A 71,048-nucleotide genomic window follows, 5' to 3' on the forward strand; every position below is an offset into this window, starting at 1 on the left:
AGGCAGAGAAGAAAGGGAGCCACAAGGAGGTTAGGAGAAGAAGACATGGGAAAGGCAGTGAGAGGCGGGGACCCACGTGCAAAGATGGCACATCAAAACTCATTACTCTCTGTGCTAGCCTAAAGCTTTGCAGAAATAAAAACAGGTGCAGAAAGTTTCCTGTCTAATTTTTTTAAGTCACTTTTTGGCATGCATGCCATATTTCGTGCTACATGACTATCGATTTGGCTTATTTTTTGCCTTTTCACTTAATCTTAAACACTCTTGCAGCTGCCTGCCTCTGATATCACAGGGCAGGTGGCCTGTTTGACACAGCTACACGCTATTCACAGCACGTTGGTGATTATATTCTCTTCGAGTCTGAAATGCCCTTCGCGGGCTACTGTGTTTGAACACTGCTCCCCAGATGGTGGCGCTGTTGCAAGGTTTTCTGAACCTTTGGGAGGTGGGGGCTGGCTAAAGTAGATCAGAAGGGGTTAGAGGTGGTTCCTGCTTCTGGATCCTGCTTGCTCTCCCCCGCTCCCTGGTCCAGTGACACAAAGAGCCTCTGCAACCTACTTCTACCACCACGAACTCTTCCATGCCTTCATAGGATGGGCTGATGCCCTTTAAGCTGCGTCTGCTAAGCATTTTGGTGACAGTTACAAGACTGGCAACTGATCCCAGGCTTGTTGATTTTTGATTGAGACAAAAGTCACTATGTAGACCAGGCTAGCTCTGACCTTACAGATATCTGCCCACCTCTGCCTCTCAAGTGCTGGGATTAAAGGCGTGCATCACCATGCTTAGCTTTGCCTCCCTTTAATTAGCCTCAATGTCCTCATCAGTGTAATGGGCACTATAGTAACTTTGTCTAAAGACATTTTAAAAAAATATTAGTGGTTTTTTTTTTGGTAGTGACTCTTTAGGGTAGTTTTTTTGTGTACTGAAAAACAATCTCCAAATTATGTGTCAGTCGGCTTTGTAGAACTGTAACAGAATACCTCTAATAATCATGTTAAAAACAAGGGTTGGTTGTTTCAGCTCATGGTTTTGGAGGTTTCAGCCAAGGGTGGGCTGGTCTTCTTGCTTATTCATCTGTGGCAAAGGAGCCTGTGCTGGCAGGACTGTGTCATGATGCGAACTGCTCACCTCAGGATGTGAGAGAGCAAAAAGAGAAAGAGGAAGGGTGGCTGCTCACGGCCACCTTCAAGAGCACACTCCAAGCCGGGCAGTGGTGGTGCACGCCTTTAATCCCAGCACTTGGGAGGCAAAGGCAAGTGGATTGCTGTGAGTTCAAGGCCAGCCTGGACTACAAAACAAGTCCTGGACAGCCAAGGCTACACACAGAAACCCTATCTTGAAAAAAATAAATAAATAAAAAATAAAAAAAGAGCACACTCCAGGGACCCAAAGACCTGGCCCTGGTCCCTGCCTCTTAAAGTTCACTCCTTACCTCCCAGTAGTGGCAAGGTGGAGATCAGGCCTTTGGTCTATGGGCCTTTGGGGATATTTCAGATCCAAATGTTAATAAATGATTAAATTAGCTCGATAACTAATAAATAATATTTTTGAGCTAAACAACAACAAACTCTGTGTCTTGAGACAAAAATCTCATCTTGTGGCTGAGGCTAGCCCGATGTTCACTACGATAGCCCAGGGCACTTGAACTCCAGATTTAATATCTTAAGTGCTGAGATTACAGGCATAAACTACCACACCCAGCCAAGAGTTACTTTAAAACTTTCAAATTTATAATTCTAATTGTATTATTCTGTTTAGTACAATTTGACAGGAGCAAAGTCATGAAAAAATTATTAGTCCTCTTTGCAAATTAAATTACTCTTGACATAGTTTCTCTGGATATTTTAATATATTAAGTATTAAATTTCCCCTTTTTGTGCTTCAATTACCTGACTTAACAAATAACGTATCCCCATGTATTTAAATAACCCTTACAAAATCTAATCAATTAAAGTATAAATATGTTGAAGCTTATGTTCTATCCTGCATTTAAACCTGGTAAGACCGTTAACTTAAAATAGCAAGTCTAATTCAATCATTCAACTTTGTATTTTAAATTAGAGCCAGCAAGCTAACCTCTTGCTCCAAATGGCCAAATTCTCTTAAGCACGGCAAGCATCTAAGATGTCAAATGTGAACAGGTATTTTAAAATTAAAATAATACCATGGGGTTGAAACATCCAGGTATTTCTCTAATTCTAAATCCTCCCAGGACAGAGAAGTGATTTTCAGCTATGGAGGACTTACCATTCCATGCCCTTATTTGCAGTCTAGTGTTTGCATTCCCAGATTGCTAGATCCCTTAAGAACAAAGAATGTGGCCAGAGCACCACAGATCCTTGTTTGCAACCCAGGGGGCACACTTCATCCTATGTCGGATTGCTGGGTGGGGATCATAACAGCAAGGGAAGCATGGTAGCTGCCACTTTTTTAGGTTTGTATTTATGGGCATTTTGCCTGGCTATATGTACGGGACATGTGCATGCAGTTCCCGTAAAGGCCAGAAGAGGGCATCTGATCCCCTGCGACTAGTGGTACCCATGGTTATGGGCTGCCTGCTATGTGGGTGCTAGGAACCAAACCCAGATCCTCTGCAAAAGCAGCAAGTGCCTTTCACCATTGAGTTGTTTCTCTAGCCCTATGGCAGTGCATCTTGTCAGTTTGGTGTGGTTTTAAATCACCTTAGAATCAAACCTCTGGCCTCTCCGTGAACGAGTTACTAGTTGGGTTAATTGAGGCGGGAAGATCCCTAAATATAGATGTCACCATTCCATGGGCCCAGAGATCTCAACTGAACATCATGCTTAGCTACATAGCAACTTTTAGGTCAGTCTGGGCTACAGGAGACCTTGTCTCAGAAAGGGGGCGGGGGAAGGAGGGAGAGAGAGAGAGAGAGAGAGAGAGAGAGAGAGAGAGAGAGAGAGAGAGAGCGCCTTGATCTAGAAATTCTCCTGCCTCAGCCACCACCAAGGCCAAGGCCAAGGCCAAGTCCTGGGATTATAGACACGTATCACTATGTCTGGTTCTATACAGTGCAGAGCTGAGAGTTTAAACCTAGGGACTCATGAATGTTAGGTGTTAGGTGGCAAAGCCAGGGCAAATGGCCAAGGTGCCTATTTGACATATCAAAGCGGACATGGCCCCCAGGTTCTCCCAGCATCCTTCAGTCCCTGCCTGTTACAGGGTATGGCTGTCATGCCCCACCCTTACCCTAAACTTTTCCAGCCCAGGGACTGGGGTGCTCTGACCTCCATTGCCCTTCCCTATCTAATCCAGCCATCCTGGTTACCCAGTCCTTTAGTCTACCCTTTGCTCTCTTGGCTCTCCCCTCTTTTCTTCCTCCTCTCCTCACATGTCCACTCTGGACCCTTTCAAATGCACCTCCTCCACCATACCTACGAGCAGCCGTGTCCTGCCTCCCTTCTTTTCTTTTTCAACTCAACAGGCAAGCATTTTGCCAACTGAAGTCATGTCCGTGCTTTTACAATTGCTTCCCAAACTTTCTAAAACAGAGAAGGGAAAATATTTGCTTAAGTAAGTGAACCCATGTTTCTTCATATAAAGAGTGACTTCTTTAGGTCAAAAAGGTTGAATGGTGATTTCATTCAGCTAGTCAACACTCATTTTTGTTGTTGTTATTGTCTGTTTTTTTTATTTTTGTTTTTTGAGACAGAGTTTCTTTGTGTAGCCTTGACTGTCTTAGACTTGCTTTATAGACCAGGCTGGCCTCGAACTCACAGAGATCCACCTGCTTCTTCCTCCCTAAGTGCTTTGATTACAGGCTTGTGCCACCATCTGTAACTCTTGTCTTTTCCCACAAGGCTAAATATTCAAAATAAAAGGAAGAGGAATCCAGTGTTGTGATAATGAGTAGATTTAAGCAATGGGTAGTTAGTGCTGTGGCTTGGCCACCACAAAGTTTGTGAAGCCTAGAGTGGACATGGGGTGAAGGTGACGTATGATGCCTGCTCTCGGTAATAGGGTGGAGAAGGTTGACTTAGTCACTGTTCTATTGCTGTGACCATGACTGTGGCAACTCGTGTGTGTGTGTGTGTGTGTGTGTGTGTGTGTGTGTGTGTGTGTGTGTGTGTGTGTAAAGCACTTACTTGGGACCTAGCTTACAGTTTCGGAAGGTTAGTTTGTTATTCTTATGGTGGGAATCAGACAGGCATGATGCTGAAGCAGTAGCTGAGAGCTCCATCCTTACCCACAAGGGGGCAAGAAGGCTGACCTGGCATGGGCTTTTGAAATCTCAAAGCTCACTCCAGTGACACACTTCCTCCAACAAAGCCACACCTACTCTACCAGGCCACGCCCCATTATCCTTCTAATCTTTCCCTGATGACTAAGCATTCAAATATATGAGCCTATGGGGGCCCATTCTTATCCAAAACACCACAGAAGTTAAGCTCTCAATGCAACAGGTGTTGCCTGTGCCCTTGCAGATGACTATCTAGGCTGGCCTAGGAATGGTTGAATAAGAAAGAAATAGCTAGCAGCAAAAAACAGTTCTTGCTAGATCCTAGCTTGAAGAGACAGGTTTTAAAACCCATGAGTGAATTCCAAGCAAATGGCCAGGTCATATATTATCAAGAAAAACTTGTCTACCACCATCCATCTTTATTGATTCACTTTAATTGTATTAATATATTATACATTTATTGAGTATACATATTTCACATGCATTCTATACTAATGGGGTCCAATGTGATATTTCCATACTTACATAGGGTGACCATATCCAGTCTTTAAAAAATTTTTAAATTCATCTTTTAAAAATTTTTAATTAGCATATAATTAGATATAATAAGACATTTTGAACAAAATATGTGTTAGGGAGTCTCCTTCGTCTTCAAAAATGTTTACTTATTGTTGTTATTATGTGTGTGTCCCTATATGTACATGTGGGTGTTATATACTTTTAGGAAACGTTTTGTCCACCCATCGTGGTTCCAGGGAGCAAAGTCAGGTTGTCTGGCTTCATGGTCTTTACCAGAGAGGCCATCTCAATGGCCACAATCTCTCTTTTTCCACCCTACCCACATATACACTCCTTTCTCAGTCTCTCTACAGCTGAAAAATCTGCCTATCTGCCATGATTCATTTGCAGCTCCCAAACCCACACTCACTGTGTCTTCTCTGTGCTTTAAAGACAGATAGGTACTGAGCAGCAGAAGGCTTGAGTTGCCTGGGGTGGCCATTCCTGGATGGACCAGTTGGTGTTCTGCCTTCCTGTTCGGCAATCATCCTGTGAGCAAGGGTCTCTTTGTGCTGTGCTTGCTTAGTGCTGTTTTCTGTCTGGTTTTCCTTTTGTGCTTTTGGTGGCGGCGGGGAGGGGGCGGCAGATATGGCTGGTCAGGTTCTCTTGAGGATAGTGTGGAAGCTGGCAAAGCATCCTTAGGTCTGAGGAAGTTGTGATATGCCTTAGAGATAATATATGTGTGTGGTATGCAAGCTCTACTGAGGCATCGGTGCTAGGGTTGCAGGCTGTGGTTTCAGGGAAATTAGCCTACTATTACTTGATACACGAATCTTCCTTAAGCATGAGCACATGTAAATTGAGCGGGTGTGTAATTGATTAATAAGGATTTATGAATATTCTTCTTGCAGGAGTCTAACCCGATGGTTCCTGTAGTGCAGGTGTTGCACATTTGCTGACTCACTTTTCACTGTTGCTGAGTGGGACCGCCTCCACTGACAAGGATCTGCTGTGATCGCACAGACCTGCTTTGAGTGACAGTGAGTTTTGACTGCTGAGCTCACCTAATTGAAATCATGCTGGCTGTTGTCCATGCAGCTCTGAGCAGGATTCATGACAGACACACGATGCAGGCAGGATATAAGGACATAGTTAGTTTCGCGATAAGCAGAACCTAAATTTGGAGCAGAAAAGGGCAAGGTTGTGGAATCGGCAGTGAGGCCTCACAGGTGCTATTCTGAGCGACACTTAAGAGTTGAGATGACCCCAGAATAAACCTGCCTGCAAATAGCACTGCAGTTGGCCTTGTCCTCAAACTCCATAGCTTACAAAGAAAGGGAGAGTAATACTCAGGATAGTGATTTAAATGGATATTTGAGGCTTCAGCTATAGCTCAATATTAAATGCATAGATAACATGTGAGCTTCCCAAGTTCAGTTGTTAACACGCATGATAGGGGAGTGGGGGTTGGCACATGATGCGCTGGCGCTAGTACAGAGGTCAGAGGACAACCTTGGATGCCATTTCTTGCCTTCCACTTTGTTTGAAACTGGATGTTTTGTTGTTCAGTGCTGGGCACACCAGGCTGAGCCTTAGAGAGCTTCTAGGGAGTGTCTTGTTTCTGTTTCCCCATCTCATCATGAGAAGGCTAGGATTGTGCACGCGCACATGCACGCATGCACACACACACACACACACACACACACACACACACACACACACCATTACCTTAGATGTATTAGTGAGGGTTCTATAGAGTAACAAAACTCGTAGAGTGAATATATATGAAGAGGATTTATTAGAACAAATTACAGGCTACATTCCAGCTAACCCAATAATGGCTGGCTGTGGATAAAAAGCCCAAGAATCTAGTAGTTGCTCAGTCTACAAGATGCAAGACTGGAAGTCTCAGATGGTCCTCAGTATACTCTAGAATCCCAAAGAAGTAGGCCTTAATGCCAGTGAAGGAATAAACATGTTAGCAAGGCAAGAGGGAGCAAGCAAAAGAGCACAAGCTTCCTTCTTCCATGTCTTTATATAGGATTCCAGCAGAAGGTGTGGCCTGGATGAAAGACGAGTCTTCCCACCTCAAAGATCCAAATTACAAGTGGACCAAGCCAATTCAAATTGAGGAAAGAAAGAACCCTCACAGGTATACGCTCTATTTTTGGATTTTTGTTAATTCCAATGCAGTCAAGTTGATGAGCAAGAAAAGGCTTCACAATCGGGCTGTATGTGGGCTCTGGGGATCTGAACTCAGGCCTTCATGCTCATGTGGCAAATGCATTTATCACCGAGACATCTCCCAGCCCATTGTTCTTAAATATATAACATGTTATAACTCCATAGAGGAAGAACCTCTCATCCTCAGAGAACTGGGATTTAGTGATGGAGCCGAAGAAGAAACCAGTGGCATGAATCTCCTGTGAAAATTGTCCTATCTGACCATTCCAGTAGCAGCACAGAGGCTGCACTGGGGTGGAGCTCAGTGGTAGAGTGAATGCTGAGCCTGTTTGAGCCTCTGAAATCCATCCCCAGCATACACAGGAAGAGATCATTGGCCCACCTTAGGCAAAATCCTAGTCCCAAGTTGTGCCACTCTCTGGCCATTTTTAATAAAATATTTTATTTACTGCGTATAAGTGTCTTGCCTGTCTGTATGTATGCACACTACATGTGTGCAGGGTGCATGCAGAGGCCAGAAGAGGATGTGGGTCCTCTGGAATTGGAGTTATAGACAGTAGTGATCCTGTGTGTGGGTTGTAGGGACAGAATATGTATGGGTCCTTTGCAAGAGCAGCAAGTGCTCTTAACTGCCGAATCATCTCTCCAGGCCTCTAGCCATCCCCTTACACCCCACCCAACCCCCCCCCCCCATTACTTTGTGTATTAGTTTCTTTTGTGGTCACTGAGATGAAATACCCTGACCAAAGCAAGGGAGACAGGGCTTGTTTTCAATTGCAGGCTCCAGTTCACCACTGCAGGGAAGTCACAGCAGCAGGAGCCTGAGACAGTTGGTCACATCACATCGTTAGTCAAGGAGCGGAAGTGGATGCGTTAATGGATGCACTCTAGTGCTCAGCTTGCTTTCTCTGTTCTTCAACAACTCAAGATCCCCTGAAAGGGGAATGGTGCCACCCATGGTGGGCAGATTTTCCAACTAATCACGATAATCTTCTGCAGACATGCCCGCAGACCAACCTAATCTAGACAATTCCTCACTAGGACTCATTTTCCAGTTGATTCTTGGCTACATCAAGTACCATCACACCTTGATCTCTGTTACAATTTGAATCTTGAGTGTCCTCCGTAATATTGTGTTCAGGACTTTTGGTCCCTAGCTTGTGATACCTTTTGGAAGCCGTGGCACCTGAAGGAAAGGGAACTGACTGGTGGGAAATAGGTAACAAAGGGTGAGCCTCGTGGCCTCATAAAATGAACTGGGCAATGTTCCTTCTGTCATCATTTTTTGGGGTAATCTGAGGAGTATTGGCATTAACTTTTCTTTGAAAGTCTGGTAGAATCCTGCACTAAAACCATTTGGCTCTGGGCTTTTGTTGTTGTTGTTGGAGTCTTTTCATTGCTGCTTCTATTTCACTAAGGGTGATAGGTCTCATCAAACTGCTTGTCTGAGCTTGATTTAATTTTGGTAAGTGAAAGAAAATTATTCATTTCTTTTAGATTTCCTGATTTGGTGGAGTATAGGTTTTTAAACTATGCCCTTAAGATTCTCTGGATTTCCTCGGTTTCTGGTGTTCCGCCCTTCCCCTTTCATTTCTAATTTTGCTAAGTTGGATATTCTCTCTCTTTCTCTGCCTTTTAGCTAATTTGAATAAGGGGTTGTCAATATTATTGGTTTTCTCAAAGAACAAACTCGTTTCTTTGATTCTTTGTATTGCTTTTGTTGTTGTTTCTATTTTATTGGTTACAGCCCTCAGCTTAATTATTTTTAGCCATGTACTCCTTCGGGGTGGGATTTTTTTTTTCTTCTTGTTGTTCTACAGCTTACAGATATGTTAAGTTACTATAATGATATCTCTCCAATTTTCTTCTTTCTTTTTTTAATGTAGGCGCTCAGTACTATGACCTTGCTTCTTAGAACTGAACTGCCTTCATTGTGCTCCATAAGTCTGGGTGTGTGGTGTGTTCATTTTCATTGAATTGTGGAAAGTCTTTAATTTCTTAATTTATGTCTTGAAGCATTTTTCATTCGGTAGTGAGTTGCTGAGTTCCTATGAGTTTGTAAGCGTTTTTTGTTGTTGATATCTGGTTTAATCTGTGGTGATCAGATAGGATACAGGGTATTATTTCACTTTTTCTTGTATCTGTATGGACTTGCCTGAGTATATGGTCAATTTTGAGCTCCATGATACGCTGAGAAGAAGGCATATTCTTTTGTGTTCAGGTGAAATTTTCTGTAAATATCTGTTAGGCCCATTTGGTTTATTACATCATTTAGCTCCAGAATTTCACTGTTAAGTATTGTCTTGATGACCTATCTATTGGTAAGTGGAATATTGAAGTCCCCCAATATCAGTTTATGAGGATCAAGGTGTGATCTAAGCTGTAGAAATGCTTCTTTTACAAAAACTTGGGTGCCCTTGTGTTTGGTGCATAGATGTTAAGAATTGCAATGTCCTCTTGGTGGATTGTTCCTTTGATGAGTGTGTAGTGTCCTTTTCTATCTCTCTGGCTTAGTTTTGATTTGAAGTCTATTTGTCATATATTAAAATGGCTGTCCTAGCTTGCTTCTTAGGTTCATTTACTTGGAATGTCTTTTTCTATCCTATTACCGTGAGGTGATGTCTATCCTTGATGTTAACGTGTGTTTCTTGGAGGCAGCAGAAAAATGAATCCTATTTTAGTATCCATTCTGTTAGTCTCTATTTTTTTACTGAGGGAATTGAGGCCACTGATGTTGAGAGATAGCAATGAGCAGTATTTGTTAATTTGTGATTTTTTTTGGTGTGTGTGTGTGTGTGTGTGTGTGTGTGTGTGTGTGTGTGTGTGTATCCTCTTTTGCTGGTCTGGTATTATATATTCATTGTGTTTTCTTAGGTGTGGTTAACATAGTTTGGAGTTTCCTGTCTAGCACCTTCTATAGGTCTAGATTTACAGATAGATACTGCTTAAATTTGTTTTTTTCATAGAATGTCTTTTTTCCCCATCTATTGTGATTGAAAGTTTTGCTGTGTATAATAGTCTGGGCTTGCATCTGTGGTCTCTTTGATCCTGTAGAACATCTGTCCAGGCCCTCTGGTTTTTAGAATCTCCATTGAGAAGTCAGTTATAATTCTAATAGGTCTGTCTTTATATATTACTTGGTCTTTTCCCCTTGTAGCTTATAATATTTTTTCTTTGTTCTATACATTTAGTATTTTATTATATGCTGAAGGAAATTTCTTCTCCGGTCCAGTCTACTTGGTGTTCTGTATGCTTCTAGTATCTTGATAGAAATATCCTTTAGGTTAGGGAAATTTTCTTCTATGATTTTGTTGAAAATATTTCCTGTGCCTTTGTTCTGGGTTTCTTCTCCTTCTCCTATTCCGATTATTCTTAGATCTGGTCTTTTCCTAGTGTCCAAGATTTCCTGGATGTTTTGTGCCAGGATCTTTTTAGATTTAACCTTTTCTTTGACTGATGTGTCCATTTCTTCTATCATTGCCTGAGATGCTCTTTTTCATCTTTTATATTCTGTTGGTGAGGCTCGCCTCTGAAGTTCCTGTTCAAGTTCCTAAGTTTTTCATTTCCCTAGACTTCCCTCAGTTTAGATTTTCCTTATTGATTCTGTTTCCACTTCCTGGTCTTGAACTCCTTCTGCAGTTTGTTTGGGTTTCTATAAATTTCTTTAAGAGATTTATTAAATCCCCTTTAAGGACCTCTATTTTAAGGTCTTTGTCTTCTGCTTCAGCTATGTTGCAGTATTCAGGGCCTACTGTGGTAAGGTTGCTGGACTCTAGTGGAGACATATATCCTGGCTGTTAATAATTGTGTTTTTATGCTTGCATCTAGGCATCTGGGCTTGGGAATTTTGTAATTCAAGCTACTGATATCTGATCTTGTCTTTGTTGGGTGAGTGTTTTGTTCCTTGGTTTCTGTTACTCTCTCTGGTTCTTAGGAGAGTGTGGTGGTTGTGTGTTGCCTGGTAGGAAATACTTTTGGGATCCTGATAGATGTGGCCACCAGGCAAAATGAGTTTGTAAGTATTAGGACGAGACACTTGAGAATAGGGATGGCTGTGTCGGCCTAGGGGGTCTACAGGAAGGATGAAAAGAGGGTGTTTCTCCAGGATCTGATTAGTCTCTGGGAATAGGGGCAGAGAGTAAGGAGAGGCCACTCTAGTAGTTTGCTAGAGAGCTGGGGATGAGACTGGGGGATTGGCTATGAAGGAGAGGAGGGGCTGTGATGATCTGAGGCTCGCCTGTCTGCTTTGCTGGACTACTTCCTTCTCTTGCCTGGATTGCCTGGTGGGGTTGCCTGGTGGGGTTCCCAGAGAATGCCTGCTAGAGTTGGGGGCTGGGATACCACAATTACTCCAAGCATTTAACAGTGTCTAGGGTATAGTATCCACTTAATAAATGTTAGCTAACGTCTTTATAGGTCTAGATGGGTATCCCTGACCCTCAGATTCAAGAGTGTGACACTAGCTAAGTGTTGGGCAGCCATTTATATTTAAACAACTTTATAAGCAATATTATCTAAAAAGTATGTGTTAGCTTTTTGATACTGTAACAGATACCTGAGATTGATCAACTTAAGGAGATGAAGTGTTCATTTTGCCTTTGGTTTTGAAAGTTTTAATCCATAGCCATCTTACCCTGTTACTTTGGAATATCATGGCAGGAGTACATAGCGGAATGAAATGTTGGTCTCATGGTCTTGAGCTCATAACCCTCTTGCTTAGGTTTCCCAAGTACTGAAGTTACAAACAACAACCAGCCCTGGATCTTTGAGCAAGGATGTTTGTAGCTGTTGTCCACAGTGCTGGAGACTGAGCTCCTTGAGGATGCTAAGCACGCCACCTCTGAGCCATACACCCAGCCACCTCCCAGACATTCTAATGCTCCTATCACATGTGTCCCACAGAGCTGTTGATATTTTGTGCCCAGGGAGTTTTTGTAGAGCTGAAAGCAGAGCCCGTAGCTCTTGATAACCTTGTTGAGACTGAAGGCATTGCAGAAACTGTGCTGGGTGCCCTGGTGAGGCGCTGGGCAAGGATGGAGACGCTACAGAGAATGCTAGTGAGGTGGAAGGTGGAAATTGTTTTTTTCTGGATCCTAAAAAGGAGATAGGTGGGACATTCTACAAAGCTGTTGCCACACCCATATTTCCTAGAAAATATGGCAGGGGGTCAGTGGGATTTTTTTTTTTCTGTCTTGTCATGATGACAAAATACCTGACAAAAGCAAATTAAGGAAAGAGTCCTAGCCAGGGTCTCTACTGCTGTGATGAAACACCATGACCAAAAGCAAGCTGGGGTGTGGGCAGGGTTTATCTGGCTTGTGCGTCCACATCACTGTTCATCATAGAAGGAGATCAGGACAGGAACTCAAGCAGGACAGGAACCTGAAGGCAGGAGCTGATGCAGAGGCCAAGGATGTTTCCTGTCTTGCTTCCCATGGCTTGCTCAGCCTGTTTTCTTACAGAACCCAGGATCACCAGCCCAGGGATGGCATCACCCACAATGGGCTGGACCCGCCCCCCTGAAATTACTAATTAGGAAAATGCCTTATAGCTGTATCTTATGAAGGCATTTTCTCAACCAAGTTTCCCTCCTTTCAGATATCTAGTTAGTGTGTCAAGTTGACATGAGACCAGCCAGCACACAGGGCTTGCCTCAACTTACTATGGGCAGGGACTAATAACTTCACACCTTGGTTCAGATTAAACCAAACTAGTATGAAATAGCATCTACCTCGGGGCCACTACTGAGCTCTATTTTTTGTTCCTTCTTTTTCCTACACACCTCTTTCCAGGGATTCAGTTTACAAAGAAGCAGCCACTTCAAGCAGACCTCAGCTCCAGGGCCAAAAATAAGACTCATGACCTCAGGTGACATGGGGTCTGGTTCGTCCATAGGAGGGTTGTCTCAGCCTTCCCTTGTGTTGTGGACAGCTTTGAACCATTCCTCGGGTTCTTTTCCTTAATTGTGCATAAAAAAAAATTACAGTAACAGAACCTGGACTGCCTGGTGGGGTGAACTCTTTGAAAATTCAAGAGAAAATATTCTGAAAGTTTGGCTGTAACTATAAATCCAAAAATCATGCTTTTAAAGGCACAGAATAGAAGATTGGAAAGTGCAAAGGGAACTAACTGTATGGTAATATGGGCATTAGATTGTGAGCACACTGGGATGCAATCACTTGAGCGTGTGTTCATGAGTGCATTGGAGGGCAAGCTCTCCTAGGACATTAAATTGCAGGCTTAGATTTTTCGAAACCTACTTTATTTAGGGCTCTTAAACACTTCAACCTCACTTCTAACCCGCTGACCAGAGGAAAGGGAGAAAGAATGTTAATAGAAAAAATGGGTTGTGGACTTGTTCAGATGCAGTTCCTTGGGCCAGTTTCACTCTGTGTTGTCAGGATACCACAATCCAGTCCAATACCCAAGGCCAAATGGCACATGAATCCATTGAGGTGGCATGATCCAGCAGAAACAGCAAGACTCCATCGAGTGGAATCAGTACGAGCCAGCAGAGGAGCCAGAAACAGCTGCAGTACCATGAGAAGGTCTCTAGAACGTTTCTCTCTATGAAACTAAGACCAACAAAGACTAGTGAAGACCAGCAAAGTGTGGCACTGCATAGCAATGCAGAAGCATAGTCTCACTGTCCCTGGAGACGGATCACACGCCATCTCGCAAGTCTGCTCCCAGCAAAACATCACATGACACAACTGACTCTTCAAAGAAACCAGAAACTTCGACTTCATGCAACAGATGCTATACTTTAGAATTTGAGTAGAGGGATCAGGAAGAACACAAATGTCTATGATCTCCATGACAACAGCATCACCAGGGTAAGGTCCAGTTGTCTTTGGTAGTCTACTGCTCAGTTTCAGTGAGAAGTTATTGAAAGGTCTTGTTCAAGAGCCAGCCGAGATTCACGGACTGTAAGAACTCTCTGGAAGTTGGGATACCACGGATGTCCCGTGACTTAGGCTACGTCAGAGGATCTGTACAGCAGGGCACAGAGCTGTTCTCAATTTAGCTCTGACCTGCCCAGTTCCCTGTTAGACTCGGGTGAGTTTTATGGGCCTGGGATTTCTCATCTGTGTATGTGAGAGCAATGATGACCAGGGCAATAATGGCATCAGGTTTTGTGAGGTTGAGCCAAGAAAATAGAAAACAAAACAAAAGCCTCTTAGTGCGGTGCCTGCCACCCTGAAGAGCTGGTGTTATGTATGAGCCTTTGGTACCTGATGCATTCACAGCAGTAGCCATTTGGCCACCCTGGATTTTTTAAATGTTACTGTTTAATTATAACAAATGCACATTTTAACATTTGTTTCTTTGTTTAGGTTATTGCTTTCAAAAAAACTAACTTAGGGGCTGACAGAATGGCTCAGTGGGCAGGGCACACTTGCTGTTAGGCCTGATGACCTGAGTTCAGTCACCGGGATCCATGTGGTGGGAGGAGACAACCAAACTGCCAAAGCAGGCTGGTCTCTGGCCCCCACGCGTACCCACCCCACTGCCTCCATGTAAATCATATAGATGTGATTTTTAAAAATCTTCTGTAGCAAGAAGATAAAGCAAGTGCAATGAAATAGGTTTTTCTTCCTAATGTACTAGTAATGTGACTCGTTGCTGCTCAACCAGTATTTATAAAAGTTAATGAATGACTCTGGAACAGCCACCTTGCAGGGGAGCTTCTTTTTTTTTTTTTTTTTTTTTTTTTTTTAATCAAGTACAGTGATCACTGGGAATCTGGCAACATACAAATTTTACTTCAATAGCCCTGGGTGGGGTCCAGGCTTTTGAATCTGTGATTTGAGCAAGCCTGTGGAGAAGCTGGCTGGGTGGACCAGATGATGGACATATGTGCATCTCTGAGGCGTTCATGACACAGATAGAAGCAGAGTCCATGATGGCATTCGTCAGGGTCCTTCTCCTGGGGAGTATAGGTCTAAATCTTCCATGATAAACCAATGAAGTTACTGACCTAACATACAGGGGCTTGAGTGACTCAAAAATTAGCTACATTGTGGCAAAGTCCCACTCCAGAAAGGCAATCTCAGAGGAGCCCCATGCCTAATGTAGGACTGGCAGACGGCTACAATTTGGAATCCTGTCCTCTCCAGTGGTTTCATATAGCCTATGTAGCTCAGGGAGGGTCCTCAAGTGTCTTGTACATTTCTTGAGCTCCTAAGTCTCCTCTCCAGAAGGGAATATATCAATCTGGAGGAAACAGCTATACAACTTCATGGAAAACAACTAGGGCTCATGCTAAGGTTTTTAAGGTACATGATTTTATGTCTGAGGAGGCAGCTAGAATGTTCCAGAAAGAGAAGGCACAACGTGCCTACTGTGGACTTCTGTCTCTTCAGTATCAGAGAACATCAGAGGACAGACAGCCTAAGTCAGCTTTTCCTTTATTCAATGGTTATGACAGTGACCGCAGAGCCCGCTGGTATCTCTTGTTTCTATGCTGGGCTTCCACAGTTTGTAAAGGGTCATAAATTTTTCATTGGCTACACTGGTTGTGGTAATTTTCATTCTCTTTGGTAAGTTTGATTTCCTTCCATGAAAATGCATGAACTTCCTGGGGGGGGGGGGTGGGGTGGATAAAGACAATGAGAGCCAGTGGGCTGGGCTAAGTCCTTGATCATTTGCAGACATTCCTGTTAATGTGACTATTGGGCAATGGTGTGTTTTATGGTCAGCTAAACCACACGCTAGTTCACGGAAGAGGCTGTGAGAACGGGAAGGAAATGAAAGTGATTCTGAGGTAGGATGGAACCGTGCGAAGGGAAAGGAGGTCCTCACTCTGGCTGAAGCCTCCCACCAGCTGAGGAGGACCAATCCCGGCATGATGACCATTTGTTGTGAAGGTTTGAATAAGAGTGGCCCTCTACAGGTTCATATAACTATTCAAATGCTTCGTCACTAGTTGGAGGAACTATTTGGGAAGGATTAGGCGATGTGGCCTTGTTGAGGGGGAGTGTCGCTGGGAATGTGCACTGAGGTTTCTAATGAGTTCGTCCACCCCTCTCCCTCCCTCCCTCCCTTCCTCCTTCCCCCTGCCTACTTCTCCACCTCTGCCTTATGTGGATAGAGACATAAACTCTCAGTTACTGCTGCAGGGCAGTGCCTACCTATATGTTCCTGCCTTGGTGTGTGTGGACTCTAGTAGCCCTCTGAAACTGTAAGCTCCATATAAATTCTTTCTTTTGTAAGTTGCCTTGGTCATGATGTCTTATCACAGCAATAGAAAACAAAAACGAAAACAAAACAAAACAAAAAACCCTCAAAACATCTGTTTAAATGCTTCTCCTTTCTCAGCTGTGAACCTGCAATTTTCTAATAATTACATCTAAAGCCACCTTTATAACCAAAGGACACACCCTGAAATAGCTTTTGGGTTTGTCTTATAGGGTTGTAGTCCCACACTTATGGTACCCTGTAATGTCACTTCTTAAAAACAGGGAAAAGGGAGGAGGAACTTCTTAGTTTCCCTTTGAAGATGTAACTTGAGCCACCAACATGGTACGTATGTGGCTAATGCTAAAACACTCAATGGGGGTTGCTGCAAGGGATGGAGAGGAACTGTTCCTCTCTTTTGCAACTGCTGCCAATCCCTGCCTGGTGCACCCAACAATGTAGACGCTATAACATAAGAAACACGTGACTCCCAATAGCCACTGTTAATTGCTTGTCAGCTTGGCACAGCTGGAGTCATCTGGAAGCGGGATTCTCAGTTAAGGAAGTGCCCCTCCATCAGATTGCTCTGTGGACAAGTCTGAGGGGCATCGTCTTGACTGAGGACTGATGTGGAAGGGCACTGCCCACTGTGGTTGGCTTCCAGCCTGGGCAGGTAGGTGGTCGTGGCTATAAGACACAGGCTGAGTAAGCCATGAAGAGTGGAGGGCCTCCACAGTCCCTGTCTCAGTTCCTGCCTTGGCTTCCCTGTTGACAGACTGCAACCTCTAAGCAAAACAACCCATTCCTCCCTCAAGTTGCTTTTGGCCATGGTGTTTTATCACAGCAACATAAAGTAAGACAGCTACCATTCGCTGAATAATTAATTGAATTGTACTTGTGTGCTGGATCTGAAAGGAGGGAACCTCAGTTGAGGAAATGCCTCCATAAGATCCAGCTGTAAGGCGTTTCCTTAATTAATGATTGATCGTGGAGGGCCCAGCTCATTGTGAGTGGTGCCATGCCTGGGATGGTAGTCCTGGGTTCTATGAGAAAGCAGGCTGAGGAAGGCAGGAGAAGCAAGTCACTAAGAAGCACCCTCCATGGCCTCTGTGTCACCTCTTGCCTCCAGGTTCCTGGCCTGCTTGAGTTCCTGTCGGAACTTCCTTCTGTGATGAACAGTGGTGTGGAATTATAAGCCGAATAAACCAGTTCCTTGCCTTTTGGTCATGGTGTTTTTGTTGCAGCAACAGAAACCCTAACCGAGACAACTTTCTTTCCTTTTCCTTTTTTGGAGACAGGGCCTCTCTATGTAGCCCTGGTTGTCCTGGAACTCACTATGTCCGTCAAGCTGGCCTCACAGCGATCTTTGATCTGCCAGCTTCTTTATTCTGGGTGCTGGGATCAAAGGCTTGCACCACCATCGAACACTAACCTCTCCTTTTAACCTACAAAAGTATTTGAGTCAGACACTCTTAAGGTCACCCAACTGGAATGTCACCAAGTTGCTAACCTAGGCAGAGGCCCCAAGACACTTCATTTCTGTAAGCCTTGCTTTTTTTCTGCTACAGCTGGAACTTGCCACTGACTTACACAACTCTAGCTCTGTTTTTTATTTTTTTTATTGGCTTGTTTTTGTTTTTGGATAACCTTCCAATAATTTCTTCTTGAGCACACCAGAGGCCTGTCTCAGCCATTTAGTGGGCAAACTGAGAATGAAATTAGAGAAGTCAAAAATGTTAGCCTCTCTGTGAGTGGGGGCACAGTACAGAAACCACCGGAGAAGGTTTTTTTCTTAGTCACTGTCCTATGGTTGTGAAGAGACACCAGGACCGCACCTCTTATAAAAGTGAGCATTTAATTGGGGCTTGATTACAGTTTCAGAAGTTTAGTCTGTTACCATCATGACAGACAACATGGCAAGCAGATGGTATGACACCGGGCCTGGCATGGCATTTTGAAAGCTCAGTACCAGTGACACGTTTCCTACAACAAGGCCACACCTTCTAATCCTTCTAATCCTTTCAAATAGTTCCACTCCTGGCTACTAAGCTTTCAAATACATGAGCCTATGGGGACCACTCTTATTCAAACCATCACACTTTTTATTGTCCATAGGAACCAGAGAACAACCAGAGGCATCTGGAAGAGTCCCGGGCAGAGAGAAAATAATGGAGAGAGAGAGAGAGAGAGAGAGAGAGAGAGAGAGAGAGAGAGAGAGAGAGAGAGGGAATATAACAAAATATGGAGGGAAAGTCCTGCCCTTTCCAAGGAGGAAGGAGGAGAGCAGGTGAGCAGGAATAGCCTGAGAATTAGCATAGTGAAGGAGAAGAGAACCAGAAGGCGATGTCTTCTTTTCTTTTTTCTTTCTTTTTATATTTATTTATTTTAGTTTTTTGTTTTTGTTTTTGTTTTTTTGGAGACAGGGTTTCTCTGTGACTCCCTGGCTGTCCTTGACTCTCTTTGTAGACCAGGCTGGTCTCGAACTCACAGCAATCCACCAGCCTCTGTCTCCCAAGTGCTGGGATTAAAGGCGTGTGTCAACACACCTGGCCTGCACCTTGACATTAACAACAAGTGCATATTACTAGGGACCGGAGGAGCCTGGAGGTTAGCTTTGGCCTGTGATATGTAATCACAGGTATACAAAGACTCCTGAGAAATGCTACGCGTGAGCTTTGACTTAACCGCCAGCAGCCTTTTTTTGTTCTCCTTGCCAGCGTTCAGCAGGAGCTGAGCCTAGTTTTGGACCAAGTAAGTGGGCCTGCTCTTTTTTCGCAGAGGGGGTTTATAAGTTTCCTTTGGCTCTGACGGTTTTGCCACGGATAAAGAAGGCCACCCTCTACAGCCAGGCTTAGTGACTTTAATCCCGGTACTCACTCAGGAAGCCACACTAGGGAGGTAGAGTTTTGAGGCCAGCCTGGTCTACATAGTGACATCCAGGACAGCCAGACCTACATAGTGAGACCCTGTCTGAACGAGAGAATGAAAGAAAGAATGGAAGAAGGGAAGAAAACACCCCACACTCTTGGTCTCCTAATTGCGCTGGTAACTGGCAAGGCCGTGCTTCCCCTGGCTTCTCCTTTGGTAACTTTGGAGACAGACTAGGGCACACTCTGGGGAATGGGAGACTTTGTTGCAGGTCTTTGGTTGGAGGTCTTCCTCTAATCATCATCCATCTCACAACTCAGTCCCTGCCCAGAGCTCTCTAGGGTTCTTTCTGCCTAGCAGACCTGATTCAGGCAGAAGCTGCTGGGCTAAGGCGGGGCAGGGAGCGGGGGAGCCAATAGGGCCCCGGGGGCAGGGCTCATCTTAGGAAGGGGGGGGGATGTGGGCGGGATCTGGAAGCCGGGGCGGGGCGCGTCCCGTGGGCTCTAAGCGGGTGGAACTGTGCTGGGGGCTCCCGGCGTGCGGGCATAAAAACACGGCGTGCGCACCGGGCTCGCCGAGCACCGGTCTGCGCACAGCCATCCCGGCGCCGCTGTACGCACGCGCCCCGCAGCCCCTGGCTGACGCCTGCCTTTGCACCTCTTCCGTCGCCGCAGGAAGCAACCACGCACCGCCAGCACCATGCCCCGCATAGATGCAGACCTTAAACTCGACTTCAAGGATGTTCTGCTGCGACCTAAGCGGAGCAGCCTCAAGAGCCGAGCCGAGGTGGGGGGCCGCTGTCATGCTGCCTTCGGGGTGGCAAGGGGGAAGTGGGTGCAAGGGGTGCTACAGGGTGTCTTATCTGTGCCGGAGGCAGGGGCGTCACACCCTCTTCTCCTCCTGAAGGCCAGTCGGCGTTCTCTTACACCTGGACTGTCTTTCGGGTCAGTGATAAGGGAGCCTAGTTCGGGCCTGGAATTTTAAATGCGCTGCCTACCGTAGGTGGGCTTGGGGAAGTTCGCACTGAAACTCGACCGCAGAGGAGCTAAGATCAACCAACCAAGTGACCAGTGACTTTTGAAGGAGTGGGTCTCAGAGGGGCACTCGGGGAGGAGAGGTGCGGAGAGGCTAGGATGAAAAGGACGAGAAGCGCAACTGCAGATTCTTGGATTTTTGGAGCAGTGTCCCCTGGTGCTGGGACCTGCTTCTGCCGATTTAGCAGCAGGTCCTGCGGTGGAATGTTTGCGAACAAGGCAGAAAAACCGGGCTCTCCCTACTCTCAAGTTCGAGATTTTCTTTCTGAGTTGAAATGGTCTTGCTGGGGCAGAGCTTGGGGACCTACTTCTTGGTGGCACCCTGAGGTACTGGACAGCCTGTAGTTCCAGCCCAGAGTGAGACGAGTGTTCGGCGCTGGCCCGAGGGTCATTTGGGCCGTTTGGAAGTTAGTTGTACGATAATAACATGACCGCTTGGGAACAGGTGGAGAAGGGAGCCGGCCGAGGTCAGACTTTGAAGGATAAATAGTTTTCTGGAAAGGCGGAGCCCGCTGGAGGAGTTGTTCCGGGACGGTGGTTTTGCTCTGTGGGGGGAACTCAGAAGGAAGAGCTTGAAAGGGCAGGGTTTGAGAGTTTGAGCCCAAGGAATAAACACTGGGAAGCTAAGCCAGCATGCCGGCACCATCCCTCTTGCTCCACAAACAAGACCAGAAATAAATCCCCTCAGCAAACAACTCGCTCCAGGTGCCCAGACTCGACTGACTGCAGTGCCTTACAGCTGCCAGCTGAGAGTTGGTATGGATTAGGACTGTCTCCTGAGCTAGCCAATGAGCGAGTAGAACCAAGTCACTTTCCCTAAACAGGGCCATTGGAGACAGGAAGTGGGGGTGGGGCATAGGAGAAGTGATGGACCCCTTATCCTTTCAGATTAGATGTCCCTGGAGCTGCCCTTCATCTTGTACTTTCAGGTGCTAAATAACAGGGCAAAAATAAACACTAGAGAAAATAATCTGGATTGTTGAATAAAAACTAGGAGCCAGTAAGTTCCTAAACCCAGACCAGGATGAAGTGTTTGCATTCTGTACTGACTAATAATTTTGTGGCCTTGGTGTTTGTTCATTTAAAGTTTATTTAGAGCCAATTACTTGCAAATGAATACATATTTATCTGTACAAAACAAGGATCTATGCGTTTTCTGAACTGGGATAGCTCTTGGGAGGGTGCAGTATTAGTATTTACGTGAACAGTACGATGCCACGGGACCCTTGGTTTTGTAACTTGTGCTGATGGCCACTCTTAACGTCCTAGCGTGGGCTGAATCTTGGCAGTCTGTGGATACCTGTCGAAGCGAAAATTGATGCCCTCGAAGACTGTTGTTCATACTGTAGCTTTTGTGAGAGAGTTGACTGGCATGGCTGTTCGGACAGTTTGTGGTCTAGGCTCCTGGGGCCCGCCACTCCTACCTCCTGGATGAGCTCACGTAGTGTGGCTTGCCTGCCTGGCACTGCATAAGGAACTACCCGTAGCATCTCTAACGCCCCACCTCCATTTTTTGTGATACTTGATTTTTACTCCAGGCGGGCACAGCCAGGGGCTTGAGATGTGATGCAAGTTGGAAACTCCGCAGTGCATAGGCGATCAGCATCTCAGCAGCTTTGAGAGGGAGGGAGGCACAGGAGAAAGTGGACACCACTAGGGAGCGGGGATCTGGTTGGGAGGGGTTGTGCCAAGGCAACAGTTTGCTCAGAGCCAGGCCTGAAGGAGTCTTAGGGAGCAGGGCAAAAAGATAGAGCAATCTCCTACCGAGGAGTTTACTACTCCTGCCGGAGTATTTTTACTAGTGTACAGAAAACGGAATTTGGTCCAGAGGCAGGGGACAGGGAGGGGTGATGCACTTAGACATGCATTTATGGGGCAGCAGGCTTGTCGTCTCCCAAGAGTCTAACGTCACGTCACGATACCAACGAATGAAGTGCCATGGGATTTGTTGATTGTGTTAAGACATTTGGGTTTATCTGAAACACATGGGGATTTCATTTTTCTGTGGGACATAATCGTGGCTTTAACACCCCACCCCAGGTCTTAAGTAAGAATTTTGCTTGTGTGTACATGTTAGTGCATATGTAGATGTTCATGTATGTGCATAGAGGCAAATATGATGGCTAGAGTCAGCCTCTGGTGTAATGCCTCGGGTACTGTTCACCTTTTTACTGTTATTTTTGATACAGGGTTTTTCAACTGCCTGGAACTTGCCGAGAAGTCTAGTCTGGCTGGCCAGTAAGATCCAGGGAGGCCTGCCTGTTTCCACCTTCCTAGGCCTGGGGATTACAAGTGTGCTGCTCGACCTGGTTTTTTGTTTTTTGTTTTTTTAACTTGAGTTCTGGGGCTCAAACTCAGGTCCTTAAGCTTGTACCACAAACACTTTAATGACCGAGCTGTCTCCCCAGCCAACAAGAGTTTTTTGGTGGTTGTTGTTGGTTTTTTTGTTTGTTTGTTTGTTTGGTTGGTTTTAACATATTAATACAGGATTTTGAAAGTTGGGTATTGAAGAACATTCATGGTAGCGAACCATCCACTTGTCCTAGGATAGGGCAAATGCAAATGCTTATAATGCTTGTCATGATTGTTGAGCCACTGAGGAGGGTTGGGGCTAGGCATCCCCATATGTGACAAGCTGGCCCATAGGGAATAAAGAACAGGGCAGGGCCAGCAGTTAGTTTGAGTTCTGTTACTACACATTTTATTGCCTTGACTTTGTATCTCGTGGCTGCTTTGACACCGAGCTACAGATGAGGTGGCTGATTTGTTTGTTTGTTTCCCAGCTGGGCAGGCTGGAAGGCCCTGATCAAGGTGTATTATTCATTGGGTGGGTTTCTCCTTAGAGCTGTTTGCGAGAGAGACAGCGCCTGTCCCATGCATCTCCCCAGCTCCTGCTGATTTGCTGGCTACTTTTTATTTATTTTTATTTTTTTTTATTAATGTATTCTTTTTTTTTAAATATTTTGTTGTTTTCTGTTTGTTTTTTTTAAAGATTTATTTATTATGTATACAGTATGCATCAGATCACATCATAGATGGTTGTGAGCCACCATGTGGTTGCTGGGAATTGAACTCAGGACCTCTGGAAGAGCAGTCAGGGCTCTTAACCGCTGAGCCATCTCTCCAACCCTATTAATGTATTCTTGTTACATCTCAATGTTTATCCCATCCCTTGTATCCTCCCATTCTTCCCTCCCTCCCATTTTCCCCTTATTCCCCTCCCCTATGACTGTTCCTGAGGGGCATTACCTCCCCCTGTATATGCTCATAGGGTATCAAGTCTCTTCTTGGTAACCTGCTGTCCTTCCTCTGAGTGCCACCAGGTCTCTCCCTCCAGGGGACATGGTCAAATGTGAGGCACCAGAGTACGTGAGAAAGTTATATCCCACTCTCCACTCAACTGTGGAGAATGTTCTGACCATTGGCTAGATCTGAGTAGGGGTTTAAAGTTTACCGCCTATATTGTCCTTGGCTGGTACCTTAGTTTGAGCAGGACCCCTGGGCTCAAATCTGCCTATCATAATGTTCTACTTATAGGTTTCTAGGACCCTCTGGATCCTTCTACTTTGCTATTCTCCCATGCTGTTGCTTTGTCCCAGGCTGTCGCTTTGTTCTCTTGACAGTTGCTGGCTACTTTTGATCATCCTTGGCACGCAGATGCCCAAGTCTAGCCCCTAACTTCATCTCTGTAAGCTGTCCTCCTTTGGTGTGCTTGTGTGCAAGTGGTTCCTCTTTTGATAAGAACATCAGTCATATTGGGCTATTCTACACCCTACGCGACCTCATCTTAACTTGGTCCCTTGCAAAGATCCTAATTTCTAAACACGGTTTCATTCACAGGTACTGGGGCTCAGACTTCAATGCCATTTGGGGGAGCCACAATTCAACCTGTAACAGCCTATGTACACTTTGCTTTGTGGAATTAGAAGGTTTGTCCAGACTTGCCCTCAGTCACGTGTGCAGGGGAATCACTTGGGGAGACACTCCAAAATATATAGTTTCCAGCACAGAAGCTTAGATTGATAGAGATTGAGGAGGCCTTGACAGGTTTGGGGAGATCCTCATGAAGGCTTTCACTATGTGAACCACTGCTCTGACATATGATTCCTTTTCCCCTTAGGGACTGTGTGGCTCACAGTGGCGTGAGGCTGGGTAGGAGCCCGTCAGAAGCAATGGAGGAGCTTCCTGGGCCCCATCAGCACTCAGAAGGCTTGTTTCAGATAGTCAGGATGCTGGACTTCACTCCCCAAGTGACTCCGATCTGATCCGGGGGGCCTTTGTGGACCACTTCCCTGAATATTTTCCCAAAGGCCAGCCTTGCTTCTAGGGCATCCTCTTTCACCCCAGAGTCAGGTAGCAGTTGCTTAGGACCGTGTGGGCGAGTGTCTGTGGAGCCTAACATACAGGCGTGGCCATGTATGCTCTTAAGGATTGGGGGAGGAAGTGTGGGTGGGCAGCAGGGCCAGTTCCCTGTGGCATCCCATATCGGTGCCTTTCTGCCCCATCTGTGAGTGATCACTTTTGTTAGGGGTGTGGAGCTTATTTCCGGTAGTAGCTCCTTAAGCTTGACTCATTACATGTCAGTGTGTACTTTAGACCTGCAGGATGCTGGGTAATGATCAGACTGACTCACTGAAGAGAACAGAAGTTATTTTGGGGTCAAAGGGGGGGGGTATAGTTTGCTACTTTCTGAGTGGGAAATTGGGGGTGCTTTATCTGGGGCACTCAGCAGTGGTGGCAGAGTAAAGGCCTGGGAGGCCGGGGTGAAGTCGTTATCTCTCAGTGAACAAGAGGACTGTTCTGGGGGTGTGTATGTGTCTGGGTAGATAAGATTAGGGCAGATAATTTAATTTCTCATTCTTAGAACCAAGTATTGGGAGGAATCTGCCTTATGTCATTTGGGAGGGAAAAGTTTGCTGGCCAGAGCCTGGTAAAAAGTGGAGATAGGAAGTGAAGGGCGCACTCTCTCTTTCTTTCTCTCTCTCTCTCTCTCTCTCTCTCCCTCTCTCCCTCTCCCCCCCCATCTCTCCCCCCCCCACTGTGTGTGTGTGTGTGTGTGTGTGTGTGTGTGTGTGTGTGTGTGTGTGTGTACTGCAGATAGCTTTTGGCGTGCCAATGGGGAAAAACAGCTGGGGACAGAGAGTGCATCTTGGGATGAATTACAAGAGTGTTTGAGACCAGGACTTCTGATTGTTTTCAATCTGGCCCCAAAGTGGGAGGGCCTTCTTGCAAAGTTGCCTCTTTCAGACATCCTGGGGGGTGTCAGCTAGACTTGCTTTAACCAAGAGAGGAAATCCAGAAAGGGTTGAGACACCTCCTGGAAGTTCATGGAATAACAGCCAGCATCTCACTTCCTCTCCCTGACTGCTCTGCTGAGGGCTAGCACAGTCATTTTATGACACCAGCAAGCCAGGAAGCCTTTCCGACTTGTAGAAGCAAGAAAATGAAACGGCTGAAAAGTTCTGAGGTGTAGCACACAGTGTGCTCTGACTTAATGCAGGCTGTGAAGGGCAGGTTGAATGAAATGGAAAAGAGGGACACAAGGAGAACACTGGTTGAAGATGGCAATTGTATGTACTCAGGCAGTGGGGTCCATGTAGGACTAAATTGTTTCAGAGGCTGAAAGTTCAAGTTTCTTCTTTACAGGTCACTTCTAGTGTGGTCTGTGTTACTTAGGGTTCAGTCAAAGCAATGGGTGATGCAGGGTGTTTCAAATGGGAAATTTATTAATCTACAGTGTGTGTGTGTGTGTGTGTGTGTGTGTGTGTGTGTGTGTGCTCGTGTGTAAGGCGTGTGCATGGTGTATATATGGAGGTCAGAGGACAATCTTTGGTGTGGATCCTCAGGGTCTTTCTATCTTTTGTTTGAGACAAAATCTGTCACTGGCCTGGAGCCTCACCAAGTTGGTCAGACTAGCCAGGCCTAAGAGCACTAAGGAATCAACTGTTTCCACCTCCTGTATCCTCATGGCTGATATACTAGGCATGTACCTGGCTTCCCAGTACTTCCGGTGATCCTAATTTAGGTTCTCATGCTTGCAAGGCATGCACTTTATCGACAGACATCTCCTCTACTGAAATCCCTCCTGACATAGCTGAGAGCTTGGCAGTAGCAATAGGGTGAGAGTTGGTGAGAGACATTGGACCCTGCTGGGAAAGCTGGAACCAAGGGATGGGGGCAGTCCAGATCTCGCCTTGTCCTTCAGTATCCTCCAGGTTCTCACTTGGCACCCATGTTTGGTCAAACCCAGACAGACGGGCATTTAAGAACCGGGGTCTTAGGAGTGGCCTCTCTGTGATAAGCTCAAGCACAAGACTACCCGGGGTCACAGGTAATTCTGACGCCGCCAGCTCTCTGTGAGGACCCAGCTTTGGCACATCGTTCTGCCAAGCCCACACAGTCCTGGCTGGGCATCCTACTGGATTGCTGACAGCTCACAGTCACATGTGCACTCAAGTGGGAACTCCGGGAGAGTTGGTGGGGGCCCTCCCTACAGCCATCAGAGGAACAAGTGTCTCTCTGGAGAAACAGATGGGTGTATTGTATTGCCTTCCAGCTCTCATAATCACAAAAAAAGCTGCCGGAAGTGAGAGGCAAAGGATTAAGGAATTGTAGCTCAGTGCTGGTAACTCTGGAGTGTGGTTCAAGGTGAACAGGGCATGGGAAGGACCTGATGGGAGGAGGAGGAAGGGCTACTGTCGTTGGGGAAGAGTGGTTGGATTTTTCTAGAGGAGGAATGGGCCCTCCAGTGCTTGGAGCCAGCGGAAATAATCATGTGAACATGCGTGAGACAGGATGCAGAGAGAGGGTGGCAGTGGGATTGGAGAGGCTGATGGGGACAGCTTATACATAGATCCAGCATCTTATCCAGGTGTGCGGGGACAGAGGGGACTGTCTGAGCTTTTGTAGAGGGGTGTACCCTGCTGCTTGGTTTCCTTGGGGGGCTCTCCTGTCCTTGGGACACCAGGCCAGAGCTCTAAGAGATTCTAGGGCCTGAGGGCCAGACTCATCCTTGGTGTCCTCCCTACTGACTCTGAATACTGGGAGTTCTGCCACCTCTCATTTCTTTCCCCTTTTGCAAAAATAGGTGGATCTCGAGCGGACCTTTACGTTTCGAAACTCAAAGCAGACCTACTCAGGAATTCCCATCATTGTGGCCAACATGGACACCGTGGGGACCTTTGAGATGGCTGTGGTAATGTCACAGGTAATGTCACAGGCTCAACCACTTCAGGAGATCCTCCACTGTTTAGGGGAGGGTGGTGGCAGTGGTGTCAGGTGCCTGGACTCTGTCATTTTTTGCTGAGTCTGATTGTCGTAAGAAACACATCCGGGCCTTCTTCTGTAGTCAAAAGATGTGCCACGTCTGAACTCTGCCCTCTGTGAAATGGTCCAGATCTGCCTCTGGCTCTCCTGTGAAAATGCCTGTAATGGTTTTAGAAATCAGGCTTTCAAAAGGAAGTTAGGCAACAGGCTGGATGCCATATTAGAGAGGCCATTATCTTTAAGTTGACGACAACCACTTTGCATGTGCGTTTGTAGCTTTTAATACCTTGTGTTGGGGAATGCCATCGCTCCATGGGGGTAGGGTCCTTTTGCAGATGAGGAAACTGAGGCAGACAGAGAAAGAGGAGGGACATCTTGCCCCAGGGCTGTCAGTGAAGTAGAGAGGGAGGACACAAACCCAAAGTGACCCCAGAATCAGTAGGACACATCTCCAAATGTATGGATCCCAAGGCAAGTTCAAGGCTTCTCCTCACTAGTATCTTGGCCTCAGGAAACATGGAGGAGACGTCAGTTGTAAGTGTTTGCTGCCTCACAGAGCTGTGTGCCGGGTGTGGGAATCTTCCACATCCCAGACTGGAGTGTTTCTTGATGATGAGCACGGGAGCTGTGTATATGTTTCTGTTGGTCACGTCTGCCAAGTACAAAGAGAAAGGCAATTAGTCGGAACAGCTTCTCACTGTGGGGCAGCAGGTCTGACCACAGGAGGCACTGGGATTCATCATTAGGCAGCGATGAGGAGGAAAAGTGTGTCAAATTATGAGCTCAGAAAGTGGAGTTGGGGGTCCTCCACCTCACTGAGGATTGGCCATTTGTCAGCTCTAAGCCTTTGCCAGAGGGGAGTCTGAGGCAAAGAAATTAATTGCTAAAGGAAGTGATGTGTTTTCCTCCTAATCTTTTCCTTGCTTTGTCATTAATGACTGTTTGTAACGAATTTTTAGTGTATGCTGTGCTGTGAGAACGTGTCCCCGAACATGTAACCCATGTGTTAAAGGATGTTTCTCAGGGTGGTGCTTTTCAAGGTAGTAGAGCCTTTTAAGAGATTGAGCCTAGCAGGAAGTCATTAGGTCATTAGAGGTGTGGCCTTGAAATGGAGTGTGGGACCCCAGTGTCTTCCTCTTTCCTCTACTCCCTGACTGGGTATAAGGTGAATAGTTTTGATCTGCTCTGTCCTGTCGCCATGATGTGCTGACATGCCACAGTCCCAAGATCAATGGGCCCTTCAATAGAGCAAGCCAGTATGAACCTTTGTTTGTTCTAAGTTAATCACCTCAGGTACTTTATTATAGTGATAGCAAGCTAACAGGGTTAAAGGATGTGGGGCTCAGGGATCTATACGCAGCCTGGTTTGTCTGTACCCTTGATTGTTACTCATTGAATAACCTGGAACTTGCTGTGTGCCCTTCCCTTTTCTATGGGATATGCATAGCCATAAGGAATGCATAGCCCACACAGGCAGAGATAACCATATGTGGGTTCTGTGAGTTTTCTATTTTTAGGATCCATAGACAATGTGAACTAATATAGTCATGGGATTTTAGAGTGGGAAATTGGAGGTGTAGGGGCAATTCAGAGGTTAGAGGAGAGTCCTCGGAACAGGGGAGTTTGAGTCTGGCCATGGCTGTGAGCAATTGCTAAATTAGTTAGTTCTTCTTCCTCTGCCCCACGCCCCCTTTGGAGGTAGGGTCTTGCTATGTAGCTCTGGTTGGCCTCCTCCCGCCCCAGTCCTTTAGCCTCAGCTCCCAGGGTGCTAAGTGCTGGAGTTTTAAGCATGTGCCACCCTACCCAGCCTTGCTATGTATTTCTTAAATTCCTTAAACCCTATTTCTGCTCATAATGATAATCATTCTGTTTAAAGTTGTCCTGAGAAGTCAGTGGTGTCTGCAAAGCATTGGCCCAAAGGTGGTAAAGTCTGGTTCAATAGCCAGAGAGGTGTGGTTATTTATGTAACTACCCCCTTGGCTTTCAGCAAGATGTGTTTAGGCTGGGAATTGGAGGGAGCTTTGGGTGTAAGGCAAGGTCCCTTGGTTGGCTAAGCATAAGCTTGCATTAGGATGGTCACTCTCCTGATCTTGGGGATCTTTTACATGTATGTTCTTGTCCTGCCTTGGGTGTGGGCAAGAGCTAGGTGGCCAGCTGGGTAGAAAAGCCCCTTTATTTCCGCTCTTGCCTTTGGACAGAGATTCCCAGGCTGAGCACACATGGTCTGATCATATCAGAGCAGGAGACCATTTTATGATCCATTGCTTCACGGCACACACCTTTGTTTGTTTTTGGCTCCCAGGGACACATTCAGAACAAATTAGGCATGAATGGCAGCCGCAGATGCTTTTATCTGTGCCTTACCCCAGCACGCAGAGAGGGAGACAGGCTCCCCTGACTCCCTCCTGACAATCTGGTTTTGTTTCCTAGCATGCCATGTTTACAGCAGTTCACAAGCATTACTCCCTGGATGACTGGAAACGGTTCGCGGAAAACCACCCCGAGTGCCTGCAGGTATGATGACAATGACGGGTGTTTTATGTGACAAGGGCTGAGGGGGGGAATAAAAGTCGTCAGCAATGTCAAGAGCATCTGAGTCTGTACACAGGAGGCTAGTGGGTCACTGCCAGGGCTCCACTGAGGAAAACCAGGAATTACCTGTGAAGTCGGCTTCCCCTTGGAGAGTAGACATCCATCATTAGCTCCTGGGGAAGGACTTGTGTCCTGCTAGGGGGTTCCAGGTGAATGCAACCTAAGTGATTTTTTCCCCCCTGGCTACAGACAGTGCATCCTAATTACAACGAATTGTCTTGTCTTTCAATACCTTATACACACACCTGCCAGGCTGGCTGTCATGAGAATGGTGTGAGAAGTAGTGAGGATGTGGAGAGATGGGAATGCTCATATATATTGGGGGTACCATAGGAGCTGAGGCTGCTTTGTGAATGGCCTAAAAATTCCTTGTGCTGCAAACTTTTATGTCAACTTAGCACAAGCAATCGTCATCTGAGAGGAGGGAACCCCCGATTAAGAAAATGCTTCCATAAATCAGGCTGTGGGCATTTTCTTAGTGATTGATGAGGGAGGGCCCAGCCCATAGCTGGTGGGGCCATCCCTGGACCCTATAACAAAGCAGGCTGAGCAAGCCATGAGGAGCAAGCCAGTAAGCAAGACCCTTCCAAATGACCTCTGCATCAGCTTCTGCCTCCAGGGTCCTTGCCTGCTGTGTCGTGATTTCCTTGGAAGCAGAAGCCAAATAAACCCTTTCACCTCAAAGTTGCTTTGGTCAGGGTGTTTCCTCACAGCAATAGTGACCCCTGACTAAGACACTCACGAGAGTAAACATGGGTTACCATGTCGCCCAGCAGTCCCATTTCTAGAGGAAATGAAACCATCCATACACACACACACACACACACACACACACACACTTGTTCATGAATTCTCATAACATTTATAATAGCCCAAAAGTAGCAAATGCAAACTAAACAACTGAAATGTCTAGTTGATGGACAAAGAAATAAAATGCATCAATATGATCAAATGATATCCAGCCACAAAGGGACTGAAGTGCTGGCTTATGTTGTAGTATGAAAAACCCTGAGAGCATTTTTCTGGGTAAAAACCAAACACAAAAGCCCACAAGTGTGATTTCATGGACACTAATTGCCCATGGTGGCCAAATACATGGAGACATGGTTGTCTGGGCCTGGTAGCAGGAGGAAGGAGTCAAAGAGTCTATCAATCATTCAGAGCCAGGCCTGGCGCCATAGCCTATAATCTCAGCTACTTTGGAGGCTGAGGCAGGAGGAGCTCAAGGTCAAGGTCAACAGGGGCAACTTAGCCTGCCTCTGAAATAAGAAAATTAGAGAGAAGCTTGGGATATAGCTCAGCTAGGATTTACCCGTGAGGACCGACAAGTGCATGACACCCTACATTCAGTATTCAGTATCTCGTGCTATTAAAAAAAAAAAAAATCCTCCTGGGAACCAGGAGAATGTTCTATACTAATGACATAACTAAATATGCTAAAATCATTGCGTACTCAAGGTGATGGCTTGGTCTAAGCTTAGTCTAAGGTTTCTGTTGCTGTGATGAAGCACTATGACCAAAAAGCAACCTGGGCAGGAAAGGGTTATTTCATCCTGCAGTGTGTCCATTGAGTGTACAGTCCACCATCTAGAGAAGTCAGGGCAGGGAGTTGACACAGGCAGGAACTGAAGCAGAGGTCATGAGGAGTGTGGCTTACTGGCTCATGTTTGCTCAGCCTGCTTACGTATATCACCGGGGACCACCAGTCCAGGGCCAGCGCTGCCTATGGTGAGCTTGGCCCTCTCACATCAATCAAGAAAATGTACCACGGGCTTGCCCACAGGCCAGTCTAGTAGGGGGCATTTCTCAATGGAGGTTCCCTCTTCCAAAACGACTGCAGCTTGTGTCAACTTGACATAAAAGTAGCCAATATAGATGACTTACATGCTGTGTTGCTATGTCTTAGAAGCCACTAAGTAAATGGGTGTTTAAAAATGATGTCATAAACCCTCTTGTAACATGAATGAGTTTCCTTCCAGTACATTCCACTGGTTCTAAGCCAAACGCAGCAGTAAGGCCTGGCCTGCCTCTCTGTGGGCAGATCATTCGTAATAAGATAATGATTGTGGCTGCTGGCATGGCTGCTGTCACCATGGTTTAATTAGGTATGGACTTTTACTACAAAAATGTTGGCTTAAGAGATAAAATAATTTTGGCACAATATAAAGTCTTTCATGTTTGACATATTGTTCAGAGACTCTGAACAATGTAGATGCTTCATGCTAGTGGTTGGGTGTCTAATTTCAGGCTTCTTGTAGATGCCAACGTCCTTGGTTGCTCAGATCCTGTAATGAATCTATATGTAACCTATACAGCTCCTTTGTAGAATGAAATAATTTCTGTATGACTTGTAATGCCTTATACAATGCAAGTGATATGTAGCTAATTAGTGCATATATATCACATGCATAACAACAAAACAACAAAAAATCCACATCAACTTGGGTGTATTTTTTTAAAAGGCTTATTTTTATGTGTGTGTTTGCCTGCATATATGTTTGTGCATGACATGTATGCCTAGTACCCACAGAGGCCAGAGGAAGGTGTTGGATCCTCTGGAACTGGCCTTACATATGGTTATAGGCATTTGTGTGGGTGCTGGGAGCCAAATCTGTGCCCTCTGCAAGAGCAGTAAGCACTTTTAACCACAAAAACCATCTCTCCAGCCCCTGGTTTTCTTTATTTGTTCATTTTGAGATATGATGTCTTAGTTTTCATCCTCCGTTTCTGAGCTGAAATAACTCTGACAAAGGCAACGTTAGGGAGGGTTTATTTCGGCTCACAGTTCAGGAGTGCAGACTGCCCTGGGAGGGAAGTCAAGGCGGTAGGAGTTTGAAGCCGCTGGTCACGTGAATCCACAATCAGGAAGCAGAGAGCCAGGAATGCACACTGCTGCTCAGCTCTGCTTCTCCATTCACACATATCCCAGCAAAGGAACGGTGCTGCAGGTCTCCCACCTCAAGTCATGGCAGTCAAGGACTTTCCCAAAGGCATGCCCTTGAGGCCTGTCTCGCCGTTCCTTCTAGACTCTCTCAAGTTGATAACGCTAAATGTCACACAGGTGTCCTGTGGTGCAGACTGGCCTTGGGCTCTGTAGGTAGAGAATGACTGTAAGCTCTCTAGCAGCTGAGTCACAACCTAGCCACATAGTTCCTTAATCTGTAAATGCCTGTGGCCCTCAGTTGTTATTTCTGGAAACTTCCTATACGTTACCCTTCTGGGAGTTTCCCCACATGACACATTTGTGTCAGTAGCTCCCCGAGCAGCACAGAGTTTCAGACAGCAAGCCTGAAAAATGAAGCAGAAGTCAAGAACAAGGTCTCCCGAGCATATCAGAATCTGTTTACTGTGAGGTTTTGTTGCCAAGACCCTGGTCCAAGGATGAGTCTAAGTCGAGGGTAGGAAAGAAAACATGAAGTTTAGCTCATGGAAGGAGCAGGTCTCTCTTACCTCTACGGCTGTTTGTCTCTTGCACAGAGCCTCTGTGTTAGCTCAGGGTAGACCTCAGAGGGTCTCAGGATGGAGGGAGGGGCTTTCTTGGAATACTGCTGTTCACGGCTGTCTTCCTTGCTTCACTTTGCCACAGCACGTAGCCGTGAGTTCGGGCAGTGGGCAGAATGATCTTGAAAAGATGAGCTGTGTCTTGGAAGCCGTGCCTCAGGTGAGGTTCATCTGCCTGGATGTGGCCAATGGGTATTCGGAACATTTCGTGGAATTCGTGAAACTGGTCCGATCCAAATTTCCTGAGCACACCATCATGGTAAGCATGGTAGAATGCTTTCAAGATGGGAACAATAAAGATGCAGTGTGCAGGGAGTGTGGGGGTGGGTGGGGGTGGGGTGGGGGTGGGGGCTTGTTTCTTTTCCACAGCTGTTGTCGCAAGAGTGGTTTTCAATCTCCAAGAAAGGGACAAGTAGACTCTAGGGAAGACCAGAAGGACTAACTTTCTTGTAAAACATAAATCCAATCCTGATAAACATGGCTGCTCATGATTCGCCTTATGGCACCACCATGTTTTCAGACCTATTTGCCTTACATTTCCCTGTCAGGAAGTTGGCAGTCAGACATTGTCTCTGCTGAATGGAGTTCAGTTGTCTTTTTAAGGACCTTTCTAAACTAAGTTGCTTTTGGTCATGATCTGGTCACGGTATTTTATCACATCAACAACAACAAAAAGAACCAAACAACACCAACAAGTAATACAGAGATCACCTCCTGGGAAGAAAAATGGGCCAGGGTCAAGGTATTGCCCTTCACAGACGTGCCTTATCTACCTACCTTCTTCAGTGAGGCCTCCTCTAGCTCCTTGATAGCTGCTTCCCTCTGAACTCCTCGGTGGATTAATCTATCGGTGGAAGCAGTGCCCTCTTGATCCAGTCACCCCCGTACAGCACCTTCAGCTGAGGCCTTTTGGGGAACCCCTTCATGCTCAGGCCTGGACTTCCTGAGATAGATTTCCTAATGATAAAGCCATCAGGAGAAATGTTGTCTGTTGAGCCTTTGGATTCCTGACACCGCTTGTCTGAAGTCCCTGCCCTCCCTTGGGGTAGATCTTCATCTGACTTCTCTACATCCTTTGCTAAGTTGGTTAGCCGGCTTCCCGAGGTGTGTGTGTGTGTGTGTGTGTGTGTGTGTGTGTGTGTGTGTCTGTCTCTAGCAGCCACTCTAGCAAACTGCCTGAGGAGGTGGTCAGCGAACCTTGGATCTGAGAGCAAGCCAGGCAGGAGCTGTGGAGCCTGCTGCTCCGGGTTGGCTTTCAGTGTGTGAAGCAGTCTTGTGGGACTGAGCTCAGATCTGTGGGGTCTGACACCATGTCCAGGTACCATCTGAATGGAGTTAAGTTGGAGGACATTCTGCTGGGAATTATTTCGTGCTTGGGAAAACACCCACACGTTCATGGGTTTGTTGCATGTGAGACTAAAAGTTCAGCTTTCTTCTGCATCTCTTAAGTTCTCCGGGTATTTCAGTGTGATGCCAGTTCCCTCTCTGGTTTCCAGCATCTTGGTAAAGACTAGGAACGATTATTCCACATTTAGTGTAGATCAGGAATCTTTTTTTTAAAATGTATTTATTATTATGTATACAGTGCTCTGCCTGCATGTATGCCTGCAGCCCAGAAGAGGGCATCAGATCACATTATAGATGATTGTGAGCCACCAAGTGGTTGCTGGGAATTGAACTCGGGACCTCTGGAAGGGCAGTCCGTGCTCTTAGGTCTGGGCATTTATCATAATCCCACACTAACATAAAATAACCAAACCAATTTCGGAAGAGAGCACAGAAGGCCAAGTCCGTCCCTTACACTGCGCGTTGAGACTCCTTTGTCCTTGTTCACCTGCCCCTGGGCAGTATGGGGCGAGAGGTAGATGCCTTCCTTTCTAGTTGGGGAGGCCTGCATGGGGCATGGTAAAGCTGCTATCCCTTCCCCTGCCCAGGACCACTCATGCTCACTTAGTCCCAGGCCCCATCTGGCGACCCAAGGGTAGTCTCTGTGCTAACTTTCTTTGGACTACTTAAGAGGGAAGACAAAGCTGGAATTCCAGAAGAGCAGAAGCCCTAGGCCCTGGCCAAGATGTGCTGGCCTTGAATAGCACCTGACCTTAAAACTTAAGTTGTCTGATTTCCTGACAGGCTGCAGAAATCTCAACAAGTATTGTTGGGGATGTGGCGCCCTGCATGGATTCCATGAGATGGGGAGAGAAGGAAAGGCCCAAGGCTGCTGAGGTCTGCAGGGGCCTGGGGGACTTTGCATGGGTCTGTAGGGGTCTGGAAGGGTCTGGAAGGGTGGGATCTCCCTCTCCTGTCTTTATTCCTCTGGAGACATGGAGGGTTAGTGGCTGAGAGCCTGTTCCTGTTTACTGCCCTCATGGCTTGCAGGTTGCTTACAGAGGATTAATGGTAAATGACACAGGCTTAAGGAGGTGGCTTAGTGCTTCTGCCTCACACCTTTGGTAGCCTTATCAATTATGGAAAGTGCATACACAGCGATGCTTCAGGAACCCTACATCTCGCTGCTCCCCTCCCCTTCTGCCACGACTTCTCACCTCAGGCTTTCTCTTCCCTCTTGGCAGCTGTCCTGGTCTTGCCAACTTCACATTCCTAAACAAACACCATTTGAGTTGGGCCACCTCAAGCTTTCTGTACGTGGTCATCCTGTCTGTGTGTGTGGTTTTTTGGTTTTTGGTTTTTGGTTTTTCGAGACAAGGTTTCTCTGTGTAGCCCTGGCTGACCCGAACTCACTTTATAGACCAGGCTGGCTGGCCTCGAACTCACAACGATCCACCTTCCTCTGCCTCCTGAGTGCTGGGATTAAAGGCATGTGCCACCACGCCCAGTTTATCCTGTGCTTTGTGTCAGCTTTTGACCCGTGGTATGTTTGAGCTCCTCCCTGCTGTTTTGCCAGCTGAGTTTGTGAGTACTGAGACGGAAGGCCATTGCCACTGCTGGTTTCCCTGATGCCTCACTCATCCTTTTTTATGGCTCTGCTTGGTAGCTAGTTGGCAGCACCATTAAACTCACCATCTCGGTGCCTCCCTTCGGGCTACTGCCAAAATGCCATAAACAGGGTGGCTTTTAAATCATGGAAACTTACTGGAAGTCCAAGACCAAGGTCTGCCTGCTGTCCGGTGGCACTGTTCCTTTATAGGTAACTTGGAGGGGGTGTCCTCACATTGCAGAAAGACCCACACATGCTCCCTCAGTTCTCTCTAAGGAGCAGTAACCAATGAGAATCCTCTTGGTGACCTTATCCTTTGATCGCACTGCCCTAGCCTTTCAGGTTCCAGGGTACAAAGATTTGAGAGGACACAGGCACTCATACCACCACACTCCTGAAGTCGGCCGGCTCCTGACCCTGCGGGGACTTTTTGGCTCACCTGTTCCTTACTTGGGAAAAGGAGTTTTAGGACACTCAAAAATGGAGGATAATTATGGGCTTCATATAGGGTGCTATTTTGTTACCCATGCAGTGTACCCACAACAGTTGCTCTGTTGCTTTTAGGTGGGTAGTTCCATTCCATTGAAAGCGTGCGCCCTGAACCCTGAGTCACAGACGACAGGTAGGGCCTAGGCAGTGGACATGTTCTAAGAAGAATAAGAAGAGTGGTAGAGTGCTTGCCGCGCGAGTGCAAAGACCTGAGTTTGATTCCCAGAACCTATGTAAAAAAGAAAAGAAAAGGGCCACGCATAATCCCAGTGCCAGGGAGAGAGATAGACAGGCAATTCCTGGAGCTTACCAGCAAGCCAGCCTATCTGAATTGGAGAGTTCCAGGTAAAAGGGAGAGACCCCATTTCAAACAACAACATAGATGGTGTCCTGAGGAGCAGAATGCCCAAGGTTGACCTCTGCCCTCCACACTTAGACACACACACACACACACACACACACACACACACACACACACACACACATGAACACACAAGTATAAAGGCAAGCACCACTTGTCAAGATGTCACAAGCTTGAAATGGCTGGTGATGAGGGCCACACTTAGCCTGTTAAGACGGAGACCAGAGGAGACCAGAGGAGACCGGGCAGTGCAGGAAGGAGGGGGCGTGGGTGGGAAGCACAGAGAACGTGTGTGCTGCGAGGGGGGAGGCAGGGGTTGTTAAGAGCAGAGGGGCTGGACAGCAGGAGTTCCCACAGGCCCCTTGGCAGCCTCCTGCAGCTAGGGCCTCTGCAGTGCCTGTTGGCCGGCCAGGAGGTGTTTCATTGCTATGGTTGGTTTCCCCAGCAATGCACTGAAGGCTTTGGCAAGGTAGATGTTTATTCCTAAGCCATTCTCTGCCTGCGCTGACCCCTGAAATCTGCCGGTTCATTCCGAAACCTCTCGTGGACGCTTCATGCCTTTGGCTCTTGGTGGCTTTGAAAATGTTAATTTCTCTTCTCTGGCTTTCAGAGGCACAGCGAGGAAGAATAGGCAATTTATCCAGTATTCTTTGAGCGAGAGGGTTCTGGGTGAATGCTGAGTGTTTTTAGAATCCTTGCAGAGATGGGCGATTCCCGGCCTTGGCACTGTGTCAAGGCCTCTCTGAACCTGCTGCCTCTCCTTGCTGTTTGCCTATGGCCCCATGGGGAAGGCAGGAAAAAGTGCTGGCTGAGAGGAGCGGCTAACCATTCCTAAGTATTTGCCTGCTGAAAATTCTAGATACCTTGTTAAATGGGTTAATATATACTTGGTATGACTATTATTTTATTTTATTTTTTCCTCTCTGTGTCTCTGTCTCTCTGTCTCTGTCTCTCTCTCTCATTTTGTTTTTGGTACTGGGCATTGAGCCTTCAGCTTCAGATGCTTACCAGGGCTGTTTTTATTCTGCCCCTGCCCTCCAGGCCGGGGACTGAACCCAGAGCTTTGAATGTACTAGATGAATGTTCTACTAAGCCACACCCCAACCATATATTTACTTTTAATTTTGAGATAGGGCCTCACTAAGTTGTCTACACTGGCCTTAAGTTGGTCATCCTACTGCCTCAACTCTTCAGCTCGTCACACCGTGGGCATGTGACGTCATGCCCAGGAATTGTCTCTCTTGTGATGACGGCCTTGACTGTAGAACTTGCCTTCTTCCCTGGGTCTATTAGTCTGCTTTCTGACAGAAACCTGAGGAAGAATAAGGTTCATTTTGGCCTCTTGTCTCAGAAGTTACAGTTCATGGTCATGTTTCTGGGTCTGGGTCAAGGCAAACATCATGGCAGGGTGTATTAGGTAGAGAAAAACCACTTCCCTCATAAGAAGCAGTGACTTGGAGATGCTAAGGATAAGATGTGCCTTTCAGAGACACTCCCTCAGCAGCCACTTCTCCAGCTGGGCCCCGTCTCCTGAAGCTCCTGCCCCCTCCCGAGAGCTCACAGAAGTTAGGAGCTCATCAATGATGCCTCTCTTGATACAGTGGTGCCCTCAACTCCCCAAGCCCCATCTGTCAGTACTGCTACTGTGTGGACCTAGCATGAGCCTTGGGGATATTTCAGATGTAAGCCATGACACTGGGACAGTGGGGACACCCAGCAGTAGCTGCTTCCTGCCTGTGTCAGCGCACATAGTTTTTGTTTGGTCACGGCTGTCCAGGAAGTGACCATGCATGAGCTACTATAGGGACGGGGCCTACTGTGCTTTCATGGGCTGTCACACCCTCCAGCCTGTATCCACTCACTACACAAGGTTCCTCAAACCGACAGAAAGCAGCCTCTCTGCTTAGTCAGCCTTGAGCAGCGCCTCCCTACCCACAGACCTCACTCCCACGGCCAGAGGGCCCACCTATGTAGAACTGGAAACTTCGTACCGAAGTCTGACTGTTTTCTGTGTTTCTGGTTAGGTCTCGTCCTCTTTTTGTCTGAATTGGGTTCTTCATAATTTCCCTCAGAACCATCCCTCTTGGAGAAATAGAGTTTTTCACTTTGTGAATGCCAGGCACATCCTTGTGTCTAACTCTTTGGCCAGGCTTGTGATGATTTCACTGGGAGAGAGGCTTCGACTTTGTGGGACAAGTGACAGGCACACGCCTGAGGCTTGAATTTCTTTCCAGGAAAACTTGTGCTAGAAAAGACATCCCACCAGTAGGAAGAGTACGTGCGATGTTTTCTTTTTAGTATTTAGTGACCATAACCTCTGATGACTGATTTGGTAGGTGGAAGGTAGACTCTTGGTAGCGTATTAACTTTGACTATTACTCAAGTGAGTGCACTCCCTCTTCCCACTAGCCATGTGTCCCTCTTTTTGTTTTTATTGCATTCTGTAATGGTGCTTCCGAGTTCTCCATATTTTCCATCTAGTCACCCTTTGTCATGGCTACACATGCTTTTCTCTCGCTGGTTGTTTGTTGATTGTGTCGTCATCAACTTGCGCAAAGCATTTCATTTTTAGAGAGAGAGAGAGCTCTCACTGTGGTCTTTGCGCTACCCAGTTGAATTTACAGGAAAACGGCTTTACCTCTGACCCAGTCCCGGCTTTACCTCTGACCCACTCCCGGTCCTCCATCTGTGACATCTGTTGTCGTCGTTTTCTGTCGGCAGCTGGTGTTTATATTCAAGCAGCTTCAAACTGGCCTTGTCACCTCTTTCTAACAACCTTTTCTATGGAGTTCAAGTTATTTTGTATAATTAAAAAAAAATATCCCTCAGAACTAATTCAGCGAAGGGACACTTGGGCTTTGGTCGGAGTAGAATGAGTAAGGATGCATTTTCCCAAAATGTGACTTTGCACGGTTGTGAAAACCCAATCAGGGCACTTTGCCAAGTCTCCTGAGTACCAGCTGAAGAATCCATGGGGCAGGGAGTTGTAATCAAAGGGCTATTTTTGCTCTTTCGAGCTCCTGCAGTCAGAGAGAGCTTGTACTATTTCCAGCGTAGATGCATTCTTGTGGTTGATGGATCCTGCCACTTCCTGGCTTGCAGGCCTATTCTTGGGACTGAAGTTTCACTCCATCTGGAGACAGAACCTGTGCCAGTGGCACATGGCCCACCAGGGCCTGCCTGCCCTTCTGTACCAAGCTGGGAGCCCCAGCCCTAGGGACAGCCACTCGGGTATTTTCTCAACCATGAGGTCAGTTTTTCTAACCATGCCTTCCTGGGTTCTAGAGAGCTGGTTCCAGGGCTTTTCACAGATGCCTAAGTAGCTTGTGCCCATAGCTACGAGGTTTGATCAGCTGAGTGTGTTTTATTGCTTGTGGTTTTAGGGTTCCATAGGAGATTTTGTTTTTAACCTGATCAGCTGTTCCATGAGCCCTATTGATTTCCTATGTCTAAAATTCTATGTTTCTGTAGCTTCACATGTCAGTAGTTCACCCAGGTGACTCCCTCAAATGGGTCTCTGGCATCAGCTTCTGTGTTAGGATTTAGTCGAAGAAGAAGGAAGCCCGGAACACACTCACTGGTTCTCAGACTCAAATCAACTTCAGAATTGGGTATAGTGTTTTCTTCCTGTCTTCTAGAATCCCAGTAGCCTCAATGCACACATTCGCTTGGAGTCAGGAGTAGAGCTCCCCACTGACTACCCCATGGCCCCCATATTCCCTCCGCCACAAGAGTGTCATTTCCGGTGATGGAGAGCTGTGTTCTTTCTTTCGTAGGCAGGGAACGTGGTGACGGGGGAGATGGTGGAAGAGCTTCTTCTTTCCGGAGCAGATATCATCAAAGTGGGAGTCGGACCAGGTAAGATCTGTTTGGATCACAGTAGGGCTGTCTATGGGGAGCAGGGGCCTGAGACTTGGGGTTCCTGGAGGAAGCTACATGGGAACCATAAATTACTCACCCCAGGGTTCAAGGCACATTCCTCTGGAAAACCTGAGCATCCCCATGAAGCTCCTGAGATGCCACTGAACTCTCTCTGATGCCCCCAAGCACCTTGTTCATGAGCAGGCATGTGGGTGTGTTTTGAGGCTCTGTTGAGCATGTTAGTGTGAAAGAGCAGACTGCAGAGACCACTGATGCTCCAGACACCTTGAAGAGGAAGGTTGGATGGAAAATACAGGAGACCAGTTAATGACCAGGAATGACTGTGGCCATGTGACTGTTTGAAGGACCCCCTAACACTGCAGATAGGCTTGTGACGACATTTGAACATGAGCTGTGGTTTGGTAAGTTAGCTCCACTGACTCCCTGCCTGACACTAATCCACCACATAGGCATTAGGGCCACCCACTGGCTTCTTAAATGACGGAACCAACTGGAACCTGAACCAACTAGAGCCGGTCCAGCCTTAACCTGTGAGCTGCTGTTTGTTATTGAGACTGGCTGGTGTTTGCCTTCCCCTTTCCCATACCCAAGCATGCATTCTCACTGCCATTTAAAATTCTGCCCTGCCCATTCATTATTACCCAGAGAAGGAATGAAAGAAGATAGACATTTGATCTGGGACTAAAAATAACAGCAGAATAACACACACAGAAACACACACAGAAACACACACACACACACACACACACACACACACACACACACTAAAAAAACAACAACCTTCTACCCCCAAAAGGAAGCAGACTGGAAACTCAGGTGAGGGCCATGTAGGTGAGTGCTGTCATAGGAAGAGGAGCCCTTGTGCGGTGGCCCAGCACCAGGAGGAGAGTGTATGAGTGCACATATTGAAAAGTGGCCCCGTCTACCATAAAGCAGGCAGGCTTTTAACCTACAGGAGACTTCAGGCTCTGCTGTTATCCTGTGCTTTTCCTCAGTGCCGCCCACGTAGGCAGTTAATAACTCTTTTAGTGAGAGAAACAGTACCTGGGCTGCCCCTACAGCAGCACGGAAGAGCCCTTCCTCCCCTCCAACACCCCCCCCCCACCACCACAAGCCATGCAGGAGGAGGTGAGCGAGCAGCAGAGCAGGAGTGACTGCGTGACTCACTGCATTCTTCCCATGCTATTTATAGCGCTCCTAGGCACGAGGAGCACTGTTCTCTGTGTCAAGCAGATGAGAGTGTGACATCTTCAGAGCTTACTACCCAGTGGAGAAAACAGTCCCCAGCACTCTTACGCCAAGAATGATTGCAATGGGCTTTCTCAAAAGCCAACATGATGCACAGCTTTCCCGGGGCAGTGACATTTAAGATAAAGCCTGAGAAATGAGAAAGGCTTGGCTGGACAGTAGGGAGTGTTAGGTGGGGAGGAGAGGGGAGGGGAGGAGAGGGGAGGGGACGGAAGGAGAGGAGAGAAATAACCCAAGAGTACAGAGAACCCCAGAGTGGGAAGAAACTTGCTGAAAAGTTGTTGATAAGTACATAAGAAGAGAGAGAAGAGAAGAGAAGAGAAGAGAAGAGAAGAGAAGAGAAGAGAAGAGAAGAGGCAGGTGGGGTACTCCATTGCTTTGGGGGTGAGATTAGAAGTGGGAACAGGGAGCACAGGAACAGGATACTGGTGTTCCCTTGGACCTGAGAGAATATAGCCAGGACTAAATGTGACATTGGGACAGGAAGAAGCAAGGGATATGCCTCTTCATATCCTTTGGATATGGATGTGAACACATGGATCCATCCGTGTGTTGCTATGATGACTGAAAGCCAAGCTGACCTCGGCGTCTCGACCAGCAGTTCTCAACCTGTGGGTTATGACCCCTTTGGAAGTTGACAGACCCTTTCACAAGGGTCACATATCAGATATCCTGCATATCAGATATTTATATTATGATTCATAATGGTAGCAAAATTATAGTTGTGAAGTAGCAAGGTGAGGAAATGTGTTTAAGGGTCATAGCATTAGGAAGGTTGAGAACCAGTCACTGCTCTAGGCTGAGTGGGGACTTAGGCCAAGGAGATGGGGCGGAAGGCATAGCATGAAATTGAGAAAGATGGAAGCTGGGTTATGTTTGGCCCGGGGTTGGAAAATTGGGACACAGTTGTGTGGTTTCCTTATCCCAAGGGTTTGTAAAGATCAAGTCCAGGGACAAGCCATTCCCCCAATGCGAATTCATTCCGTTACAACCACACCAAGGTGGGTGTTGGGTTTTCAGTCCTCTAGGCTGGGCAGTGATGTGTGGAGAGGTTAGTAACTTGGCAGATGGTGAAGGTGAAGAAGTTAGGAGAAGGCCGGAAGGATTCCGAGTGGCCCTGGAAATGGAGTCTACATACAGGGAGGAGTGGTGGGGGGAGGGGGGAGAAGAGGCTGGAGCCTGTGCACAAGCATTGCAAATGGTAGACCACATAGGAGGGGCAGCGAGGGTTGGGTGGGAGATGATGGCTAGGACATTTGCTGATGACGAAGGTGAGGACTTGAAGGGCGCCCGTGGCCAGTGGGGTCCTGTATAGTGAGACCATGTGTCTGACCAGTCAGCATGTATCCACTGTTGTGGAAAAGTCACCCCTTCACTGGGCAGGGCCATATGATATGGTGATGGGGTATCGTCTTGTGTTGTGTTTTATGCATGCAGAACCCTCCATGAATCCACCTCTCCCTCCACACAGGTTCTGTGTGCACCACCCGGACCAAGACAGGAGTGGGCTATCCACAGCTTAGTGCCGTGATAGAATGTGCTGACTCCGCCCATGGCCTCAAGGGGCACATCATCTCTGTGAGTGTTAGGGTCTCGGAGCTTCTGGGGACAGTGGGGGAGATCTTTGCCCTGGCCCTAAGGGGCCACGCTGCCTTCAAATACCCTATTTTCAAAAATATCACATTCCCCAGGTACTAGGGATCTGGATGTCAGTACAAGTTTGGGGGTGGGAGGGGTAGGATACAGGTCATCGGAGCTCAGATTCAGAAGTTGAGAGATGCTTCGGGAAGTGATAGGAAGGCGTGGTGGTTAGTTCCAGATGGAATGACAGAAAGGAGCTGAAGGACATTGGTGAAACAAGAGAAAAGGACATTAAAAAACAAACAAAACCCCAAACCTCAAAGCCACTATTTAGGAGTAGTGATCTGAGAGTGAGTGGAAGAATAGGTCATTGATGAGTTCCAGGCCAAGTGTGGCCAAGAACTCTGGGGGCCACAAGTGAAAAACCGGGGCTTGCTCCTAAGCCCAATGGGAAGCTTTGAAGATGTTACAGCAGAAGGGTGTGAGTGGGCCGATTGTCTTTCAGCAACCAACTGGCTCCTTTGGGAAGGATGGAGAAGGGACAAGCTGAGCAAGGAATCTACCTGGGAAGGTGTGATTCAGACTAGAGGTGATGGTGCCCTCCACCTAGGGAGTAGGCAGCAAGTCTGCAGAGCCACAAACTAATCCAAAGGGTGTTTATTAGGGAACGAATTAAGCCTTGGCAGTGGAGTTGGTATTTGGGGAGCTGGCTATAAAGGAGGAAGAGTCCTCCTTGGCCTCATGGGCCAGTTCATGAGAATGGTTACTGAGGAAAATTTCACTTTGGATTTGTGGGTTCATTTTGACTTTTGAGGTGCATGACTGGCACCATGGAGGATCTCTGGGTTGGAGACCTGGCAGCTGATGAGCCCAGTGGTCTTGGGAACTTGTAAGTGGTTGAGGTAGCAGAAGAATGAGCAGGTGGGAGGTGAACCGCAAACCTTGTGTCAGCAGGAACTTCTGGCACCTTACCTGTCACTTGTTGAGGGCAGAATCAGTCAAGGTGTCGGGGTTGAAGGAGCTGAACGTGGCATGAGTTTTCTGACCCAACTCCTAGGATGATGATGATGCCACCACCAGCAGCCATCAAAAGTTACTTAGGATTGAGTGACTGAGTGCCAAGATGCAGCGGGCCCTTTCCTTTCTGTGCACCCACTCCATCCACGTCACCCACAGAGCTACCATGTAGACTGCCGCCAATAGTTACGTGCTTTGAGCTGCTCACTATGGGGCCCGCCCATGTTGTGGTGGACCATGGCGCCTTTTTGTGTAGCTGAGATGGATAGATGGGTGGATGATGTGTCTAGTTATTCCCTGGTATTCACAAGTCCCACGGGAAACCACAGTCCACAGATGTTCAAGTCCCTGTGTAGGGTGGACTAATATTGGGGTATAACCTCCACACACATTCCCTTACACTTTAAATCATCTCCAGATTACCTTATACAGTATAAATGCCAGGTAAACAGTTGCTACCCTGCATTGTGTAGGGGATAACAAAGTCTGTGTGTGTTTAGTAAGGGTGCAGATCTTTTTTTAAAAGTATTTTTATTTGTGGGTGGTTGAACTAACAGGTGGGAAAACCATCAGGTGTAAGGTAGAGTATCTACCCGCCCCCTCTCTTCTCCTCTCCTCCCCTTTCTTCTTTCATCTATCTATCCATCTACCTGTCATCCATCTATTGTCCATCCATCATCTATCTAGTCATCCACCATCCATCCATCCATCCATCCATCCATCCATCTATTCATCCATGTACATTTTATACATGTGTGTATGTGATACTTACATATTGCATACATTTGGAGTGATGGTGTACTTTTAGTGGTTCATAACGGTGTTCAATTGAGTATAACAAACTTTCTAATCATTTTATTTAGGCAATTGCTAGGCCAGGCTTCTACATGGACTTACTGATAGATTTCTTTTTTCTAGAAATCCAAATGTAAGAAATTATGCCACCATCACTGTGGAGCGCTGCCTTGCAGGTTTTGGCTCCACACCACAGCTTGTGGATATCTCATTCTCGGTCTTCTCTTATATTTCCTTTGCGCCTTGCTGCAGCATCCAAGCTCTGCAGGCTTTGCTTCATGAGCCCTCAGATAAGAAACTGCTAGGTTCCAAGTATTGACTAGTACTGCAGGTAGCTTGCTGCTCCCACAGCTAGGGTCCAGGTGTTGGCTCGCAGATGCCCCGTGTGCCTAGTGTTTCTCCATTCAGTAGTCATCTCACCCATTTATCCAGAAAGTATTTACTGTGCATCTACTATGTCAGTGGTTCGCAACCTTCCTAATGCCGCGGCCCTTTAATACAGTTCTTCATGTCCCCGGCCATAAAATTATTTTTGTTGCTACTTCACAACTGCAATTTTGCTATTGTTCTCAGTTGTAGTGTAAATATCTGATAGGCAGGATATCTGATATGTGACCCATGTGAGGTCAAAGGGCCGTGACCCACACAGGCTTGAAAACCACTGTACTATATGCTACACACTAGAATAAATGACTAGAGGTTAATGGTAGTTCTACCACACACGTGCACACGCGCACGCACGCACGCGCGCACACACACACACACACACACACACACACAGCACTTTTTACGGCTTTGCCCTGCTGAAAAGAGTAACAGCATTTATTGAAGTAGCATGTGAAAGGCTGGCAGAGCCGTGAATGTGCGTTTGCAAGCAAGGGCCTTTAGTCCAACTGGAGCCACCCAGGAACATCTATCAGAAACTGGCTCCGAGAATCTCCAAGAAGCTTGCGTTTATACACACACATTCCCAGACTGCATCCTAACGAATTAACTCTCTCCGAGGTTAGCACTATTGTGTGACTTTTCCACGGAAGAAAGGAGTAAAATGTCTGTTCGCCCCAGACTAAACACTGATGCCAGAACAAAGAAATGATCCGACCCAAATCCAGCTTGGTGAACCAATAATTATTGGGCTTCCTTGCAAGAGCATGGGCGAGGAGTTACTGGTGGTGGTGGTGGGGGGGGGGGGGGTAGGCAGCTGCATCACTGCAAAGTGCCACTCCAGCATAGGTGCATGAATGCAGTCCAGCTGCTGTCCACTTTCTACCTCATGATCCTAAACCACATGCAGTGAGGCAGGAAGGTATGAGTGGCTGGACTCTGAGGGGAGAGTCTGATAACCATCTCCACCCCTCCCGTCTAGGAGGATGTGTTAATAGGCCTGATCTTGTGAGGGCTTCATGTGCAGGTCATCACAGTTGCTCCCATTTTGCAACGTTAACATCCATCTTGTATCAGGAGGACAGAGTTCCATCACAGCCCCAAAGCTTCATGGGATTGTAAGTTACATTACCAGTGATCTTTGCCATCTGGGGTCTTAAATCTTGACCCTGCGCATTCTCTCTCTCTCTCTCTCTCTCTCTCTCTCTCTCTCTCTCTCTCTCTCTCACACACACACACACACACACACACACACACACACACACACACACACACACCTTGAATGGCTACTGCTGGCAATTGAGTAGAGGAAATAATTAAGTTCAGAGTAGTCCTTGGCCAGGGAAAGGCACTTGATTTGAGTTCCTTTCTCCTCCTGCCCCATGTTTGTTCTCATCATCCTCTATTTCAGAAGCCTAAGCCATATTGTGAGTATGGGTGCACATGTGTGCATGGAAGGTCAGAGGACAGCCATAGTGTCAGCCCTCAGGCACTTTCGACCTTTTGTTTGACTGGCCTGGAACTTTCCTACACGGGCCAGGTTAGCAAGTTTCCTGTCTCCAGGCCTCATCTGTGGCAATGCTGAGATTATAGATGTTTGCTGCTCTACCAGCTGTTTCCATGGGTTATGAGTATTTGAACTCAGCACCCCATAATTAGGAGACAAATGCTTTACCAAACAGGCCATCACCTTAGCCCCTGAACAATTATTTTTAAGCAGAAGAGGCATGCTGGAAATTAATGAACCAAATCACTCAATATAATGCTAACCATGTTGAAAAACAAAACAACCAACACTTGTCAGTTCCTGCTGTGCACATTTACCCAGGATTACTTTGTTTTACAGTCTTCGAGCAGCTGTCACCATGTGAAGGTGTGTGTGTGTGTGTGTGTGTGTGTGTGTGTGTGTGTGTGTGTGTGTGTGTTTGTGTGTGTATATGTGTCCTAGATAACAGAAGAGTGTCCTATATTTTGTCTTCCTGGAGCATGATGGGATTCTTTGGACACTGCTTGGGAATTACCTGTAAACTGTAGAAGGTGCCAGTTTTATCCTCTTGACAAATCCTGTGAAATTGCATTGCACTCAACACCTCTTGTAGTCTGACCTGTTGAGTGTGCATCACCCGTTTCATAAGTGTGCACACCAGCAACGTGAACAGGCAACACTTGTGGATACAGTATTCTCTCTGTGGTCTTATGCAGCCATGTTAACCGACGACTTTGGGTCAACTGGAAAGCAGGATTTCTTTTTTTTAATTAAAAATTATGTACATATTATTTTGCTTACATGTTTCCATGTGCCACATGTATGCTGGGGACCTATGGAAGCCAGAAGAGGGCATCAGATCCCCTAGAACAGACGGTTGTAAACTATTGTATGGGTGCTGGGAATCGAACCCAGGTCATCTGGAAGAACAATGTGCCTATGAGCTGAGGCATCTCTCTAGCCTGAAGCATTTCGTGAGGTCTCACGCACACAGGACTTCTGAGTCAAGCTGCAGGACTGACCACATCCTGTAATTTTTAGGCACTCACATGATAAATCCTAGTGTAGCCCCAAGCTACTTAGGAGTGAGCAAAGAGTAATCTGAAGTCCTATTGTTGGGGATACGTTAACAGAAGCACGAGTTTATGTAATCTGATTATGGTTTGAAATCCTGTGCATAGAGCTGGCTTTCATTTTTATTTCTTTTGTGTCTATATATCTGTGTGGGAGTTGGAGGACACATTTTGGGAGTCAGGTCTCTCCTATCATGTGGAAGCAGAGTCTTTCATGGCGGTTGCTATGTTGTGTACACTATGGTAGTTGCCTCTTAAGCTTCTCTCTTGGATTGTGTGTGTGTGTGTGTGTGTGCAATATGCATATATACACATATTGCATATGTATATGTAACATATATAATGTGTATAGTATATATGAGTGCTCTATCTTCATGTACACCTACATACCAGAAGAGGACATCAGATCACATTATAGATGGTTGTGAGTCACCATGTGGTTGCTGGGAATTGAACTCAGGACCTCTGGAAGAGTACTCAATGCTCTTAATCTCTGAGCCATCTCTCCAGTCCCCTCCCCCCCGATTCTTGTATCTGCATCTTATCAGAGGAATTCCGGGATCATGGGTGCATGCTACCACATGTTGCCGTTTACATGGGCTCTGGGGATTGAACTTGGACTTTGGGTCATCAGGTTTGCACAGTGACACTTGTACCTGTTACACCACCTGTCCTGCTCCCGGGGCTGGTTTTCGTCTAACACAAAACTCTAGAAAGTGATGGGGGTAAGCAAGGGACACATGGAGAGCAAACGTTTGACAGGGAAGAGAAACATGCATGGGAGAGCTTGGAAGCAGTCACATGGTTGCGGAGCCACAGCTGTTCCCATGTTGTCACACCGAGGGCCTTGCTAGATACCATGCCAAGAGAGCCTGATCCTCAGGTTGCCAGGCTTCATGGGGGCTACACAAGGACCATGCACTTGATTGAGCAAATAATTACCATTAAAAATGGAAAAACAAAGACCAAGCCTTCAACACCTCTCCATTGATCAGAGCTGCAAGCCAATGAAACAGTGGGATTCAAAACCTTTTATTTGTGTTTGCATTTTACTGATGACTTCCTGTAGCTCTGGCTGGCCTTAAACTCTGAATCCTTCTGCTTCCCCCTTCTGAGTCCTGGGGTTGCAGGCATGTGCTGGCAGGGTTAGCTAGACAACAGGGTTGACGTCTTCCTTCTTGGAGCATAGGGGCCAGTTGGGTGATAGAAAGAAGTGATGAACAGGCTGGAGTGGGGCAGGCCTGTAATATCAGCACTCAGGAGGTTGAGGCTATCTTGAGCTATGAAGAGAGACTGTGTCTCCAGCAAAGCCAAAGAGAGTCAAGCCACGGAGCCTGGTGCTTCTGGTGTGAGAGGTTCCTTGCAAAGGGCCTTGCCCCACTTGTACATACTTGAGATGTATGGTTCTGTCTTGGAAACCGTCACCCAGGTTACCCCACAGATGTACTGTGTTCTCTGTTCCTAACCCAAATGTCCATCTCCACATAGTTGGCTGCCAGGAGGAGACAGGCCCTTCCTTCTGAAGTCTTGGTGTTTCTTGAGCCCATGCTGAGTCTTAGCTACATCCCTGCCGCTTTGTTCTACCTGTCCCCATCTCTCTCTCTCTCTCTCTCTCTCTCTCTCTTTCTCTCTCTGTCTCTGTCTCTGTCTCTCTCTCTCTCTCTGCTTTCTAGGCTGTCCTCCTGTGTTTTGCTGGCATCCCAGAGCACTATCACCCTCTTCTGTCTCTTTCTCTATTACCCTAGCCCAACTGGGAATATCAAGTATCAGCCTGGGCATCTGGGGTCTCGTTAATAAGGAAACACATGAATGCTGTATCCTAGGAACTTTGAACCAGTTACTGTAGCCTAAGGTTTCAGCAGCTTATCACTGCCCATGAGGCCGGGCTGTGCTGTGTGGGCAGGGCTGGATGTTGGCAGTGAGCATTTGATTTTAAGGACATGTTGGACTGGAGACACAAGACAGCTGGGAAGATAAAGGAGCAAGCTCCATGCCCTTTTCTCAGCTCTTAAAATAATCTGCGCTCAGACTAAATAAATCTCACCTCTCTCCAGGCAGGGAGGGAGAGAGGTGCCTTCTGAGTAGAAAGGGGCAGGGACCATGGGGTGGCTGGGCATGTTACATAATGTTCTCGCAGAGGACAGTGGCCAGTCTGACACACTGTGTCCTCCTTCCCAGAGGGTGGATGGGAAGGGATGACAGCCTTTCACCATCAGCGTAAGGATGGGCTTGGGGAACTGGTGGCACAGTGCAAAGGGTAGTAACTTTGGGTGTTAGGAAGCCAGCCTCTAGGCTGTTTGGCTAGCTGCCTGTTTAGGGGTGGGAGGTAGTTCCTGGCCACTTCGTCCTCACTGTCAGGCATGACCTGGCCTGTTCCCACTGTGCTGAGGTTCTCTGCTCCCTTTCTTTAAAGGACGGAGGCTGCACGTGTCCAGGAGATGTCGCCAAAGCCTTTGGTAAGTTCCAGGGACAGCCCTGCTGTGAGGGTGGGGGTGGGGGTAGGCTGACAGGCTAATGGGGTAGGAGGGGCTCTGGGCAGCTTGGAGGAACCAGATGGAAGAGGGAACCCCGAGGGGCTTCTGGGCTTATCTGGGGTTTTCTTTGCCTGGATTTCATTCCCATCTGACAAAATCCTGGCTCAGTTTTGGTTTGGGTCTATAGCAAAGCTAGTGGGGTGCTTAGAATGTGGGGTGATGTCATGCGAGCCAGGAGTCGGTCAAATTGTGATGTTTTCATTGAGAAAGAGAATGCCCAGTGTACCTGTGATGTTGTACAGTGCTTGTTCTGCTGCGTAGAGGCCACCAGGCTGTTTTGCCTCAACCCGGAACAACTCCTTAACTAAGAGGGTCCCCTCATTCTCTGGGCTAGATCCAGTTCTGGCTGGAGGCTAAGCAGCCTGTTTCCCACTAGAGGGCAGCAGTGCCCACTGTAACCCAGCAGGGTCTTTGCTGTGGTGCCTCTGGGGTCTTGGTTTTTGCTGCACAGACATCTCAGCAAAATGGGCAGGGTGGGAAAATAGGGCTGCTGAGCCCCCCATGTGCTGCTTACTTTCCACACACTATATAGAAACCAGAGCTAGCTGCTAGGTACATACAGTACACTACACTATAACACACACACACACACACACACACACACACAAATGCACGCTAGAAAACTTTTTGTCTTAATGATAAAAACAGAAGTTCTGTTTTTAATAGTTGAATTATATCATGTATTTGTATGTGTGCAGGCACATGCATGTGGAATCCAGAGGGCACTTTAGTCAATTTTCTTCTTCTACCATTTGGGGTCTGGGGGACTCGAACTCAGGTGTTGAGGCTTAGCAGCAAGTGACTCTACCTGATCAGCCATCTCGCCAACCTTCCCACCCCCCACACCCCCATATGTTTTTTAAAGTAGTGGCAGAGGAGGATGTGGATGGTGTTCCTACTGGCAGGGTTTCTTAGCAACCCAAAGTGTTATCATAAAAGAAGGATGTGTCCTTAGGCCAGCTGTGAGAGGGAACACAAACCTCTCCATCTGTTCTGTCTTGTCTGTCTTATGGTCCAGAGGACAGAGGACCCAGGAATGAATGACAAGGTCATAATCTTGTAGTTCCATGCAAGAACCCCAGCCCTCTAGTAACTATGGCCTTGGCCTCAAGCATCACTCAGTGCCTGGCTTCTTCCTGCACAGCACAGGTGGGAGCTGACCACAGTTAAAAGCCACGCCACCGTCCTTCAGGAAGTACCTTGTTCCTGGGCTTGGGGCTGAGAGTGAGAGCCACCCGGGTCTAGGAAAAGCCATTTGGGAAGCGATTTGAGCATTGAGAAATAAAAACCACTGGGAACCACTTTAAATAGTTGTGTTTAACAGGTCTGTGCTCAGGGTTCCTGCAGTTGACTTTGTTCATCCGGAGGTCTGGCCAGACCAGTTAATCCACAGCCTGGTAAAAAAATCACAGCAGGAGGGCAGGAGTCAGCACTGTGGAGTCGGCTCCACTGGCATCCTTTTCTAACAGGTGGTGCCCAGTGCGACTGAGTCCAGAGCATACCCTGGGGCTGGGGGAGTTCCTTATAAGTGTTCAGATGACACCCAGGCAGCTTTCACCGGCTAATAGTCTGCCCATTCGCCCTAATTACTCAGCACCCTGACGGACCCGTTTTGTTCTAAATGGAACCTTCAGTGAGTCAGCAGGAGAAATCCTTGTTAGTGGCTCACTTCTTAGTCCACTTTTCAGTTGTCAGAAGTTAATTTGGTTCGTGGCTGAGGAGGCTGGGATGCCCCAAGAGGACAGCATTGGTACTTGCCTGATCCCTATAGAGGATCTTTTTGCTGTCCCACAGCCTGACCCAGGGCATCGCATGGGGAAAGGGCAAGTGTGTTTTTTAGAGTTACTGAGACCTTCACAACTGTGTGCAACCTGTGTGACTTCCCAGAGGCCTCACCTCCAGAATGTATCATTTTAGGAAATTTGAAGGCGAGGCGTTAGCTTGTGACACAGGAACGCAACTGTAGTGCACTGTATTATTTGACGTCCATATTTACCCAAAACCAGCATATAAAGATCACTTAAATTTGGTTGAATTGTTGTGGTTTTGAGATTAGGGTCTCAAGTAGTCCAGGTTAGCTATATAGCCAAGGATGACCCTGAATAACTTCTCCTCTTCCTGCCTTCACCTCCCAAGTGTTGAGATTATAAACACGTGCTGCCGTGTCAGGTTTATGCAGTGCTGGCATCAGAACCAGGGCCTCCTGAGTGATAGACAAGCACTCTACCAACCGAGCTGTATCGTCCAGCCTTCAGCCATTGGACCGAATTCCAGGTCAGGGGACGTGCTTTCTAAGATGTGTGCAATTTCTCATGCTTTTGTTGGCCAAAAGGAGCGAGACCTATTTGGAGGGGTTCATAGCCAGTCACAGATCCCTTCAAGGCAGTGCTGACTGTCCCCTCACCTCCAATCCTTAGAGTCCCTGACTTCCGGCAGTTTCTGATCTTAGAGGGGCGCTGAGACATTTTGTGCTCAGAGTCAGGAAGAAGAGTACGGTAGGCTAGGTGAGACCCTCTCTCCAGACCTTATATCCTCTGAGCCCCCTCAGTCTTGTCCTTTTGTCCACTTGTTGGCATGTAGGAGCTGGTGCAGACTTCGTCATGCTGGGTGGCATGTTTTCAGGCCACACCGAGTGTGCCGGAGAGGTGATTGAGAGGAATGGGCAGAAGCTGAAACTCTTCTATGGTATGAGCTCAGACACAGCCATGAAGAAACACGCAGGAGGCGTCGCCGAGTACAGGTATGGCGACCGCATGGCTTAGGCTGTGTCCACTGGCCAAGGCTAGCTATGCAGTGTTATGGTCCCCTTATGGGCGGGGCTAGGAAACGTAGCCAGCATCTTTGTACGGGCACTGACTCTCATTCGGCTGGCTATGAGAGCAAGTGTGGGAAAGGTGGAGGAGCGATTATAGGTATAAGTCCGAGAGGGGAAGGCCCAGCCTTATGTGGCTGTACATGAGTATTGCTTTGTCCCGAAAGAGCCCTGGTTGAACAACGCCTGTCCCCTCATCTCTGACCAAGGAAAGTTCATTGTGTAAGCCCCAGGATGAGGAATGGTCTCTCTCTGTATAGCAAACAGACAGAGCCTTTCATAGAGGACACCGTTGCCCCCAGGCTCTGACGTTTGACATAGGCAGTGTTTTTGGCTGGTTAAGCATTTTACCTGACTGCAGATTAAGTACTCAAGAGCCTGATTCATGGTTTTAAAATCCACAGTCTTGCCTCGGTCACCTGGTCTTTTGTTGGTGGTGGTGGTTTTTTGTTGTTGTTGTTGTTTTGTTTTTTGGTTTTTCGAGACAGGGTTTCTCTATGTAGTCTTGGCTGTCCTGGACTTGCTTTGTAGATCAGGCTGGCCTCCCAACTTGCACCAACCACCTGCCTCCGCCTCCCAAGTGCTGGGATTAAAGGCGTGGGCCACAGCGTCTGGCTGGTTTTATCATTCACTTCCAGAGCAGCCTTATGTATGCTTACAAATGCTGCGATGACAGAACAGATCCCGTCTGTCCTCTTCCAAAGAGCCTGCCATTGCCGCTCATTGGAGCCAGTTCTGAGGGTAGACTGCACAAAGGATGCACGGTGGAAGTGCTCACGTGCTTACAAACCCTGGCCTTACACAAGGGTGGGAAGCTTACAGGTCGCTGGCTCACACCTTCTGTGCCCAGATGTTTGCCAAACAGTCGAAAGTTTGGTTTTTGTTGTTGTTTTGTTTTTGCAGGGAGGGTGTGGAATTCTGACATAGTGTGTAAGGGGAAACACACAACTCCACTGAGAGGCAGTGGCGGGTAGCAGGGGATGTTCTCAAGTGTGGCAAGCTGAGTGCAATGGCCATTCTCCACAGTCGTTTCTCTTCAAGTGGGAACCTTGATTAAGATTGTGTTACAGCAGAGGAAGGTGGGGAGCTGGGTGGACAAGAGCTATAGAGTCGGCCTCAGTGAGAAGTGGGGCGCACTCCTCATTGTCACTTCAGAGCCCCATCCTGCCATGGTACCTGGACCTATAGCCAAGAAGCCCACTATTCAGCTAGCAGCTACAGTCATCGTCTGAGGGCCTGTACATCTTCTGTGGAGTCTGTGCCGAGCCAACATGGAACTGAGCCACATAGTTGAGTGCCTCCCGCCCCATGTTCCATCTGACGTACATTTTCCCCACTTCCAGCTGTTGCAGAGGCCCTCCCTCAAAAAATGCAGAGGGTAGGGGAAAACAGGTCAAGCCGCATCAATATAGATGCCAGAAGCTGAGGGAGAAGCCATCCGAGGATGTTCGGCAAGGTTGGGGTGTCATAGAAACACAGCCTCACTTCTGGAGGCAAGTTCAGAATTTTAGAGTTCTTCAATAGGATGCCAAAGAAAGCAGGGTACCCACCCACAATGAGCCTGAGCATTGCAAGCTTACCCTGCTGCTGTCTCCCTCTGCACTCGTGGCCTCACCACAGTGATCGTCACAGGAGTATGATCCTGTGCTCTGACCTGGTGTTTAACTACTGCCTGGTGGTTATTAGTGCTGTGCTAGCCGCTTGTCAATCATTAGCATTTACTTGGGTGTTACAGCTGAGGCTGACTTTGGGGTCCCATAGTGAATTACTCACACAAGATGGCATCACCTTAGCAAAGAGAAAGAACCTGGGAAGGTCATGAACCATCTGCGATGGCAGCTGTCATGGGCACCCAGGGGCATGTGTCACTCAGATCACAGCATTATGAGATCTGAGCCATCTAGGATGTGTCACTGACCCTGCTTTCTTGAGCTTCATGCTCTGTCCTAGTCACCAAGCATCCCACCATCCAGACAGTGGTTTAAGAGGCTGGGGTTCATGCAAGGAGTCGGGTAGTGCACATGTTAGAAGAAGGCAAGCTTAATCCTTTGTGAATGCTAGGTGACAAGTTTCAGACTGAGTTTCTATTTTTCTAGCTAATGACTAGGCACAGAAAGTTCTAGAATTTGGGTACTTACTAGGATTTGCCTGGGCTTCGCCTTCTGTAATGCTGCTGCTGTAAAAGGCATGTGCAGACTGTGTCTCCATTTTGCAGGATCAAGGTCTGACTTGTGATCCAAGCTGTTTTGTTGTTGTTGTTTTTGGTGGCGTTAGGATGAAGGACAAGGGACCACTTAGATGTTGCTTAGTGTTTGTGCATTAGGCTCAACCTGAATTCATAAGCACAGCTCTGAACATGTGGAGATGCCACCCAAAGTTTTGAGGGTTCTCCACACACAAAGCTCTCCTCAGCCCTGGCTCTCAGCAATGGGCACAGTGATACATGGACACAAATGGAGCTGCTGGGTGGTGGGGCCTGTCAATGGGCAGGCTGACCGGAGGCTACTTCATCTTCAAGGCAGAACTTTTCATATGCTGTAGGCAGACCTGTGTTGTCCATGGTGTCTTCCCTGAGGACACACAGCATCCATAGAGCTGGTGCTTAGGAAGGCAAACCTCTGTGCTTTTTCTGTCAGTGAAGAAGAGATGGTGGGGCTGTGGCAGGAGGCAACCCAGTGGGTCTGTCTGCCCTGGGAGGAATCAGACTATTATTGGCTATTTATTTGGTGGTAGGTTCCTGAAAGAGACCATAAGAGTGGAGGTACGTACATTGCTATGGAGAATGTCACTATTGAGGGCCATGGTGGGTCCATGTCTATCTCATAATGCTGGCCAAGACCTCTCTTTCTTTGGCGAACAGGGACCTTCCTAATGGGTTAGAGGAATACATTATCTGCTAAGGACTTGGTAGGGATGGGAGAGTGGGTGAAACACCATCCTATGGGTTTAATGCTGATGCTGCCCTCATGAACTCACCAAAGCTGTTGTTATCTGGGTAAGACTTAGCCCTAGATAGGAGGGGCCTCATGACACCCCACCCTTCTCCAAGGAGCTATGGGCAATTAATTGTTGCTGGGGGAGTTATATTTTTGAGTGGTGTGACCACTGGTGAGCTCCTCGTGTTCTAATAAATAACCTCCTGTACTCAATGCATTGCAATAAAACAAACCAAAAAGACATGAATATGGGGGTGGGGGCTTATAAGGAAAGAGCAGGTCTTTGGTGGGAGAAGGAGCTGGATGAGAGTGAAAGTAGTGGGGAGTGGAAATGACCAAAATGTATCATTTACATGGATGAAGTTGTCAAAGAAGTAAAAGCTGTAGCAGGGAGAATTCTATCTGAATCATAAAGGGAAAACGAACTGCATTTGGCCCCTCCCACCCCTCTCATCTCTTCATCTTTCCCTCCAGGGCATCCGAGGGCAAGACTGTAGAAGTGCCTTACAAAGGGGATGTGGAGAACACCATTCTGGATATCCTCGGAGGACTGCGGTCGACCTGTACCTATGTTGGGGCTGCCAAGCTCAAAGAGCTCAGCAGGAGGGCCACGTTCATCAGGGTGACCCAACAGCACAACACAGTGTTTGGTTAACCTCGAGGATGCAGCAGGAATGTTGAGCTGAGTGGAAGCCACCTCTCGCCATGCTTCTCCCATCCCCCGCCTTGTCTGTCCTAGCAGGCTGGCTGCCACCACAGATGCTGACACTGAGTCCTTGTCCTGGTCTTGGACCCAGAGGCCTTGGAGGCTTACCCCGGTGCCTGTGTGGAGCCCCGAAGCAGGGTGCTCGTGGGGCCCTCGCTCAGCACCTAGAACTCATTGCCTCGTGTTTCAACCAACCCTTGCACCCTTTCCTTCCGCTTTTGTTTTCTTCCTAAAGGACAATGGTTTCACTTTTAATATAATGCTATGATCTTGACTGAGTGCTGGAGCTTGTATGTTCAGGAGCACAGTTATATAGCTGGAAAACCCTTCCCAGCCAGGTAAGTGACCCTCAGATGGTTAACACACAACACCCCCTGACTGGGGAGGGAGTGTGGTATGAGGCTGGGCCAGAGCTAAGTTCACACCCGTACCTACTACCTCCAGCTTTTGTTGTGGGAAGAAAAAAAAAAAAAAAAAAAAATGCAGTGGTCAGGGTTAGGACATGAGTTGCCCCACCCGGCTAACTTGTCTCCCTGCTTTTTTGGAGCTGATGGTAGGTAGCAACCTTGTCCTGTCCTGGATAGTGTGTGTGTGTGTGTGTGTGTGTGTGTGTGTGTGTGTGTGTGTGTGTGTGTGTGTGTGTGTGTGTGTGTGTGTGTGTGTGTGTGTAGTTTTCTCACATGCACCCAACCCCCTTTTTCTTCTCTATCTCAACTTGTCAGGCTGCAGCCATACCCCCCCACCCCCCCTCCCCCACCCGTGACTTTTTTAAAGTCAGGATGTAGCTATTAGCCCAGGCTGACCTCAAACTTACAATCCTCCTGCTTCAGCTCAGCTAAGCTGGGCCTTCTCCACGAGGTTACAAACCATCTTGAAGTCCCAAAATGAGAAGGTTCTGAAGAAGCCTTGCTGAAAACCAAGTGGCCTAAAGGGACTTAAAAATGCAAGTTAGAGAAAGTTGTTTGTATTAATACTTCCTTGGCAGAACCGTGCAGCTCTGCAGTAGGGTGGCCATCGTTGGCTGGTAACAGACACTCTGTCTTGGCCCCACTTAGGCCCCCAAACTGTCCTATAGTATGTCAGAGCACTGACTCATGAGGGTCGTGTGGTTTTCCCTAACAAAGCTTTCAACAGGTACAGGAGTATGTTTGCTTTGAAAAGGCATAGATGACAATGAGTGGCGAAGGGCTGGCATTGTTGAGTGAGAGTCAGTCAATTGTCTGGTGTCTGCCGTATCCGATGCTGCAAGAAAGATCCAGCCACATCATTATGGGGAGGCGAGGGGCGGAGCGGGATTGTCAGCCCAATTCTAGTCTGGTATCTGAAGACTATATTTCAAGTTTGGGAAGTTTGCATTCTGAACCCTTCTTCAGCCCCCCCCCCCCCACCCCAGGGCCCTGAAGCATTCGTTATACCTGTAGAAGTGTGATCGGCTGCACTTAGGAAGGCTGTACCATGGGTGTGCTCACTCCTGCTCTCATTGCAATGACCAAATTCCTGGAAGAAGCAACGTAAGTGGGGAAGGGTTTCTTCAAGGTCAAAGTTCAAATGATAGTGTCCATCATGGTAGAGAAGGAAGCCAGTGGCTGGCGGATGTGACTGGGAATGCAACTGGGGGAATCACAACTGGGGGAATCTGAGAGGTGAATGCTCACATCCCATCTGGGTTCCCACCTCCCCACCCTCAACCCCTTTATCCAGTATGGCTTCCCAGCTCGTGGGTGGCATGACTCACTTTCAAGTTGGGTTTTCCCTTCTCAATTAAATCCTCTCAGAAACACCCTGACAGACATACCTATAATTGCATCTCCTCGGCTAGCCTAAGTCTAGTCAGGCTGACAAGAGTCACCGTCGCAGAAGTCATTGCAAAAGAGGGTATTCCATGCACTTGTCTAGAGAACCCGCAACACCTCTCTGCCTCATCTGTGTCAAGTGCCATCCTCTCGTGGTCTACCCCCATGGAGCATGCGTTTCATATTTAAGCCCTGAAGTCAGTTCAGTGAGCCTAGGATAAGTGAGAAAAGGAAATCTTAAGTCCATGAAAGTGGACTGGCATCAGCGGGTCTGTTCAGACCTACCTGCTCCTTTCTCTTGAGTTTCTGGCGGTGTAATGAGCTACCACCTGTGTCCTTCCTAGGCCTGGCCCCTGTGTTTACATTGCAGCAGGTGCCACTGTGGGGACATTGCCCTGAGGGTGCCATATCAGGTGGTCAGCATGGGGGCTGCTTCAGGATGCTCTTGCCCTGGGCCTCTGTCTTCCTTCCCCTGTGGTGTCTGCTCTGCTCTTTCTTCCGTCCAGGTTTTGCAGACTGGTGGCTCTACATAGACAAAGGCAGGCCCCTTTCCATCTAGCTCCAAGCAGGCGAAGGCCAAACTCTTGCAGGATCATCCTCAAGCAGAGGCTTCAGAAAAAAGAACAAACATCCATTCCCTTCACTGGAGGAGGCCCATGAGAGGGATGGGCCTGAGAGGGGACCCACTGTGGGAGCATCCTTTAGTCCCGGCAATAAACATAACATGGTCGGATAAGGCCTGCTGTCCATGTGTGGGACTTCTTGTGATAGAGTGGGAGGGATGGTGGCAGAAGTGACTGTGGTTAGGAGAGCACAAGGCTGCCTGCTCACATCTCTACAGACAGGGAAGCAGAAAGAGAAATGCTGCCGTTGACCTATTAGGTAAGAGGTATAGGAGAACATTTTCTTTGGAAAGGCAAGCACAACCCTGGAGTAAAGGAGAGTGAGCTCACTCAGTACCTTTCGTTTTAGACTAGAGCCATGCTCAGAGTTTCAAGGCACGCTCAGAGCAGCACAGCAAACTGTAATTTTCCTGTTTCACCATCTGAGTTATGCTAGCCATAAGCAGTCCATTACTTGCATCTAATTAAGTGAGCAGGCAGGGGCCTTGCCCACTGCACACTAGGAACAACCCTTCTAGTCTGGTCCACTGAGGCTTCCTGGAATGGCACTCATTCCCCCCCTCCCACCCCACACACACACTAAAATACAGTGTGTAGAACCCCAAATCCTTGTTTGAGGAGCCACATGCTGCTACTGTGTAGCTTAGGCTGCCTGACTTACTGAGAGGATCCTAATTGGACAGCTCAAAAATATGAGAAAGAAGAAAATAGAAGCAAAGAGTCCCCATTCTTCTCTGGCCAAGTGAGAACTCGCAACTGTTTCTGGCATTCTCTTTCTCCCATGTGTGAGCTCAACTTTGCATTAGAAGAACACCATAGGCATGTGTGTGGATGGGGGCAGAGCATACCTGGGGGTTGCTGCTCCTGGAGGCATGGCTTTCCTAGACAGCCACCAAGCCGCATCTTTCCAAAGCTGAGCCCAGCACCAACCCGTGCACGGCACTCTTGCAGAAGGCAGGCTGCACCGGTAGTGCCACATGAGGTGCAAAGCTGTCAATCATTTGAGGAGAAACACCTAGAATGTTAAGCGATGGGAGATGGCACATTAGGGACATCCATGTCTCATTTCACTCCCTGCCACCAGTCTCCCCAGGATGTACTGAGGTGACACAGTAGAGGGGAGGGAGTGAAGAGGGACTTCAGTTTCCTCAGCCACTGCTTGCATTAGGAACCTGACAAAAGGCGAAGACACAGGTTTGCAATTGGCACTGTTATTTTATTATTAGTACGGGTATTATACAATAAACTTGTACTGGTATACAGACAATTCATTTAAAACAATTTTGTTCAAATTTTGAATCAAACATTGTTTTATTATAATAATGAAATAATTTCTACCTAGAAAACCTGCAAGCACCATCAAAGAAAGGGACCATAAAATTCAATAAACAGACTCGAGTGTATCCTACAAATAGACACACCACGATTAGAAAATAGAATATGAATTCTTCCATTTTTTTTAATATTTGTTTTTAAAAAAGCTAGTGCAAGTACAACATTTTACACTGGAATTACAGAGAGTATGCACGCATATGGAAAAGTTCTCCTGTCACAATAAAAGCTCTTAACTATGTATGCACTTAAAAGTTTCTTTTCAATAAGGTGCAAAAAACATTGTTTTTTTTTTTTTTTTTTTTTTCCCCTAGTTCTGCACATGGTAGTACCCTCAGCCCAGTTCTGGTGTCTTTTTCCCCCTTGGCCTGTGGTAGGCATATGAATGAAAATTGGAGGGTTTGGGAATCTGACGTTAAAACCTCCTCTGGTTCAGATCTCAGGTTCTTTAAGGGCCGAGACTCCACTGGTTAGAGATGCAGACTGTCTTCAGGAAAGGCCACCACAAACACTGACAGGACTCTACTGCAATCCCCTTTCAGTTGCCACTACCTGGGATTGCATTTGAGCAGTGTGGGTTGCAGAGGGGGCAGTAGTCACAGAACGGGGCTGTGGTGGGTTGTCAAGGTTATGCCTCACCGACCCATCGGTGCATCCCATTCTCGGACTAGAGAGTAACTTCAGGGTGAGTAGCTTGTGCAAGAACTGGAGAAAACCTCTGCACCGGCCTTCTTGGTAATCGATCGTTCGCAACAACAGTTCTAAGCCAGTGTCACCTCGGCTGGGTAGTCTGGGGGACAGTATGTTATCTTGGTAAGGGTTACTGTAAACAGCGCTTCACACACAGGCCTTCCAATGGGCCATCCAGACAGCAAAGGAACAAGAAAACGTGAATGGATGGGGTCTCCAAGTGATCTGTAGTGGAAGACTAGAGTCTTTTCAGATAAAAAAGAAAAAAAAAATGTTAGGGACGCTCTTAGAGACTGTTAGCATGGAGATGGTACCTATTGGCCAGACACTCTTAGTTTGAATACAGGTAAAGCCCCTGTATGCCATTTTTGGGGTGTGAAAAGCTGAAGCCACTGTCCCCTCTTTCTACATTTGTCAAGGCGAATGTCAAGAACTCGCACAGTCAGGGAGGGGATGTGAACCTAAAAGTAATACTCAAAGCTGGGGTCTGTTTCCTGCCCCTAAGCTATCCAGTTTGCACCACTCAGATCAACTGTCTGAACAGGAAGCTAACTCTGAGAAACTGCTCTGCATTTTATCTGGCCTCTACTTGAGAAGCATTTAAATCGAAATAAATGATTTACCCCCCATGTAAATGAGGTGTGGGGTGAGAGGCAGAAGAAAGGCTCACCTTTTTTTTTTTTTTTTTTTTGTCCCCACCATGAGTCCCATCTTAACTGGGAAGGAGGATCCCTTTTTAGAAACACTTCATGTTCAGGATTATATTCTTTGGATTTATAGGAACAGGAAGTGCTGGAAATGTCAGACATCATCCAAAGAAAAGAAGTTGCAATGGCTTAAGGAGGGAACTGAGGGAAGGTACTTCTGGCCCAGGGATGGACAGTACCCTCAAACAGGGTTCCCCATCCTTCACACAAGAGCCGCATGTAACAAAAAACAACGGTAAGCATAGGTGTAGGATAGCTGAAGAGCCTCTGACGTCATAATTCTTCCAGGCCATAACCATACAAATTTGATCATAGAGACAACAAATTTCTATGTACAGGAAAAATAAAACCCCGAAACATGTGACTTTCAAACCCTCTGTTTTTTGTTTTTCACACAAAATATGAAACTCATGGTTTCAACAGATCTGTCTCTTTCAAAACACTGAATGAATCATTTAAACATTCATTTTTTTTTCTTTTGTGCAATTTTTTAAGAAAATTATCTGTACTCCCCAAAGTGAGTGCCTTAAAAAAAAAAAAAAGACTCCTCCCCTGGCTGCTCAAATTGGGTGTACTTTAAAGAAAAGAAAACAAAACAGAAAACTTCCCACAAGGTATAGTGCTACAAGAAAAAAAGCCTATCAGTAAGGTAACATTTGAAGCGAGGTCATCTATGTAAAAGAAATCTCAGCTCCAGAGTAGAGATGTGCAAACTGTTTGGAGTTGCCTTAGAAATGGAAATACAACACTGTCCGTGGAAAAGAGGAAACCAACCCAACACAACAGGTCATATGCATGTGCTTTATAAAAAAGTAGATTTTCTATAGTTATTACTCCGTTTTTCCTTAAATTCTCTATTTCAGAAATTCTGGCTTCAAAACACAACCGTGGAAACAAAGGTCTTCGCTCCACTTTTAAAATAAAGTATAATTCTCTTGCCTTTCATCTCAACCACCAAAGAAACTGGGCTGGGCCCTGGAGACTGGAGGCCCTGTATTCCCCGGGAGTCAAAGGGGGTGACTAGGAAATTGGAGGTGCAGAGGGTTTCTGGAGAAGGCAGACCAGTTTGTTGAGCTAATCTTGGCTCAGGCAACAGTTGCCATGCCAACCAACTCAGCTCAAAAAATCTGGCCTTCTAAGCCCAAGAGCTCTCCCACCTCACCCAGGTCTGAAATAGGTGTTAGTGTCTTCAAAAGCATTTACAAAATAGGTTTCCTTAGTAGTCACAGATGCTAAAGGGTATTGTCAATTGTTTTTTTAAAATGAGAGAGAGAGAGAGAGAGAGAGAGAGAGAGAGAGAGAGAGAGAGAGAGAGAGAGAGAAGAGAGAGAAGAAAAATCCAAAGCTACAACAAAAACAGATTTTGGCAACATATTTCAGTAAAGATCAAACTGTGCAAAGAGTGGATTTTCTGATCACTAGGAGCCACTGCTCGCTTGAGCGTGCAGCTTTATATTGCAATCTGTGCAGTAGCGAAGAAGCAATCCACACGATGCGGGGAAATCCAAACATTCCTTGAAATTGTACAACCCTACTCCAGAGCAGTCGAAAGTGCTGTTGCTGAACACATCTGTGTTCCACACACACACACCAGCCCCATCCCTGAGTAAGAAGTGTGAAAGGTTCCGCAGAGTTCTTTGCAGGGGAGAAGGAAGGATGCTGCCACTTCCTGGTTGGGGGGGGGGGGTTAAGGGGGAGGGGGAAGGAACCCAACAAGCTCACCTAACAGAAAACATACAAGGTCAAGATTCAGAGTTAAGGACGTTCTGTTGCCACCACCACAAAAATCAGGCCATCCAAAACTGATTTGGATGAATTGAGAAAAGCAAAATGTGACCAACATAGACAATTATCCTGCATGTCCCCCTGTCCCACCCCCTAAAAAGTAATTTGGATTTCTACTTTTAAAAAGATTTGAGGTAAGTGGCATCCATGGCCCTCTCTCCCCCAATCCCTACCCCATCCCACTGACCCCAAGGTGGCCCAGACAAACTGAAATAATTCTAAAGTTAAACATTCGAAGGAACAGTCATTTTATATACTTAGAAATCCCTATAAAGAGAGGTTCTTGTTTGTTGATTTCTTATTAGTAATATTACTATGTTTTCTTTTTGCCCTGACTAATTTCTTGGTGATTGTGTTCTGTTGTAAACGCAAAAAGCCTGCTGTTATTTCTTTTAAAATGGAAAGCAGGAAGGAGCACAATGAAAGACAGCCATTGGTAAATATTGCAAAGGTGACAGGTACAGAGGCACGTGGCTGGTCCTTGTACGCTGAGGACACTGCCATTACCGTTTTCCCTACACAGAAGGGTGACCACAGCTGCTTCAGGAGCCTGGCGCGCCCCCACCAATGTCTGCAAACCAGAGGTGGCTCCTGTGCACTCTCCCTATTTGAAGAGAAGGCTGTCACAGGGAATGATGACTGTGGTTGCCAGGTGCCCCCCTCCATTGGTGGGCATGCTCAGAACACACACACACACACACATATGCAATAAATAAAGTTGCTTGTGCTCAAAGCCAGGGACCAAAGTCTCAAGGACACAGAAGAGCCTGAAAAGTGGCCTGACTGCAGCCCACAATGCTCCAGAGTGTCCTAGGAGCCAATCTGCCTCCTTGCTGCATTCCAGGTTCGCTATAGGGTGAAGGGCTTTCGGAGAGTGCAGTGATGGCCCTTGGAGGTGCTTCTCTCATGTCTCCTTGGCTGGCTCTCAGTTGTGTCCTGGTGACAGACACATAGGCTCCCTACCCGGCATTCTATGAGAAGGTTCACTTCTCCCAGCTCCTTCCCTCCAGCCTTTCTCTGGCCTGGGAGGGGAAGGAAGATCTACCCACAGAACAAGGAAAAAGCCAAATGGTCATGAGCGTTAACTAGAAAGCATTCTATTGGCACACAAATATTGCACATGCTAAGAGAGCGAGAGAATGAATTGGGACAAATGTCTCAGAAGAACCAATATTTTTTTATAATTCCTATACCTGAAATAGAACCACGGAAGTTATGATATTCCTATTGCTCTGAATCGTGTGTGTTTCCCTGTTTTAGTGTCGGCTTAGTGAATACAGTCAGTTCAGTCCTCGAAGTTAGCCAGAAAGCAGTGTGTGTATGTGTGTGAATGTGTGTGTGTGTGTGTGTGTGTGTGTGTGTGTTTTCTGAGCTCACAGAGTCTGCCGTAAATAACGCCATGCAGTGCCTCTGTGGCAGCCCCTATTCCTCTCACCATTGAAGGTTTAAAAAAGCAAAAACAAAAATCTAGTAAGTGCCAGTACCCTGAGCAGAATATGTGGACGATTAAGCAAGGTCTCTGAACAGAAACATTAATAAAAAAAAAAAAAAAAAAATCACAGCAGTAAATAAGCATTGTGACTGCAAGAATGGGTTCGCCATGCCCTGCTAGCATGCTGAGAGGGTGACGAAGCTTAGGGAGAGGCCAGCTATTCTAAACTTACTGAAAGGTTTTTTGGTACATCCCAGAAAATGGTCAGGGGGAAAAATCATTAGTCCTAATGCAAGCCACTGTAAAGGCAGAGTGCATAACCAACATGTGGGCTGCTAGGCGAGGTCTCTTTTGCTAATTTGAGAAATAGAAGAAGTCTTTTTTTTTTTTTAATGGTTAAAAATCAAATAAGTACTTATTTAGATTAGTTGCGTCCAGCCAAGTAAGAATGTTTAAAAACTTCTTCCTATTTATAAAACGCGGTTCAACGCTCTTTAAGATGCACTCAGAACCCACAAATGATATTTTGGTCTCTGGGAATGAAAACTTGTGACTTTATGAAATATCCTTTCTGGGGTTTTGTACCAAACATTAAGTCTTAGTTTGATTTCAAATAGAAGAAAAAAAAAAGTCATTCTGAAAAATAATATTAAGGTTTTTTTCCCTTAGAAATGAAAACACTTGCTCACATATATAAAATGTCTATATGGACAACTTTCAATGAATCTGAAGAAAACTCTCAGATCTGGCTTCTCACGACAGATGTGGTAGATGATAAAATCAAGTCTCAAAATAACAGAACCTTCTAAGAAGGGCCTAGGGTCTAGGCAGGTTAGAAAGTAATTTTTGCTACATTTATTTATGCTCGTTCAACCCCACCCCCACCCCACCCCAAACCTTTCCCACAATGTTATTGGATAAAAACTGCAGGAATATCACACAAAATTATAAACTCAAGATGTGCAAATCGCAAAGTTCTTTAGGAGTTCACCCTAAAAACACTGGACAAAAAAAACGAGTGTCTTTCCCTCCGTGTCTTTTCTCAGTTTTCTCTGCCAACTCTGCATAGGCCTCTAACGCTTTCTCCAACATCAAAGTACCAGGTGCCTGCCGTCAGGTAGTACTAGTTCCTGATTCACATTCATTCTTTTAAACCAGATCGGAGCTTTCGATCGCTGGCTTGTCAGCAATCTTGCAGAGCTGAAATGTAGTTACAGTGTTGAAAAAAAAAAAAAAATCGAAAGCAACCTAGGTTTGTCTTTTCTTCCCAAAGAGTTTAAAGTGAGATACAGTACTCATTGAACGACAGACCAAGATGCTTGGTTAAGAAGTCTGCACAGCATTCTTAACTTCTTAAGAGATAATAACATGTGCATCTCCCAGATCTAATTCCTCATGTCACACTGGGATTGAGGAAAAAAGCGGCACCCGAGTTGTCCATAGTTATGAACTAGAAACAGTCCTAGACCTAAAAGACAGAAAAGATGCTACCGCTCAGCTCTCTTGGGAGGGGAGCTTGCATTTTCCTCTTGGGAGCAAAAAGTCAATGCAAATAACCAAATTGGTTTTCCTAACACTGCACAGAAACAAGTGTGGGTGCTCCCTCTGTCCCCCAGCCCCACTGCCACCCACCTGACTAGGAGTGACATGAACAAGGACTTCCCTGCCCACCATGACACCTAGTGATGTCACCAGACTGGTAAAGCAGAAATGAAATCCTGCGCATGGCAGCTGCTCTTAAAAATCAAAATAAAAACTCAGTGCAGTCAGGCCCCATGGGGGGAAATATATATATATCTATATATATCTATGATTAAAAGTTGCTTTTTATTGTAAAATATGTTGGAGAGAGAACTACGTTCTTTGAAACTAGTTTCCCATCTGCTATCTGATGCCTCCCTACATTTGCCCTGAAGATGGGCTCCTGATGATGACTTGGCCTGTGGGAAATCCAGGTCCCCCAATCACATGCTGAGAGCGAGCAAGCGAGGGAGAGGGAGGGCAAAGAAAAAGAGACCCTCACTCACTACCATGGCACCCACGCACCCCTTCACAGGAACGCACCCAGACACCCTTGCAGGTCGTTTCCCACTGACTTTGCTCCTGAAACCAGGTGGGAACTGATGTCCCTTGGCTCCATGCTGCTGGAGATGGCAGGTGCTGATGAAGCCACGTTCAGGGTCACCCAGGATGCCCTGGAGCTCCATGGCCACAGCTCTGACCGCCCTCCACCCGCCAGCTCCTCAACAGACACTCGCAGACAATGCGAACGCACCAGTCTCCTGCGACACACCTGTTTGACTCTGATGACAAGGTTAGAACACAAAGCTAAACAGGATAACATGTAAATACTGTGTTATTTAGCCTACAGTACAGTAATCTGGATACAGACAGCAAAGGAGGCCTGGGCCTCCGCTGCCCGCACGGTTTCTACTTGCCCACATTCGATCGGCCTTCGATGCAGATCTTAACCTCCTGAGGAATGAGCGAAGGCTTGGGCAGAGTCAAAGGTGGCTCACCCTCTGACTTCTCCAGTTTGCGGGTCTCCGGCGCCGACCACCTCCTCTTCCTTGTGGCCGTGGGCTTGCTCGGTTTCTATTTTGGTGAGGAAGGGTGCTGCAGGCATTCCTATTTTTTCGGGAAACTTCAGTTCGCCGTTCTCAGAGAGCACCTGCGTGCCTCCCTGGTTGAGACCGTTTTCCTGCTCAGCGTATCGGTGTCTGCCGCCAGCCAGGCCGTCGGTCTTGGCGTGCTTCAGCAAGACACTGGCAGGGTCCACGGGCTGGCCCTTTTTAACAGAGCCATTCTTCAGGTTCTTGAGGGTGAGTGAGATGCAGACGTCCCCAACGGAGAGTTTGGAACAAGGCAGATCAAAGAGCTGGCTGGTTCGCTCAGGGCAGCAGGATGACCAGCCCTGTCCAAACACGAAAAAGGGATACTCTACCAAAACTTCCACACTGACCTGTGGAAACAGAAGCAGAAGGCAGGGGCGGGAGAGGGGGAGGAGATATGAAAAAATGGTTCATGTGTAGGTTTTCCATGTGCACACACATGTGTGTGCATATGAATGCATGCACGCACAGAGGCCAGAGCTCAACCTCAACTGTGAATTCCTCAGACATCCACTTTTATTTTTCTATTGGATAATTTATCTTCATTAGGTTTTTCAAAATTATGTTGAGGAATGCCATACACACACACACACACACACATACATATCTACTCCACATTTCCCCGTTCTAACGTCCCCCACATTCCCCAGCATGCCTCCCTCCAAACTTCCTGTCTTTTAGAAACACATAACCCACTAAAGCCATGTAGTGCTTTCTTTATGTGCACAGGGGTGGGGCCAATCACTGGAACAAGAGAAACTTACTGGTGGCCACACCCTTCCCACCACAGCGGCCATCTACCACAAACAGGGCAAAGGTCAATGTGTTGAGAATAAGGGACTGGGCGCTCAGCCCTAAACAGGACATCTGTATTAAGGCCCCTCCCCAAGGCTGAGGAAGCACTGTGGAACAGGGGGAGGAAAGAATGTAAGAGGCTAAGAAATGGTAGCTTCTGGACAGGATACTGTGGAACAGCTTTTTTTTTTTTCTAAGGTAGGATCTCTCAGTGGCCTTGAGCTCATCAAATAGGTGAAACTGGTAGGGCAGCAAGTCTTGAGGATTCTATCCCCCACGCCCACCCTGCACCCCTCCCCCCCATGCTTGGACTGCATGAGCATATCTCACACTCTGCTTTTTTTTTTTTTTTTTAAATACATGGCTCTGGGGATCAAACTCAAGTCTTCATGCTTGCATGGAAAGTACTTTACCCACAAAGCCATCTCCCTAGGTCCCCGTGAGCATTTTATCTAACACAGACACACATGCTAGATGAGAACAAGAAATAAGAGTCTGTTTACCAGCCACTCACCCCTGCAGCAGCTGTACTTACCATATTCAGACCCCTGGGCAGAAGCAAATGAGTGCAAAGTCCATTTATCATTCAAACTATTTTTACTAAATACCAGCTTTGTAGAGAGGTTAAAACCATCCACTGGCCAGCAGCAGTGACAAGTGCCCATAGAGTTCAATTGTGAGGCTCTGCAAAGTGACTCAGAAGCCCAGCTATAATCACACTAAATACTGGTCAAACCAAGATGCTAGCTAGGCTCCATGGAGAGGAGTGTGTACCTATCTGCCGCTGGATTCCCAGCCCCTGAAATGGAATGAATGCCATGCTCAGAACCGATGAACTTTTTAGCATCCAAAGAATTTAAGGGGACATCATCAATAAGGTCTGCAATAAGTAGGGGGAGGCCTTTCCTGGAACCCTGAAGGATGGGCAGCATTTGAAGGGCTCTTTGAGAGTGGACACTATGGGGACAGATAGCTCAAGTGCATGGTCCAGCCACAAGATTGTTTCCAGTGCTAAGGTCTCATACTTTGCCTCTGAGTTAATCCCACTATGCAGACTTCATAAATACCTGGCCTTCCTTTCTGTATTGGCTTTATAGAACATGGAAGTATTTTTAGAAAGACAAATCACAGTGCGTGTCATTCAGAGGGAAATCTCGTTGCTCTGGGCTATTTTAATCATAGTAAGGCTGCTAATTTTTTTCTGCTCTCTCTGCAGTGGCCAACAGTTGAAGCAGAAGCTCTTTAAGCTCAAGAAGAAGTGTCTATTGAGTGCACAGCCTTAAATAGGACATCTGTATCAACCCCCTGCCAAGACCCACGGAGCATCTCAGAAGAGGGCGGAAAGACTGTAAGAGCTGGAAAGTGGGAGAAATGCTGTCTTGGGGACATGACACGGCCATTGCACCCACAGACTCACTGCAGCAATGATCACCTGCATGAGATCCAGTCAATACAATTGGCAGTGCTAATTGGACTTAGCAAATTACTAACAAAAAGGAGACAAAGCAGGCAGGGGGTGTGTTGGAGGTGCATATGATCAATACACATTGTTTACATGTATGAAATGGTCAAGGAGTAAACAAAAGGCATTCCATTTTTTTTTTTTCTGAGTGTCTGCTATTTGTCAAGTGCTCTGACTTCACAAAAGTAGTTTTTTTTAATGCTTAAACTAGTGTGACAAATGGTACCATTTCAGCTTTCTAAATTTATAAG

The 71,048-nt window shown here is 46.9% G+C and overlaps 2 protein-coding genes across 3 annotated transcripts in view; one reads left to right on the forward strand and one right to left on the reverse strand.

The window, feature by feature from the left end:
- The first annotated feature begins 19,438 nt into the window (after positions 1 to 19,438).
- Gmpr (guanosine monophosphate reductase) lies at positions 19,439 to 57,840 on the forward strand. Of its 2 annotated transcripts, none has more exons than XM_051170721.1 (9): positions 19,439 to 19,720; positions 27,056 to 27,175; positions 29,665 to 29,748; positions 33,413 to 33,586; positions 40,889 to 40,970; positions 43,714 to 43,820; positions 50,992 to 51,034; positions 53,693 to 53,852; positions 57,335 to 57,840. In XM_051170721.1, exons 1-9 carry the CDS (start codon positions 19,634 to 19,636, stop codon positions 57,513 to 57,515), a joined length of 1,038 nt encoding a protein of 345 aa, XP_051026678.1. In that variant the 5' UTR covers positions 19,439 to 19,633; the 3' UTR covers positions 57,516 to 57,840. The 2 variants fall into 2 exon arrangements, with proteins under 2 accessions (XP_051026678.1, XP_051026685.1); XM_051170728.1 differs by lacking the exon at positions 19,439 to 19,720 and adding an exon at positions 26,467 to 26,616.
- A 9,303-nt stretch (positions 57,841 to 67,143) lies between these two features.
- Atxn1 (ataxin 1) overlaps positions 67,144 to 71,048 on the reverse strand; it is a 178,057-nt gene continuing 174,152 nt past the window's right edge. The window contains 2 exon segments of the mRNA XM_051170752.1: positions 67,144 to 68,520; positions 68,522 to 68,890. Coding sequence (XP_051026709.1) covers positions 68,359 to 68,520; positions 68,522 to 68,890 — 531 coding nt within the window. The 3' untranslated portion in view covers positions 67,144 to 68,358.

This window comes from Acomys russatus, chromosome 3 (assembly GCF_903995435.1).
Source record: "Acomys russatus chromosome 3, mAcoRus1.1, whole genome shotgun sequence".
Classification (NCBI taxonomy): domain Eukaryota; kingdom Metazoa; phylum Chordata; class Mammalia; order Rodentia; family Muridae; genus Acomys; species Acomys russatus.

Bases quoted from the DNA above. Each gene is read 5' to 3' on its own strand.
- Gmpr (XM_051170721.1), top strand. From the start codon at position 19,634: ATGCCCCGCATAGATGCAGACCTTAAACTCGACTTCAAGGATGTTCTG. The intron at 19,721-27,055 runs GTGGGGGGCCGC...TTGCAAAAATAG, and splicing joins GCCTCAAGAGCCGAGCCGAG to GTGGATCTCGAGCGGACCTT. The intron at 51,035-53,692 runs GTAAGTTCCAGG...GTTGGCATGTAG, and splicing joins AGATGTCGCCAAAGCCTTTG to GAGCTGGTGCAGACTTCGTC.